The 72089-nt window shown below is 40.7% G+C and overlaps 1 protein-coding gene across 1 annotated transcript; it reads left to right on the top strand.

Moving 5' to 3' along the window:
• The first annotated feature begins 14219 nt into the window (after window positions 1–14219).
• On the top strand, window positions 14220–69608 carry nfasca (neurofascin homolog (chicken) a). Its single transcript, XM_034695149.1, has 28 exons — window positions 14220–14319; window positions 16100–16205; window positions 20872–21068; window positions 21389–21511; window positions 23963–24133; window positions 24624–24671; window positions 29365–29476; window positions 30296–30480; window positions 30773–30904; window positions 31392–31535; window positions 33216–33327; window positions 33495–33661; window positions 34902–35049; window positions 35227–35351; window positions 37165–37209; window positions 37899–38000; window positions 38782–38979; window positions 39278–39348; window positions 40801–41020; window positions 41200–41315; window positions 41431–41641; window positions 42244–42366; window positions 43159–43332; window positions 47216–47422; window positions 51711–51860; window positions 53043–53171; window positions 54936–55005; window positions 63209–69608. Coding segments are annotated over exons 2-28 (3711 nt in total). The 5' UTR covers window positions 14220–14319; window positions 16100–16203; the 3' UTR covers window positions 63438–69608.
• Window positions 69609–72089: the final 2481 nt, after the last annotated feature.

The raw sequence follows: 72089 nt of genomic DNA, 5'->3' as shown, positions 1-72089 counted from the left end.
CGTTGAAATGTATGTGCATTACCAGCCTTTGCTTAAGGAGCAGTGCCTGATCGGTTCTCTACTGCCAGCTTGCTGTTATGTATGATTTTAATTTACAGTTTATGGAAGTGCTCCCAGTAGCCATGCTGAGAGTAATTGTGTGTGATGGGTGGAGTGTTTTTGGGGGGTGTTTGTGGAGCAGAATTGATGTTGGGGGTTTACATAGAGGTCAGAGAAATAGCTGAGGGGGGAATTAATGTGTTATTGCCTCAAGCTCAGCAACTTGGTGAGATAAAAAAAGAGATTTCTCAGAGGAAAAGTACTCGGTGCATAGAAGGAAGAAGTCATTTCAATATGAGGGGAATATAGAATTTGCAAATAATGGTTATAAGAAAATGCAAATAGGGATTAAAAAAGAAAAAATCCTCTCGTTTACTTCCCATCTTCATCACTTTTTATCAGGCTAACTTAGAATAGCAGTGATCTGTATGACCTACATTTACTGAATATAATATATGCAGTGAATATATAATGTATGAGATGTGGGATTAAATGTGATGTAAGTCATATTAGGAAGTAGAGAAAAGGGAAGAGGAAGCATATATTTCCTCTAATTAAGAGACTATTTACCAAGAATGAATGGAGGTTCAACCTTCAGCGTCAGTGTTGTTTTCAGTTTAAATCTCTGAAATGATTTCCTCATAAAACACCATCTCAGTCCTAGTATTTCAACATTTCCCACCAGCACATTAATGATTCATAAAAGCTAAATAAGGAAAGGTAAAAATGGATATTACTGCTTCAGATCACCACCAAAGATGAACTCATACCCGTGAGAGCAGTTCTGCCTCAGTATAAGTATTTTATAGGAGCTCAGCATTTTCTCAGGAATAAATGAGGTCCAAGCACTTTGAGAGAAATCACGTATAGTCTGCATAAAGACTGACTTTATGAATGTCTATAGACCCTCAATGGTTTCAGTTGTTTGGTCTTAGCTTCTGGAGATGTCTCAGTCATGTGGTCATTTATGATCTTTGGCTTCCTGTTTTCAATCACTCAATCTTTATTTATATAGCGTGGCAGTAGCTCAGTCCATAAGGGCTTGGCTTGGCATCTGGAGAGTCACCGGTTTAAGTCCCAGCATGGACAAAGTTTGGCAAGTGGACTGGTGGCTGGAGAGGTGCTGGTTCACTTGCCTGGGCACTGCCGATGTGCCCTTGAGCAAGGCACCGAACCCCCAACTGCTCGGGGTGTGATGGTTGATGGCAGCATCCTCACTCTGACATCTCTCCCTAAGTGCATGTCCACTGCATGTTTGTGCATAAAATTGTATATACCCCAAACTGCCCGTGTAGCATGACCAAAAAATAACACAAGTGTAAAAATTGAATTTCCCCCTGGGGATTAATAAAGTACGTTTCTTTCTTTCTTTCTTTTTTCTTTCTTTCTAAATTCCCATCAAATGTGATCTCAAGATGGTTTACAACAAGTGCAGGTCTAGACCGTACTCTCTGTTATATTATTAACAAAGACATACCATCCTCACCTTGTACTTTTCTATGCTCAGACACTGGACAGATTTATTTTGCTTCACAAACCAACAAAAATTACCCACAAGGCAACCTTTCTGAAAGAAGAAAGGCTTGACCAGGAATAATAAGTAGGTCTAAAAGACACCCTGACAATGAACAACAAACATGTATAGAGTTGTTGTTGCAACAATCCAACTAATGACGACTTAGCTGACAAAGGCTCTTCTCTTACCCTGCTAAAAACCTAATTTCTAAAGGTCAGTGTTTCCATAAAATGTGTCTGTCTCTGCATCATGCATGTGTCTGTGTATGAATGTATGCAGGTAGGTGTTATTTATTTATATATGTGCATATGTAGGTATGCATATAAGCCTGCACTTTGGACTCTTCTGTATTCAAAGCAGAACACGTTAGTGTGTTTAAAAAAAGTGCTGCATACATAAAGTTAATATTAAGTTATTGTATTATGGTTGGTTTGAAATGACTATTTTTGGGCAGATCTTGACAATACTCGTGCTTTTTTATTTCATAAGGTTACAGATACCAGTTGACCCTGTTGAATATTTTAGTCATAACATGACTTAATCAAGGTATTTTGAAGACATTAAAGCTCCATGTAGGACAATGGGGTTGCAGATCTGAGTCTGTATACAGTCACTGTAACACAGAGCTGCTTTGTTTGCAAGCATGGCCATTAAAATGTTCACTGTACAAAATTACACATGAAATAAGTAAACAAGATTAATGTGTGAAATGTGAGGTCATTCCAGTTTTGGGACATGTTTACTCACACAAACACACAAAACCTCAAACGCACACTCCAAATCTACATGACAAACAGTCACTTCACCTCCTCAGCCCTGTTCCTCTGTGTTTGTCCCAGAAGAGCTCCATTAGCACTCAGCAGCATCCAAAATGACTCTAATGGAATCCCCCGTGCTGGAAACAAAGGCGCAGAGACAGTCCGAGTGTTTGTGTGTACTGGGCAGGGGATGGGCTGAGATGAATATGAATGCTCTCCCTTCATGGACAAAGAGGAAACACAACAATGAGCTTGATGTGTAATTGCCATGATGGAATGAAGAGATGGCGATAACAGACAAAAATAGGACCATAAAGGCTCCTCTGTACAGTCGTGTTTGGAGACATGCTACAGTTTAATTTTTGCAATTTGCAGTATGTTATCTGCTGTAAAAGAGCTCCCTAAAAGACCTGTTGTTGAGAATGGTTTATTCTTTGTAAGTCTCTGAAACAAAGAATATACTCCTAAAATGAGCCCAAGTGAAAACATTCAGCAGCTGATTAGGCTTTTTGTCTGCTGCTGTAATTATCAAACCTTAATCACACTAATCATGCATGTCTTCACAGTTCATTTAAAAGTGAGGAAAATTGAACTCCTGAGCGTTAAGTGGCCATTCTTGGAAACATAAAATTATTCAGGCTGTGATATGAAAAAGAAAACGTAGCAGGACTGAAAACAGGCGACCAAACTATCAGAGAGACCACACTACCCTCAAGCATCTCAAGCCTTTCAGCATTGTACTGCAGAGAGACACGGACACATCAACGCACAAGTATGTAGTCCTCACATCTGCATGCCATCGGCCACCGCTGAGTAGAGTCAACGCTGAAGAATAAACCAGGCTTTGGTGTGGAGTGTACTGTGTTGGTCATCTCTTTGTGCTCTGAACAAAAGAGTGGAATCTGTCAATATTTGTCATCTTATGTGCGGTCTCTCGTGTTATGATTGTGGGTTAAGGTTTAAAATATTTTAGTGTGAGCCAGGCTAAACGAAGGGATGCTTGTAGTGTTATTGGAGAAAATAAATCTGTTGCTCTCATCCACCTTGGTACCTTTTGTAGGATTCAGAATAGTTTATTGTTGGAAGTTGATGCCACTTTAATGGTGAGATTGATGCACACATGGTACCTGCTAAATTTGGTTAAACTGCCAATCCACAGAGACAAATGATCAGACAGTCAAACTGGTCATCCTCAAACTAAAGCAAGCGGGAGGCAGTGAAGTAAATCCACGTTAAGTCGCTGTAGGAGTATGTAGAATTAACCAAGCTACTGATCCAGATGATGTTATTAACTGAGACACAACTGTGTTTAGTTTTTCTGATTGTCTGGAAGAGCTGATGTTCATGGATGTGGCAGTGTTATCACAGCAACAATAAACGCTCATGATCCCTTTGTCACTTCGTCTGTGGTCTGAGTTCAGCTAACATTTGAAAACCTCTCTTCCCCCTAACATAGTTTTCAAAGAACAGTTTTCTTTAAAGCTCCACTTAGCAAATTTATGTTAATTCCCTGCAGTTTCTAGAAGTAGGTTAACATGTGTCATGTGTGTCATGATTTTAACTCTGAGCATGCTTTTGCCAGCACTCACAGAAGGTCACTAAGCAATGCTCACTGATGCACAACACACTGTATACACATAAGTCAAACTAAATGTTAATTTTAGAAACAGCCTGCAACAGGCCGGTCTGTTTCTGTTAGAGCCTGTAGCCTGAGAGGCAGCAGGCAGAGGCAGGGCAAACATTCATCTATTCGTCTAATGGCTCTGTGATACACACATGAATGTAACGATAGCATGAAGGGCTCAGTGTGATGCTAATGTTTGCCTCAGGTTGTGGCCCTCAAGCCATACCAAGGTAGCACTGACCTGGTTGTGTTTTGGTTTGTGTATTAGGTCATCATGTGTCTGTGTGTGTGTGTGTGAACCAACTTATTTTTAGCTAGGTCAACCAGAAATGTGAACACAACCTACAGTCTGGTTCTCCACCGCACTACGAGCGCAGCCAACCAAACCAAAGCTGCCAGCTTGATGCAGGCGTTGTGCATGAATGTTTGTGTCCCGCAGACTTCCCTGTGAAACTGTTAACCTGCACACTGACCCATTATTTCTCCGAGCCGCCTCCATGACCAGGACTGCACCAGATCCCCCTGACTGGCACTCAGAGAGGGCAAAACGCAGCCCTGCTGTGTCTGCCCTTTGACCGTGCCTCTGAAACAATGTCAGACAGTGCCACATTCCTTTTTTAAATCTGGCATGAGTTGACAAGTTGACATTGTTTTGGTGCTCTGGTACTGGCTCCTGTGCCTGAGGATTTCAGCCAATTCTGACATCCTCTTACTGGAGAGGTCCAAAGGCTGGATGATAGAGGCCAAATAATGACTCTGTTTGTCAAACATGGGGCAAATTTAAGAACCAATCAGCTATTGTTTGAGGACTGTTTTCGTCTCTGAGTTGATGGCAAATGTTTCTGGGCTCCCAGCTTGGCCAAAGGAATTTTGTGGTACAACTTGTCTGGGCAAAAACTTTCTTTAAAAAGTTCTGTTTTCAAAAACTGCAGTATGTGGCAGTGTATTAAATGTAAAGATGAAGGACTATTTTCTAACCGGGTGCAGGGTGGCAAGTGTGTCCATGTTTAGGCAAACTGAGGGCGTTATATTTAATTTGCCATCTTCTTGTGCTAAACATGTTTCTGCCAACATGTGTGAACACAGTGTGAACATCAGTTTTGTGAAGTGGGTCGCAGGTTTTTGCAGCCTGCAGAGCAGCTGCTCTGCTCCTCTGCCATGTGAAGTAATGTGTATTTTGTCGTATGTGACGTTCACTGACCCTCTTTTTTGTCTGCATGTGCACTCAGCCTCGGTGTATCACGGTGTGTTATCATTTATAATGCACCGCTGTGTGTAAAGAGAGTTCCACACGTGGAAAGAAGCACTGACCTATTTCAATGCTTGCATCATTTCCATCCTCTCTCCTCATATCAGTATCTTTCTCTCCTCTCCATCTTGGTTTCCCTCTTTCCAGGACTGTCCTGAAAGCAGATCTGCAATATCAGTTTTGGGTCTCTCCCTTATCCCTCTGCTGTGTGTGAATGAGTGTGTGTGCGTGTGTGTGTGTGTGTGTGTGTGTGTGTGTGTGTGTGTGTGTGTGCAGGCTGATGATGGGGTGATACTGGTCAGATGTCTCAACAGCTGGGCAGCAGAGATACGCCCGGTTTTATCTTTGTGTGTATGTTCGCAGAGGGAATGAGGGTGTGTAAGGGCGTGTCTTCATCCATGTGTGTCCATGTAGTGTCCCTCCCAGTGCATCTGCATTCATGCATGTTGTGTGCGTGTGTGTGTATGTGTGTGAATGACACCTCATGCCAGCCAATACTGGGGTATTAGCTCCCCGGGGGCAGATTAGCTATGTTGTTGAATAGTGTTGGATTGACATACCACCAGATGGTTTATGCATAATGTGTGTGTGTGTGTGTGTGTGTGTGTGTGTGTGTGTGTGTGTGTGTGTGTGTGTGTGTGTGTGTGTGTGTGTGTGTGTGTGTGTGTGTGTGCTGTAGGTGTTTGTAGGTTTGGGGTGAAATCTGATGACTGCCCTGAGGCCACAAAGCTGTTGTGTCCCCTCTGTTGTGAAATCAGTCTGTTCCTACAGGGTGCACAGTATAAAGAGACAGGGGCTCAAAGGCACATACATTCAATATTTAAAAATAATGTTCTAGTTGTAAACATGTATAATGACTTCCATTGAATACAATACAATATTTTTTATTGTAACAGCTGTCCTAGTGGTCATCATTATTTTGAAATGATGGATCAGGCTCTTGTTTTTACTACAATGAATAATACTTTATTTTACAAAGTAGTTAATGAGATAGTATTTCATAAGAGGGATGTTGGAGAAATGCATTCCTCTTCTCAGATTACACAAAATGTAGTGATATGATATTGGAAGTTATTAACAAGTCTTGATTCCACTATTTCACTTCAGAAAACAGAGTTTCAATGCCTTTTGCAGCCAGCCTCAAGTGGCCGTAAGAGGAACTGCAATTTTTTGTACCTCTGCGTTGACGCTGTAGGTTGCTGCTTGTTCTTTACGCAGCCACAGCCAGCTCCATCATGATTGGTCAATCCCACTCTGACAACAAATGAACAGCAGAAAGAAACCAGCATGCTTCTGATGCTGAAACCTTTCTGTGTTGTGTGATTACATGTGAGGCGTATTCTGTGCACTAACAGACTGGTTTTACTACAGGAGACACAAAGGAAGAGATCTGAGTCCTTTTCTACCACAAAGATCATGACATTGTAGAGTCTTCTTCAGCTCCTCATCAGTGTTATGTCACGCTCTCATCCCTCCATGTTCTCCTTAAGATTTGAAATGGTAACCTTATGGTTGACATTCCACCCACTCACCTCCACCTGATTATTCCTGTATCCTGTTGTCATTGCTCTGAGCTGTGCTGTGATTCGAAGCAGAGTGAACGATTGATCCTGGTGGGGGACAGCAGCCCTGCACAGCACGGGCGGGACAAGGATTAACAGTGGGCAGGTGGTCCTGGTATGGTTGCCAGTACACGGGCCTGGCTGTCATGTGGAGGTGTTAGGGAGTTAATTAGAAATCTCTGGCTTGTGTGCTGGCTGCTGAAAAAAAAGTGCCAGAGAAAAGGTGTAGAAAAAAAAGCAGATGTCATGTCCATGGGTCAACTTTAAGCATTTGAGGAGGTTTAATACTCAATATCACTTTTGTTAGTAACTGAGGCCAAAAGTGCTGATCAAGCCACAAAGATGGAAGGTTTGAGATGGCTCTAAGTCTGCGGCACAAACCAGAAGGTACCTCTACAGGTTTTCCTTTAATTCACTTTAATTTTAATACAAACTGTGGCTTTTCGTTTGACCATAGCAGAAAGATGAGATCAGCCAAAAAGTTAAATAGTTTGTGACATCATTTAAGACTTCATAGCTAAAAGCAGAGACTTGTCAGAACAATAACGTCTTTATCTGACTTTTCCGTTGGAGGCATTCAAACAACTCTTGTTTGAATGTCTTCAGTGGTCAAGTCAAGTCCATTCCCTCAAGCCAGATGTATAGACCCTTTATTGTTGATCTCCATTTCCTTTACTGAAATGACTGTATTACAGAAATATTCCTTCCGACACTAAGACGTCTTTTGGCGTGGAAAATGTAAGAAAGATGTTTCACCAGGGTGGTTTGATGCATGTTGAATCAAAGAAGTTTGATTGGTTAAATGAACAGGATCCTCCATCATGATTTCTGGGCCACTGATTGAAAGCGTTTTTATTTTTCTGTGAAGCAGCTTATGATTGCAGCTTGATCCCACTTTAAGACTCAGTGCCACAGAGCTTCTCCTTGGCTTTGTTTCTAGGCGGCTCTCTCTGGGGAGCCACACAGGGACTCAGCTGTGAATGTAGGCCAGAGTCGACACACACTCTCGTGCCAGAATACAAACACAGCTACACACTCACCCACGCACACAAACAGTTTATTCTTTCTGTATACTCTATGGTCTATCACTCTTTCTCCATCCTAACCATCTGTCTCTGTCTCTGGGTCTGCACTCACAGGTCCCCGAAGCGGCTGTCAGGAGAAACATCTAGCCAATCAGGAGAGGTGCGGGTCAAGGCCGGCCAATCGGAGGGGGAGAAATGTTGGGGCAGGGCGGGCAGACGGCCCTGGCTCTCGTGTCATTACTTCTGCTACTGTGGCGTGAAGCAGCACCAATTGAAGTCCCACAAGATCGTAAGTCACTCAGGAATCATCAGATTCACTTCAACACAGTATGTTATGAAAAATGGCAACACCAACACCGTTCAAAAAAGTGCAGGACTAGATGTGGTTAAAGGGAGATTGGCTGAGAGATGGTGCAGATAGGTTTGTGTATCAAGGTGAAGCCAGGAATGACTGATTAGAAATAGCACTAGAGTATTCATGAGTTATATTTCATGAGCTCAGACTCCCCCAATCATTTTCTTTTTTACAAACGCTTCAAACAAACAAACTAGAAATCTTTTCCAGTTGCTTCGTATTCTTTGTAGAGTGTAGCATTTTAGTAAAGGGCAGATAACTTCAGAGCTTATCTGCCCTTTATCACTCCATTAGACAATCTGGTTTCTGCATTTTGAAGTCACAGGAAAGATTCAGACAGGAGACATGGTGTTTAGAGAGATGCATGGTGTACAGCAAAGATCCCAAACTGTATTCAAACAGGGGATGTTGTAGGTTATGTAGAGTATGCCTGACACATTTTTCATGTGGAGTAATAACAGACAAAGTCAAAGCATGGATTCAAAGTGTCACTTAATATGCATATCTAAGAATGAATGACGCAGACGTAGATAGACGACATCAATGTAGAAATCAGTGTTTTCAGAGTTTGCAGTCAAGATATCTTCAGCTCCGCTTTATTGATTTTCATACCTCTCTCACAACATAACATTTAAATGGAAATTAAACTGGTATTAACTAGGGATGGGCATTTGAAGCCAAAATACTATTCGATAATAATCGGCATTTATTCAGTAATTATTCCAAAAATTCCCTACACACACGCACACACGCACGCACACACCTACAAACACCTACCACACACAAACACACACACACACACACACACACACACACACACACACACACACACACACACACACACACACACACACACACACACACACACACATACAGCTGTCCCGTTTGGTGTGGCAGTCTCGTTAACCAGCAGCAGGACGAGGTGATGCTAGCAGCAAGCACTGACAGTGACCGTCTCAATCTTTATGTCAGTGTTTTTGTGACGCGGCGTGGCGTGTGTGTTTACATTTTACAGCCATGCTCTGTCTATGGAAATATGTGTGTAGTGGTGTGAGATTCAGTAAATGGAGCAAATTGCAGCGACTGTAGCTTATGTTTTCTTCTTTTGCTATTCAATGCAGGTAGCATTCTTCTTCTCTTGTTACTTAATGCGGCTAGCAAGCAGCTTTAAAATGCTCTATAGCCACAGTATAGCGGGAATACAGTATTACAACCAGGCACCTGTGAAAACGATGAAGAATTGTGCATTTAAAATGAGAAAATATTCGCATTAACTCTTCATTTTTTACAAAGTGAATGAATATTCGGACATTTGAAAATCATTGCCCATCTCTATTAATAACTGCAATTCCATTTCAATAGAGTCTTTTAAATCTGCTGCTGTAATCAGAAGTTTTAACCATATACTGTATATAACGTGTAGTGGTACTCTATGGTTTTAAATTGAGGTCAAGGCTAAAGTACTTAAACATGCATCCTTAAAGGCCAGCAAGGGGAGACTTCATTAGTTTTAAAATTAGTAAGATAATATCAAATTGGAAACAACACTGGTACGTCTAACAGTATTGCTGCATAAGATTGATCAGATGCTCTGATGACAACCCGTCAAATAGGATAGAGATAATGAAACATACATCCTCTAGTCATTCAAATAGATTTGAGTTCTATCAGAGACAGAACATTTCTAAAATACTAAGGCTGTCTTTTTCTTCAGACTGTCAATTTTAGTTCTTCTTTTTACTCTCACTTCATTCATAAAGTTAATGCAGATGTTTCAGATCATTTGTGCATTCCTCTTAGAGATATGAAACCCTATGTGTGCTGCTGGAGCTGAGGCAGTGATCCCATTAACATCAGATTATCATGAGAATAGACGGCTTCATATCCCGAGGTGATGGTGTGTCACTTCGGGTGGCTCAGTCCCTGCAAATTCAAAGATGATAGGGGTTCATTGATTTTAACATGCACACATTAATATATTATCCTAATATACTCTGAACACACACACATGTACACACACACACACTCTAACACACAGTCACACACATGTTTATACCTGTCTATAATGACATGTATAAAAGCCCGACTGGGTTCGGCTGTTAAATGGATTCCTGAGGGAACATCGAACAAAAGCACAGAGGAGAAAAGGAGAAGTCATGCCTTTTTTATTTCTTAAACCTCACAACACACACACTACACACGGTCACGCACATAACACACAAACACACACTACTAGAACACACATACATGCACACACATACACCCATTGACTCCTTTCTTACGGCTGAGATGAATGTTTCACAATTGTACAATGAAAAATGATTTCATACTGAGAAAGGCCCAAAGACACCTGGCACACACACACACACACACACACACACACACACACACACACACACTCGCAGAAGGCTGTCAGCTGCTTAGTCTATTATTTCTCAGCCCTCCTATGGTGCCATCTCTCGCTCTGTTTTTTTATAAGCCTGACCTTTGAACCCTGGACTTATGATGCCCTATTGATCTGATACACACTCACACACAGAGACACACTTAAACGCACACCATGCCTAACAGGAACCAATTGTATAATTCCCCTTATAACACACTGACCTCTCTTTAATGAATTCAGCACTCAGTGATGAAGTGACGGGCAAGGTTTGATTTATTTCTGACGGATAGTATTAGCCCGTCACTTCTATATGAATTCACTAAAAACATTTTTCTGATGGAAATGAGAGAAATGATTAAAGAAAACATAGAATAGAAAATATACAAACTGTATCCTAAGTAAGATTAAGATCAAACCTTTGAATGTGGAGGGAGACATTAAGAAGAATGGGGTAACAAATAAAGCTTCTGCTATAAGAAGCAATGAAGCTGATCTGCAGACATCCTCCAAACTTAAAGTTAGCGTTTTTCTTGGACCTACATGATTTCCATACAGAGAACCCCTGAATCACTGACAGATTATTTAGTGGTTTAGCGAATCAGGGGCGAGTACAAAACAGAAACTGACCCCGATGTTGTGTTTTGTTTTGCTCCTTCGCAACAATAAAGTGTGGGAAACGATGAGGGCTTTGGGATTTCTATCTACAGAGAGCAGTCTAGATACATCTAGACATCTAGAATCTAGACTAGATACAGTCTAGATTCAGGAGAAAACCTTTTTTATACATCTGTGTCAAATTGACAGCGTAGCCAACATTATAGGTCCTTGTAGCTCTGTTTCAACACAAAAGCCCTGGCATAAAGCTTGACGTGCATCTACTCCAAAATGTTAGATGCAGACCTCAAATCCTGTGATTGCTCCGCTGGGTAGCATAAAATTTCCTGCTTTTACAACATTTCCAGGATCACCATACATCAGTCGTACCTTCCATCCCCTTCGATGTCTCCTCTTTTTTCTTCTTTGTAATAACTGCTGTATGATCAACGGCAACATTTATCAGCTCCAATTTAACACAATACACTTAGTCACTATAGTTAACTCAGAGACACATATACCTATGGACAAGCAAGCAGAAGTTCTAGCGGGACTGGAAACAGGCGATCTGAGTAGCATAGAAATGAACTGCTTCCAAGTGTTTAGGCATCAGCCACTACGACATAGAGTCAACGCAGAGCTATAAACCAGGCTTCATGGAGGTGTGAACACACAAGTGTGATCTACTATTTAGCACTGAGACTGGTGAGCTCACACTCTTGATTTGTGTCAGTTTTTATAACAGAGACACTATCATTTTAAGATCAGTGTGTGAAATTATAATTGTTGCAGTAGGTCATTATGTTATTGATCTTATTTTGGTAATGGTTAGGGGCTATAGATAGTGTTCATTAAATATCACTGTTTGATGGTTTTGTTTATCAAGAAGGACAGCAAAGCCGAACAATAAACAATATTAAAATAAGCAAAGCAGAAACACTGGGTAGGTCAGACTGAATGTACATAAAGTACGTCTTTAAACATTTATGCTTAAAAGTAAAGACAGAAATAGATTAAGTTCCCAGATTTTCTGGTGCAAGATAATCCCTACATGTCAAAAAACAACTTCTGCTGAACATTTTCTGACAAAAGAACCAGAATCAAATCAAGTATGTATATTAAGAGTGTATCATGAACGCCTCCAGGGTCCTTCTGGCAGACGTACTGATCAGATCTAATCGATAGTGAACCATTTTCAGCTTCTTGGGGTGCTTCATCACATTTTCATATGGAAAACTGATGCTACATGACACGTGAACTCCCTGGTGACTCTTCTCTTGTAGTGTTTTATCAGAGCCAACTAAGGCACCGCAGAGTGTTGAAGGTTTAATGAGAATCCCCCCTCCCCCAACTCTTCCTTATGTCTCTTTATCTGCTTCATAGCAAACTGCCCTCTTGACCTCTATTGATGAATGCTTTCCACACAATCCTACAGGACACACTATCTCTGCATGCTAATATCTAAAGGTCATATGATGAAGACTGTGTGATAAATCTGTGAAGTTGTATCGAGGCTGAAAACGCAGAATCATTATAAGCTGGATGAAAACATACAGACAAAACAGCCTCAGCAGTACAGAGCAGCATACATGCACACACTGAACACCTCATGTCAAGGCTCATCAGTAACTGTCACAGAGACACAAGGTCAAACTCCTGACACGCAGTAGCTTCATTATTGAGTTCCTTTGTGTAAGCGGAGAGGGGGATAGATAGAAGTGAGGAAGTCCATATTTCTTCTTAGTATCTGTACATGCACAGATTTAATGATTTCACTGAGGCGTATCAGGGGGGTAGGATAAGAAATATGGAATAAACTGTAAAAACATCGGATTTATTTTGCTCACATGTTCTTCTAAAATCATGAAAATAGCTTCACATTACTTTTTGTTCTTAATCAAAATATGCTGCGCCGCAATACAAGATGCCATCCGTCATCTATATTGTTTACAACTGAGATATATAGTAGGACTCTGGTGGCTGTGTTATAGCTCAGGCACAACATGTGCCCACATTTCAGGCCTACATCAGAAAAATATTAATAACTTGTTTAACCGATTAATAATTCTTTTGTTGACAAGCGAGCATGACAACATTTAATCTTGTAGTCAACTAAACCTGCACATTCCTCATCTGTATCTGAAGAAAAAGTGTTCCTACTTATTGGTATGAATGAAATGAAGTCCTGGTGAAACTGAATAACGCTTCGCAACACTTCACACTGTATCATCTAAAGTATACCTAACTCCTAAGTGTTTGGTGATAGATTTCATGGGTTGTCCAGTAACATTTCCCAGGTTTCATCCAATGCATAATCCTACAAGCAGAAATGAGCAAATATTAATTTCATACGGTGGCCTCCCTGTAATCATTCTGTTCTGTTATTTAAATTGCAGCTCTGTGTCCCAGTCTTTGTCGTTCAACCTGAAACCTGACATGTGTTTGTTTCTCTTCCTTTCTGCTCCTCCTCTGCTGAAATGGAAACTTCTTACAGGTGAGTCCTCAGTTTTTGTTTCTCTGTTTTCTTTTGTTGTTCACAGCTCCCGTCCTCATTTTTTATATATTCATCACATATAGAACATAGCTGTAAGCTTTAACAGTGGTTCTCAACTAACTGGATTTAAATGTTCTCAAACATGCTATGGACCAACTTAATACTGCTTCAGTTTTTCTGCTTCCATCTTTGGAAGCACCCTGTCTTGCTGTGAGGAGGAGGCACCTATCATTGTTCTGCCTTTAATACTTAAAAATAAATTATTTAAATATAACTGGGGATAAAACTGAATGAAATAGCAAGCTCTGCAGCAAGAGACAACAATAAAGCTCCTATGATAAGTCTTCCAGCATGATTTTAATCCATGCTGATAATTCAGAGTTATAGTGGTTTTCACCTCTTCTGAAAAGGTGCAGGATGTTATTCTGCCTTTCTCCAGGAAGACAGAAAAACACACAAAAAAACACCATAAAAGAGCAGTCTTGAAATGTACTTAATCACACAATAAAGTTCGTGTTGACTTTTGAAACACAGTAGCTGGGAACCACTGGACTAAATCACAGAATAACAAACAACATAACAGGGTGTGTTCATGTTGTACTGTAGTGTTGTAGATACTAATATATTGCTAATATGATTAACAATCACATGACAAATTCTCTGTGTCCCCTCTGTCTCACTCTCACGTTGGACTAACAGCAAAGATCCTGAAAGACCGTAAGTGTTTCTTTTCAACATGTCACTGCTTTTTTTTTTATTCCTCCAGCGTCTCTTACAGCTTTGAGCCTGCGATGTTTCAAAAGCATTTAATAAATTGACCGTGAAATAGGCTGGATGTTACACACTGAAGGACTGATACTCACAGTTTGGTCATCCTTCCTTTCATTGAAGCAAAACACGCCCTTACACTACACAGACTTAGGGAGTATTCTGCTGGATGAATATATGCCTATAGATCCTTAGTTGTTAGAAACAAATTATCAATGTGAATTTTAAATACAGCATTATACTGAGTAACACCAGCATCCTGACATGTATGTACTTTAAAGTCTCTTTGTGTTTTAGGACGGGTTGTAAGCAGATTTGTTGAAGAGTCATTTCCATACCAATTATCTCTCATGGCCTGGCTTTTTTCACAACCAAGCCTGCTATAGGAAGACTCTTATGGTTTCCACAGCAACATGAGGAACATGTATTATACAGTGCTGTGGATTAGATTAGCTGAAAAGCTTCAATTAGAGAGAGAAACTGTTCTTTCATCTGTGTCAGGGATTCATCTCGTAGTCCAGTCACAGAGCTTTCTTTTAGAGCATCCAGCTCCTCCTTTAATCTAGCAGGCAGACAGTCCTCTGAGGTGCTTGTTATCTTCCGTTTTTGTGTACAGTGAGTGTGTGTGTGTGTGTGTGTGTGTGTGTGTGTGTGTGTGTGTGTGTGTGTGTGTATGTGTGTGTCTGTGTGTGTGTGTGTGTGTGTGTGTCTCTGTGTGTGTGTGTGTGTGTGTGTATGTCCGTGTACAGTGTGTTTTGCAGGGCTCAGTGAGCTAGAAAAGTATAAAGGGCACAGACATGTTGGCTGTTGTTGGTCTGTGTTGCTGAGGAGTTTGGCTTAAATGAGCCATTAAATATGTATAATAGACTGAACACAGCTGGAGGTGGACACCATGAGCTGTTTACGCTTGAGAATGTGAGAAAGGCTTAGACAAATTCATGAGGCTTAAAAAATAGATGTAAACAAAAAGAAAGTGAGAATGTTTATTTGTGATTTTTGCACATCAACAAGCTCTTCAGTGGCAGGCGTGGTTCAACCATCCAAACTACAAACGTTGATAAGATGGCAAAAGAATGAATCATTCAAAAGAAGATAATAACGTTAATGATTAATGGGAAAAAACATAATGACAAAATAGTGTTACAAAATCTTTGAATTATTAATTATCTGTAGATTTAGACCATAGACTGGACAAAATAATTGACAACACAACTGCTCCTCAAAGTGAAGCCAAAACATAAAGAGCTCCCCCTGGTGACTGCCTGCAGTACAGGTCACAAACTCCGTCTCCTCCATGATAACAGATGGGACATAGGTCATGCTTTCTGCCATTAGAGTAAGTTCTAATGTGCTGATTTATGTTCAAGTGCTCATTTTCAGAGTAGTTTAAATAAAGCTCGACCATTTTTCTTTATTGGATTATCAGCGTAGAGGAGGAACGGCGGGAGATAACGTAAAAAACACTAACACAAGTGTAATTAAACTTTCCATAACCATGAGCGTCTCCTCACCAAGTTTTATGACAGTTACACAATGAATCAATACATTGAGCTTTAGTAAAGCTTCGTGTAAATCAGCTTATCGAGCTACTGAAGATGTTTTCTAGAGAAGTCAGAGAGGGCATGCAAAGAGTATGTATGTGTGAGTCTGTGTATGTTTGTTTATTTGTATTTTCTGTTGGCAGCCTCATCCCTGTAACCTTCTCTCTGTCCCTCCCCTCCCCCCACAGTGAAGCAGCCCCCCACTATAATCAAACAGTCAGTGAAGGACTACATTGTTGACCCCAGAGACAACATCATCATCGAGTGTGAGGCCAAGGGCAACCCAGTGCCAATGTAAGCATTATGCACACACACACAAACTCACACACATACACACACACACAAACACACACACACACACAGACACAGACACACAGACACAGACACACAGACACACACACACACACACACACACACACACACACACACACACACACACACACACACACACACACACACACACACAGAAACACTCAACGATTAGGGCCCTTACAGCACACTCGTTAATCTCTTTAATTTAAAGGAACAGATCATACCGCAGAGACAAATGTAGATCTCATGTTTAAGGAGGATACAAAGCAAACTGAAAATGTGTACTTGTACTTTTTATAATGTGATTCTGCAACACTACTGTATCTCATCTTCTCCATCATTATGCCTTTGGGTTTTTACATTGATTCTGTACCTGTGTGGTATTGGTATCCCAGTGTGTGATTTTTCATTGCTTTCCAGTGTCACAGAACCAAATGATAGCAGCGAATTTAAAAAAAACAATGGTTGGGGTGGCTGTCAAGATTCTGCAGACCTAAGCAAAATCGCCCTAGATCATAAATAATGTGATATGAATAACGGCAGACTTGAGCAATCTTCCACCCAAATTGTTGGTCATCATCAGACAGACGGCTGATGCTGGCTCAGCAATGGGATGACTTTGTCCCACTGCTCACTGATATAAACACTGAAGAAGAGAGTGGACCTTAGTGTTTCGTCTCAAACCAATGATTACAAACAAATACAACATCATCTTTGTTTGAAGTGTCAGACGAGGTTTAGGTCTATCAAAGAATGCGCAAAGTTACAGTTTTGTTAGGTTGTTAAAAAATGACGAAGGGATTGTAATGCGATCTGACAAGAACATCAGATCTGCTTGAAATGCCACGTTTTTCGGATGTCCATTCACAGGCCAAACATTAGACCTTGATGGCATCCTTAAAGTAAACAGAGCTCATGTTTAGTCAAATAGAAAACAAGTACTGTAGGACATGCAGCAGGCAGCCTGGACAAAAGCCTGTGAACACCTCATGGTTAGTGTCTTTTCTCTACTTTTGTCCTCACCCTGCCCTGTCTGTCTGTCTTTGGTGTCTTCTTGCCCCGTGTCTCTCACCCTATCTGGCAGTGAGACTTATGCGGGATGACAGTGCTGCTCAGATGTGCTCTTCTGCCACTCTGCCCCCCTCTGTCTGTCTGTCAATAACACATTTCCTCCCTAGACAGCCCTCACTTCCTCAGTGACCCCTCCCTCTCCTCTGGTAGAATAATGTCGTACCCCAAAGCTCCTTTCCTGCCTCATAAACTCAGCATGACACCTGTCTGTCTGCCCTCTGCAGCTTTAGCCTGACATGTGGTGCTTTCTGCTGCTCTCACCATGTTTCTCTGCTCCCCCAACCCCCCATCACCCCCTCACCCTCTCCACCTCATCACCTCTGTCGCTCTGTCTGGCTGTCTGCTCCAGCTGCTGTGAACCCATTAAACTCTCTCTGCCTTCCTGTAATTTCTCTGACGTCTATTTGTGGTTCTGTTTCGTTTCCTGGCGATGAAAATGATTCCTTCTCTTCATCTGAATCCAAACAATAAACATGGACCAAATTCACAGGCTTCTCTGCCATCCTTGTTGCAGTCTTAATAGCTGATTCCTCAGCTGAGTGTAGGCTCTGTGGAGGGAGCAGCCTGCAAAGCTTCTGCAGCCCACTTCACTGGATGGCAGTGTGCTTACCACCCCTGTTTTCCATCCATCCTCCTCAGTGCAGTCCTCCCAGGTCAATATCCATGTATCAGGACAAGCTGTTTGAGGCCTCTGACAGGATGATGATGACTTGTCTCAACAGTGTTGCTGCGATGAGTCACACACTTGAGTTGTTAGTCCAAGTTGACCATTAGCCCGTCGCCCTTCCTGTGCTTTGGAGATTATGCCAACCGCAGGATTTGGGCTGCTCCCCTGCCTTAAAGATTATCATATGCTTCCTGGAGATGCAGTGAAGCCTGATGTTTGTTATGACTGAGGAGACTCTCTCTCCAATTGTCTTAAGTACCTTGCCATGATGCCAGCGGTAGTGACCGTCCCCAAGGACCCTCGGGCAGCTGCTCAGGATGTGCTGGAGTGTCCCTCGCCCGGAGCAGAGAGGGCAAACTATAGATACAATATTTGATGACTCAGTGGATCTGGATCAATTCAGTCATCCATGTTTTAACTATTTGTGAAACTGCCACACCACATAGACTAATCTAGATTACAACCAACACCATGATGTCACTCCTATGTTTTTTGGACTGCCATTTGCAGTTCAGGTGGTCACCATCTTTGTTGCTCATTTTGAGCCATATTTGGATGTAAGGGTGGCACTATCCAGTCCATGCATGAAGTAAATCCATAAACTAGATTATTCACAGATTAACAATCATGTTTACCACAGTTTTATTTTCTATTTGTGGCGTTTGCTGAGTTGGGTGGTCTATGTTTTTTAACTTAACTACAAACTACAAAAGAAATGCACAGCAGGCCGTAGTATCTGACTAATATCAGCTTGCAGTGTTCTCAGAAAGACAGGTTAGGTTCAGTGACACCGAGCAAAGTTAAAGGCTGCTACAGACTTAATCATGCAAACACATACAGCTCATACACATCAAAGTATTCACAGTCTCAAAGTCTCTCTCAGAAGCAGGCCTAAACACACACACACACACACACACACACACACACACACACACACACACACACACACACACACACACACCGAACACACACAGGGTCTCCAGTGGTTACATCACTGGGGGTATGACTAGCCCAGGACAGTGGTGCATTGTTTATTTGGAGACAGATTGGCTTTACATAAGACACACACTCATACAAACACACGCAAACACGCTTGTGCACGCTCACCCAGATTCTTGTGTACATGTACACACTAACACAACTTCACAATAAGGCACTTACAACCACTCTTGCATGCACACATACAGGCTTCCCCCTTCCCAGGACAGGCATTGTGCTCCCATAATGCACTCTGTTGACTATTCATGCTCATGAAACATTCAGCGAAAAGGATCGCTCACTTATTCACTTGCAATCAGTCTCTCACTGCACACACACACAATCAAACACACACTTCCACACACAGTCGTCGTGTCCAGTTCTTTAATAGTGGTGCATTGTTCAGGCTGAGCACCGCGCAGCTCCACACAGCGGCCTGGTTCAACTGTAACTCTCTAAAAAATACAGGAAACATCTTTTTGATAAATCCTGGATCATCACTAAAAATAGAGGCGGGTTATGTAAGCATATTCAGAGTTCTTCACTAATCAGAAAGCCTTCTGGAAACACCACATGGAGCAGGATTAAGCTGCAGAAGTATTACACGCACATGGAGAGCGTGCGCTGTGGCAGATTTTTGTGCTGCTGTCGTGTGCCGGGTGAGAAATGTAAGATGGCAACCGAATGACAGGCGGGAGACTTTCACGTTTTCTGGTTGTTGAAACAATTAAGAGTCGGAGTTCTTATGGTGACTGAACTTTTAACATGCTGCTCCTGCCTTCATTGTCTCCTCCTGAACGAGTACATTTGAGTTATTTCTTCTGTTTAACTCCATCAACATACAACTCCAGAAATATGCAGACTCAAACAATTAAAGTGTCTGTTGTCTGTTTTCATGCACAAAATATTTGAATGACCCTTCTCCTGCATATTTTTCAAGATTAAACTCAAACAGGGAACCAGAGTCAGAATCAGTATTACTGGCCAAGTTTGTGAGGGTTTACAGGGAAATTGACTCTTTACAGTGATCTTAATGTACAGACAAACAAATGAACACTTAAAACAAGGACAAGTAAAACAAGCACAACACAAACTCCTAAGATGATTTTGTTGTGAATTATTTGTGCAGGAGGTGTTTCGTCTCCAGATGATTTATAGACAACATAAAGTGAATGAGAACTAAAATCACAATATGCTTGTAAGGGTGAAGAGGTTTAAGTTGAATGAAGTGCAAATGATTTTATCGAGAAACTGGGAGACCTCTCAGATAAATGTTATTTTAAATATAAACGATCCTATGAAAAGAAAGGATCTTTAGTTTTTTTTTATCACTTTTATCTTTTCTCAAGTTAAACCCCAACCTGGTCAGGTGGATTGCTGAGTAGATTTCCACATTCAAGGAATTATTCTTGGTGTTTTTGGTCCAAGAGCAATGACCCAACAAGTATAAAGCTTGAAAACAGCGTTACTCCTACTAAGAGGTGAGGTAAACAAGACAAAATAAACAGTAGAGAATCAAATATAGAGAAATATAGAAGATGCAACAGAATGAGATAAGAACTATGCAGTCATTCAGGAGCTTGCAGGATTATAGTCAGTGCAAATACTCTGCTTTCTGTCTGTTAATGTCAAGAAGGTGTGAAATGATTCCCATTTAGTCAGAGTCCTTACTTTGATACAACGTAGGTGTATAGTTTATGGCTGCCCTGTGAGCATGGTCAATATACAGTACCTCTGTAGATTGTTCCTGTCTGAACATAGTAGTCAGATGAATGGTTCTTGTAGAGCTAAGTACTGGTGTGCTTCTTTTGAATGTTTGAATTTGGTGGCTACATTGGATTTCAGGTTATTAACAAGAATGATGAAAAGACAGTAACAGTTGTTTTTCCAGCTACCTGTTTTTTTTGCTAAGTCTCTCATTGTTTGTCTCAGGTTCTCATGGCGAAGGAACGGGAAGTTTTTCAACATCGGGAAAGATCCCAGAGTGACGATGCGAAAACGTTCGGGGACTCTGGAGATCGGTTTCCGCAGCGGAGGACGACCAGAGGACTACGAGGGAGAGTATCAGTGTTTCGCTGCCAACGACTTTGGAGTGGCTCTGTCCAATAAGATCCTGCTCCGGGTCTCAAGTAAGAGCACAGAGGAACACAATATTTGAAAAATATCATTTGGTTGTAGAAATGCAATCCAGTTAATGTGTTGGATGTCTTTAACAGAAATCCTGATCAGAATCTGCAAATTTATGAAGTGTTTTTGATTTCTTATAGTATTGCGATTTCACATATTTATTGATCATGATGGCAGTCACTAGAAATTTCCTACACTTTGTTTCAGATTACAAACCCAATCAGTCTTCTTTATCAAACAATAACAGTTGGATCATTTGCCTTTCATTCATGAATTCACCCCTTTATCCCTTCCTCTCCTCCCCTCTGCTCCCCCACTTCAGAGGCTCCTCTGTGGCCTAAAGAGGTGCTGGAACCAGTGGTGGTAACTGAGGGCTCAACACTGATTCTCCCCTGCAACCCCCCACCAGGCCTGCCTCCTCCCTTCACCTTCTGGATGAACAGTGGTAAGCACACCGGATATTTTCGGATCTCCTGACTAAAAACCAGAGATGACTGAGCTTTTAAGGTGGCTTCTGCTATTAAGAATTAATCATTGAATTTATGGGTTTTTGGCTAATGGGAATGAAGGATCTAACACAGCCTGGTGAAGCTGGGTAATAATTCTGTATTTTTATTTTTAATGGCAGCCCGTAATCTCTACAACAGGGTCAGTGTCATATGGGATGATAATCAGTTTTGCATTTTCTATGAAAAAGATTTATGCTGAGTGTTTTTTTTTTCAAATCAAAAACACTACCAACAAAGAAAAAAGATAATAATTCAAAGACCGACACAAACCAAAAGTTCCTCATATTAGCTTTTAGTTTAGCTAAGAGAACTTTAACTCTCATTGAGGGCCTTTTACTTTGACAGCTGACTGCATGATCAGTGCAACACAAAAGGCAAAGTCAGTCAGCATTCAGAGAGAAAAATAATCTTGGTGCTGGAAGTGCTTTCTATTTGTTTGAATCTGTTTACATTGTGATCAGCTCGAGGTCTTCAAGGTCATCTAGAGATTACGTTATTTCCTTATTTTTAGAGCAGCTTCTCTCCAGTGACCTCAGTGTCATCTTTAGTTTTGGATTTGTATCCCTCTTTCTTTTGTCTCGCTCAGTGTCAGCAGCTTTTAGAAGACATATACTCTTGCATTTGTTACTCTCCTTCTCCCTTCTGTGGTTTTTTCCCTAATTTAAGTGGGTTATGCTGCAGCAGGGTGTATGTTCATGCAATTTAATGTCCAACAGGATGCTATTTTAATGCTTTTAAAAGATGATTTTAAAGATTTTCACATTAAGCTTTATATGTACACAGTTTGGAAACAGATGTTATAGATGTTCTCTGTCTCTGGAGTTCAGTTTATTTTGCTGCAAAATGTGTTGTTACAGTCATTGGAGTTCTTGGTGTCCTTGAGGAACCAGAGGCTATTTCAGCTTGGGTTGCTAATCTAGGCCTTTGCTTGTTCTGCAAACTAGCCTCATTACAAACTGCAAAAATGGCATCCCAGATTATGATTGCTATGACTGTAATGGACGAGGAGGCATTGTGCTATGTTTTGGCTGACTCAGATATTTAGCTGTATTTATTTTAGCACGTATACTGGGGGGAAGAAATGCAGCAGAGCGGATCAAGCTGAAACTTCTTGGGTGCAATGACGGCACCGCCAGTTTATAACCACAACACAGATTAAAACAAGTAGTAAAATGGGTTTCTTCTATTAAAGACAACTTCCTTTTCCTAACAGAAAATGATTTGTTTGGAGAAAACATTTCAACATCTTCACCAAAACAAAGATTTTCCTCCCAGTTAAACACACAGACAAGTGCTGCTGTAAGCCTCTCACCCGATGTGAACTCTAGTGTCTCAGTGAAGAGCCCGTATGACACACACACACACACACGCTGACATACACACTCAGATCATCTACTGTACATCGTTTCAGTGTGGCATGTAGCCCAGACACTGTATCCCGCCGACGTGTGATTAGGACTGCTGGCTGGGCTGCTGATTGGTCCTGAGGCGTTGTCTTGACGGCCATACGGTTCTCGTCAGTCGGTGCAGTGAAGGAGAGAGGATGACTCTTTCTTGGCGTCTGTGTTTGCGTGCTGTAAGTTAACATCTGCCTGTAGCGTCTGTAGAATGACACATCTACAGGGCTACCAGGGCTAACGTGAACAGACGTGGAACAGAGTTGTATGTGCAAATATATGTATCCAGCTATCCACATGCTAGTGGTCGGCCTCAAAGGGGTCTCTGCTTCAACATTTGTATCATTTTTATGCTTTGTAATAAATGTAAGATGTCAGGTTAGCTTGCCATTCTTTGACAAACAGATGTTTATGTCACAATTGGTGCAAACATGAAAACAGGAATATGGGAGAGGGGACACAAATGTAGACGACGACAGCAGAGCAAGAACAAGTATTTGTGACAAAGAAGTGTGGTCAACAAAGCTTATTGGAAATGAGTCCAAGAGGAGGCAGGCAACAATCAATAATGCAACAGCAGACAGCGTCCAGGAAACTCAGTTAAAACACAAAACAAGAGGAAGACACGAGGGAAGGCCGGGGCGTTTCCAACGAGGTACAAAGACGACCTCACAATGAGAAAAGACAAAACCAGAGTAGAAATCTTTTATTGTTTCTCTTTACTGGGACATATTGCTCCTGATCGTACACAGGAAGCACTTTGCATGCAGTATGCATGATATATGAACTTATTAAGTGTCATAAAATAGGTCCTTCAACTTTGTTTCTCTTTCTCATACCTCTCTGCTGCAGTCCAATCTGTCTCTTCTCTCAAACTTAGATTTTTTGAGAACTCAAGATATCTTAATGCTCATGTATGTATTAGCTTCTGTTAAAATGTATTGTGTTCCTGTGGTTGATTCCCTCTCTGTTTCTCTCATTGTCCTCCAGCTATGATTCCCATCCCTCAGGATAAGAGAGTGTCCATGGGTCTGAACGGTGACCTCTACTTCTCCAACGTTTTGGCCAAAGATGCTCACACCGACTACAGCTGCAACGCTCGCTTCCTCTTCACACACACCATCCAGCAGAAGAACCCCTTCACACTCAGAGTTCAGACCAGTGAGTTCACAACACAAAGATGTATAGTCATATCCTCAAACACTGCAGATAAATCATTTATGAACTTTATCAATATTTTATATCTTATTTATTTAACACTGCTGTGACCATCCTGTGACCTTTGTGGTCCTGGAGCCTGAACTACAAAGCAGGATTTGCAGCTACTGAGGTCACTTCAGGGTTAACTCTGGGTTTACAGAACCACAAAGGTGGTTCTCGTCTTACTCTTCACTTCTTAGAACTGACCTCTGTTCTCTCTCCATATCCACTGTGTGTGCAGTGATCTCTGATACAACCTAGATGAAATATGACATATCACCATCTAGAGGTGATGACAGGACATGACATGAGATGTGTGAAGTCATAACCTTTATTAATGTCTCCTCAGGGCGCTGCGGAACAAAGAGGATGAAGTGTTTTATTTTCACATAATACTCTTTGTGTGTTTGTGTGCAGACTGATGATGCAATGTGTGTGATTATGTTTTCAGACGAGCCGTATAATGACACATCTTACAATGCCACTGACCCGTACGGTGGTGAGTCACTTCATCTCTGGACGGCTCTGTTTTCTGTCCGCCTTAGTCGTGTCGCACTTTAGCCTGCCGAGCACACTAACCTGCTAGCTCAGTGATGCTAAGGTCATGCACTGACCTCAGACTGTCTCCAGACGCACGTTTTTAACCTCCTAACCGCTCTCTCAAGATGTAGAACTCACTGTTTGCTTCCTTTTGAAAATATGAACAAGGGTTTTTGTTATGAAGATCAGGGAGATGTCCTTATCAGCTTTTTTGGCCCTCATTTTTGGTCAAATTCTTTTAATATTGACCATCTGTTATGCTGAGTCTTGATCAAATAATTGTTAACAAAGCAACTAAAAGATGTCTTAAACTTGTTCCATTTAACTAAGTCCAGCTTGAATTGTTGCGAAAGTCAGATGCAAATTCAGAATTTGTTGTAGACTGAGCTGGTTGTCCAAAGCGATGAATTCAAACACCTTCTCTGTTATCTTTTCGGCCCTTTAACTCTCTTGAGGATATTTATCCTACCTGTTAAAGTCCAGAGTCTGTTACTTTGGCGCAGAAGGCTTCTCCTGTTGCTATAGTGATTGTGCAGTATTCTGTTGGATGTTTAGTTTTAAATGTCATATCAAATTGGTAGTATTGAACTCGCCTAGACTGATACCACTTGTGAAGGATGATATTGCATATCTTGCAAGTGACTGTTTTCACTCTCTAGTTTAAATAATCCAACACTGCTGACATTTTATCCACAGGGTAGCTAATGCTAAGTTACTTGCGTGTTCGCGTTCTCCTGCAAATTTTTTCTCAGTTGAGACGACCGGCTCTAATCGCCAATCCTGTTTAAGTTAAAAAATGTCTCTGATCTGATAGTTTGGATCGAGATCAGGAAATCCTTAGTTGTTGTGTTTCATATTTTTCTCATATTTGGACACTTTTCAGGATCTCCATGTCATGAAAGCTTCATTCTAAGAACAGGCATTCATGAGTATTGATATACTTGATCTTTTGCACATCAGCACCACGTTGTTAGAAGTATCAGGACTGTGCAAAAAACTGTGTTATGTATAATTATTTGTGTAACCTATACTGAAGTATAAATTTGCAAAGATTACCCACATTCCTCATTTTAGTGCAGGCAGCTGGATGATCTCCTGATCTTCCCCTTCAAAATAAAACCCAAAGGCTAATCAAAGACAAAATTAAGACTTTATACTGCTAAGTTTATGACTTTATTCATGTTATTACTCTTCCCTTGTCATTTTTTTTCTCCATATCTCATATTGTCTCTTCTTTGATGTGGTCCAAATACTCCATTGTATCAGACAGCTGACAACAGCAAAATAATTTCAAACAACAAGAAGCTACACAATCATTTTTTCTCAATCCGTCAGTTTAATGTCAGCTTTTCATTAAAAATATATTAAAATCAAACAACATCATCTCCAATGACCAAGTGAACCAGATGTTACTTCCAATAACAGACAAAGCACCATCTTTACAACCCTAACACATGCTTACACTCTCATACAGCTGAAATATTCATCTAATTTAATCCATAATCTGTTTATTCCACCTTTCAATCAGTGTTAAATGATCACACAAAATGAATAAACATACAGTAATTAACACAAATTACCCTCAATTCAAATATATTGCACATAGAACTCAGTATGGCATACACCTATTAAAAGAGCCCATAGCTGGAGGGGAGAGATCAGCCCAAAGTGGCAGCATATGGGCCATTTGCTGAGATGGGGGGCAGTGAAGCCCAGGGCTAGATGGGACATGTCCCCCAGAGAGAAGATCCTCCCCGTGATCCCTGTGACAAAGCAGAATGAAGCTTCTGAGGCGGGGAGGGAGGATTAGGTCACATGATGAATATTCAGTCTGTATTCATGCTGAGGTCATTAATAATCATGTTTGTATGGAAATAAGCTTTCTGCTCCCAAACATATTTCTTAGAAGGAGTGGATATCATGCTCCAACACGACTGCTTCAAAGCACTCTCATGCACACATGTGAGTAATGTAAAGCATAACTCTTGGATAGGAAAGGGTCAAAAGCTACAAAGCGTCCTGGCTGCCTTTCCAGTATCATTAGCAGGTTGTGTGTGTTGTTTCCATGGTGCTCATGGCATCACCGTAGGTGCTGCTGCTGTAGTGACTCGTGAAAGGAAGAACTTTAATCTCAGCTAACACTCGATGTCTTCTTCTTCTTTTCAGCATTTTGTCCTGTTGTCGTTCGCCTTCTCCTCCCTGTTTCACTAACTGTAACACATCCTCCACACCCTCTTCTGTCTGTTTAAAGGCCACTGGAGAAGCTAACCGCTAACAGATGCTTTAATCCCATTCAGATCTGCATCCCAAAGGAAGCTAATGCTAATTCAATGCTTTACAATTCTAAGCAGGCTGCAGCTGTCTGCTCACACAGTGTTGTACTCAGCATGTATGTTGATTCATATGTTGTGCTGTGATACATTTATTTAAGAGGTTGTTTCAAACTGGTGGTGTTGCAAACTTTATTTAGTTTGTTGATTGTTTATATGTTGTTGTTAAAAAATGGTCCAAGCCCTTTTTGGAGCAAAAAGCAAAATGTCAACCCCCACTTCTGATGAAATCCTCAAATGAAGGCCTCAAACCAGGATATTATTTACATTGGTTTGATCATCACTTGGTTGATTGAATAACATTGTATTCATTAAAGTAAATATTAAGATCTCAGTGTAGTGACACAGAAATGCCTTGAAGAAATCAGACTGGGAAGAAACGTTTGTCAGACAGAGATAATCAGAGTTAATGCTGAGTGAAGAACCAAATTGGCCACTTTATATCAACCAGAGGACTCCCCTTAAATCTCAGAAATTCAGCATGTTGGTTCTTTGGTTTTTGGATGAGCAATCAAGACCGATCAAGACAGATACCTTAAGAAGATTTTAAGCGACCTGGTTTTTACCTGAAGGACAACAGGCCTACGGGAGACCCCCGTGGGCACATGTATCATCATACAGATATACAGATAGAGATATGATTTATCTGTGTAAAGTGATACAGGTACAGGTTTGTTTGTTATAATGTTTGTCCTCACTCAGATGAGGATCAATCACTCCAGGACAATATTAGCAAAAATTAAAAAGCTATAAAAAATGTGCCACTGAGCGCCCAAACCTTAACCACACAGAAGTAATACCTTTCTGTTTTGTGGTGCAACAGTCTCAGCTTTGTTAAGGAATGATAACACTGTAAGCAAAAATAATAGGTCAGCTTTGCAGCTTGCACTTTCTGGGTTATGTCTTGCAAAAATCAAGTAAAGCCTAGTACTTATAGAAAGTCTTAACAGATCAGTGTATGAGAGAAGACTTTCTGGGTCAGCTCTGATTTATTGTTCTAGCTCAGTTATGTGCATCAGCAGCAGCTGTCAGATGCTCTCACTCACGGTTTGACCCTCAAATACAGGCTCTAAACTCACAACAACAATTATGTGTTTGTGAAATTAACATTTAATTATCAAAATAAGGAGAAGAATAAAAAGTTGTAATTCCTCCTTAGACTGAATGTCTTAAACGCTCACTGTTTTGTGTTTTTAAAAAGTAGTCAAACTAACAGGTTGAAATAAGAGCAGCTGAAATGAAAGCTGACTAAGAAACATTGAAAGCAGCTGAACTGTGATGCCATTTCAAACAAATTAGTTCCAAAAAACAGCACCTTTTAAACAAAACTGTATCTTTTATTTCCATAAAAGAGGAACTAATACGGCTAGAGCAAAAGTAGTTTTACTATTTTTAGTGTGTATAAGTCAGAGAAAGTGTTTCCTCTTCTTTGTACATAAACAGGGAGAGTCAAACCCACTGAATGCCTGATTGAAATGGCTCTTACATTGTTGTAGTATGCAAACACAGTCAGCACTTGGCAGTTTGCTCACGTCCCAGATTGCTCAGCTAAACAAACAGTTTGATGAATTTTCGCTCAGATTTTTATTCACAATTTGTGCTAAATTCTTCCGAGCCATCAACCAAGTGATATGGATGCTTAATTGTCCCTCAGTGATCGTCTAAAGTCACCAGAAGATTGGACTTTGTTTATAAAAGTCTTCCAACCTTAAAGTCAGCTCAAGGAAACACAAAGGCTCTGCTCAAAAGGTTCCAGTTTTGGCAAGGCAACAATCAGAAGTCTACTGCAGCTTATTGCTTTAGCCAAAGCCTTTGGGAATGTTTCACATGGGGTAGAAAGCTAATACAATCAGATCTGTGACTCTAATAACACTTCATATGGATGTCAAACTTATCTAAATACATCAGAACAAAGGGATAACTTTTATAATCTTCTTTATTCTACTTTTAATGCCAATCTTTGCAATCTCTGATCTTTTGGCAAACATAAATCAAGATCAATGACCCTGTTGTTCTTCCTGCATCTCTTACTGCCCGTCTTTGAGAGAAGCCAGAGGGTATTAAACCCGTTCACAGGCTGCGTGCTGGCCTCACAGCAGACTGCAGAGAGAGCCAAAGCCAGCTGGAGCTGAGCCACAGGGAAATGATCAGAGCAATAGTAGTGTTGGAATAATGTGGCTGAGCCAGTAGATAGGATGTTTAGCTCCTTATAGAAAATGAGTCATGGTACTGAGGTAAGCAGTCGTGCTCCTGGGTTTGATTCTCTGTGTTTTAGTGTGTGTTTATGTGTGTATTAACCCCGTCTTTGTTGCTTGTCTTCAGGCCGTAAAGTAGTCGAATCCATGCCTACCTTCCTCTCACCTTTGGGAACAGAGAGCTCAAAAATGGTGCTACGAGACGAACAACTGCTGCTGGAGTGCATCGCTGCTGGACTGTGAGTTCACGAACACACACATGATACCAGCCTTAGATTCGTTGGTAGGATGAGGCTCACCGGGTTGCTGCAGTGTGTCTGCTATTTCTTGCTAAATTTCTCTTTGTCAGTCATGGTCGTCCATCGATGACACATCATCTGTCTCATTGTTCCATCTGGTAGCACTGACTTCAGTATTCTTCTGTTGCTTTCACCATTTTGTTTGTTAACACTGGTGATGTTTACAGGTGCAGAGCACTCTGTGCTCTCATTGGTCAACATCAATGACATGATGGAACAAATTTTAGGAACTATAGATGTTCGATTTTGGTCTGTCATGAGGTTGACGGGTCGGGCTATGATTGTGCTTAGACTGTGTCTGACCTCGGCATAAGATAAGATGGAACATACAAGTGTTTCTTAAACTTTTTTTATCCTCTTTTGAAGTAATTTTCAGCTAATTACCCTGACATCGGTTTAAATTAGTTCTCCTTTGCAAAGAGGCAGAATGAAGCGTGGCACTGATCACTAAACATGGCACACATTGCGTATTTTTCTAAACAACACTCTTGTAACTGAAAATTGCTTCATGAAGCATCTGCCATCATGCAACTGTTGACTAGTTTCTAATTTAGTTTTTACAAATTCAGATTTTTTAATATTAACAGTATTTCATGAGCTCTGTTTTCACCTGTTGGTCACTTCTATCTCTACATTTTCAGCCATACTTTTACTTTCTTTCAAAAAAAAAAGAAAATGTATTGACATTCAACTGTTATTGAAGAGGGAAACCACATTTGAGCAAATGTAAACAGTCTCCTTTCTATCCTCCCACTTCAGTCCAACGCCCACTGTCAAATGGTTTAAGAAGGGCGGGGACCTTCCAGCGCAGAAAGTGAAGTTTGAGAAGTTCAACAAAACCCTGAAGATAATCAACGTGTCCGAGGAGGATGCCGGGGAGTATGTCTGCATGGCCATCAATCAACTAGGCAGCATGCGACACTCCATCTTTGTTCAGGTCAAAGGTGAGAAACATGTGGAGAAGAAGATGTAGCCACCTTGATGTCACTCACTTTTGGTGGTTCTGTTATCGTGCTGTATATAAAAAGACATGGAATGAGTAATTTAGAGCATAAACTCATGTCACTAACCCCTACTCAGTAGAAATGTGTTCACTAAGGTAAAAAAGAAGTAGACTGATTTTCTGATCGATGGATTTATAACCTGCCTCATGTTTGTAACCAGTGGTTGTATACTGAGTACGCTCTTGTTAAGTGTATGTGTCTATCACTGAACCCGACTGCCTGTGCTCCACAGCGGCTCCTTATTGGCTAGACAAGCCCTCGAACGTGGTGCTGGCACCAGATGAGAACGGACGCCTGGTGTGTCGCGCAAATGGCAACCCCAAACCCAACATCCAGTGGCTGATCAACGGCCAGCCTATAGATAGTGAGTAGAGCTGATACTTATACTTTGAACTGTCTTCGTGTTATCTCTTTCTTTTCTTTATTGTTCACTTCAAAAAGTTTTGCAGGAGCCAGAGAGGAAAGGCAAGTACACACATGGAGAACATCTGCCCACATTTATTTAGTTTTAAAAATGTTCAGCATGATCTGAAACACTGCAGACATGAGTGTAAAGAGTACAAAGATTAAATATTGTTCAGTGTGACTTGGCCCACTTACTTTCAAAGCAGCTATGAGTAGTTCAGATCAGAGGGTGCTGCCTGATCAGGTTGAGCTAATTGTCCAGATTTTAGACAACAAAGGCAACGACCAGTAACAGGAAGAAGAGTCTGACACGGCACCAAAACATACTGACAGAAGTAGACATTGTAATGCACTTTCCATCCAATCAAGTTTGAACCTTTACTTGACACCTGAAATAAATGAATAGATATTTTTCTTCATCCTTCTTCTTTCCTCCCTCACTCCAGGTGCTCCTGCTAACCCGAGCAGACAGGTGCTTGGTGACACCATCATATTTCGCTCGGTGCAGATGGGCAGCAGCGCCGTCTACCAGTGCAACGCATCCAACCAGCACGGCTACCTGCTGGCCAATGCCTTGGTCAGCGTCCTCGGTGAGTCAGGAATTAGATGTGCTATTGGCACAGGTACAGGAGAGTATGTTTTTATTGCTGTGCGTAACTCCTCGAGCCAGCTTTAGAAAAATATTAAGCATGAAAGAGAGAAGAGCAGCATAACACATCAAGCATTAGTTACAAATGATACAAAAAATATACTCTGTAACAAATATAAACTTTTTAACATAAAAATGACAAACTATAGAAGGAGACACTGTAAGAAACACTGAGAGAGAAAGACTCTTTGCTCAGGGTTCCCACGCATCCTGGAAAACCTGGAAATAAGTTAACCAGTTTTCCAGTACTGGAAAACACCTGGAAAATGGGAGAAAAAGTAAAATGTCCTGTAAAAATCACATTGTCCTGGAAAATTATTCCAAAATGGCTGCGTGCGACCTGACCTGGTTATAAAAACACATCCCCATTCATTGAAAGCTGAGTGCACGCTGTGCTGGAAAAGACAGCAACACAGACCGGTCCAGCTGTGCGACTTTTTTCATATCTTTTCTCCTTCACTTGGTCATAATCATGCATTCACAGAAAATGGGGGTATATATTTATGTTTTATGGTAAATTAACTTTGTGGAGTGCTCTTTTGATTTAAAGACTCCCATATTTAAGTTAAAGAGTGACCAGCAGGCTCAGGCAGAGAGCTCGGGGGGTCTGTGCCTCTCAACTTTCCCTGCAGGCTGAGAGCTCAATTACCGTACTGTAGCTAGTAGGAATGCAAACAAACGGAACAAAAAGAGCCACACAGCTGAACAGAAACTCCACGTTGTTGAGATCGCTGATCACAATAGACATCGCCACACATGAAGACAGTTTTTACACTTTTTTAAATCTCTGAGACCTTCAAATACATACCAATACAATACATTCAAAATAGAGTGCGTCTTGTATACCGGTAACTCCAATAAACTTTTTTATTTGAATGTGACATTTGCTTTGTTTTTATATGGACCACTTTGAATATCCATGACAAAGCAGGTATATTTTTAGTTTGAGTTGAGAAACATTTGTGGTCAATTTTTGGTCATTCAGTTCTATTTAGGTCAATTAATGCACTGATCCTCTGATTATTATTATTATTATTATTATTATTATTATTATTATTATTATTATTATTATTATTATTATTATTATTTATTTAATTATTTCAGCAAGGCAGCTTCCAGATTCCTTTGCTGGCTCCTTTGTCTTTTACTGAGCTCATTTTATATTTTTTGAGAAAAGAGAAAGCTGAGATGAGAGTTGCCCGTGATTGTTACTTGGTTGCACTAATAAAGTGAAGTGCTGTATATCTGTTGTTGAATTATTCTGTTATCAATTTGCCATAATTTTTAACCATGTAAGATATGATTTCATTGATAGCCATTGACTACATGTCTTTCAGTGTAGACTTCTACTGAGAGGAACATATTAGACTATTTAGGAACTAAATTAGGAACTAAATTTAGACTGTCATACCAGCTTGATCATCACTGAAAATGTCCTGGAAAATGATCTCTGGAAAAGTCTGGGAACCCTGTTTGCTCCTTAGCAGCTGGTATAGCCTCCAGGATTACTTTTAAACTCCTTCAACATTACTTTACAGATGTGATAGAATGACATGACATGCAGATGCCTGATAAGTACAGAAGTGTTGAAGGTGTCATTTTATCTCCCCCCTCTGTGTAGACATGCCTCCGAGGATGCTAGGCCCTAAAAACCAACTCATCAGGGTCATTGAGAACAACCGCACCTTCCTGGACTGTCCCTTCTTTGGTTCTCCTCTGCCCGTCCTGCGATGGTGAGCCTCTGATACCTTTTTGTTTGTTTACAAAAATACCAGATCAGTTAGCAAACTCTGGAAACCCAGATAAAGGCACTACATTTATTCATCTCTTCTTTCCTGATAGATTTCAAGGTCGTATTTTTAGTTTCTTAGTCATGTCTCAATGCTCGGTTTGTGTGCAGGTTTAAGAACGGACAGGGCAGCGGCCTGGATGGGGGTCAGTACAGAGTTTACTTGAACGGCACTCTGGAGATCAAACGGGCCAGGGCGGAGGACGAGGGGACGTACACCTGTGTGGCCAACAGCATCCTGGGCAAGGCCGAAAACCAAGTCCGCGTGGAGGTCAAAGGTCAGACATGATATTACAGCTGTACTCAGCTTCATGAGGCATCCTGCCAAGGATCACATTAAACCTGTAAACTAAAGTATCCATCTTATCCTCCTTAATCACACAGCGGACATGTTCTTCCTGTCGCACTCAGGATGGGAAGCTAAATTACTGTTGTAATCTTTTACTGCTATATGTGTGGTCTGCAAATAAACAGGAGACCTGGCAAAGCATTGTAAGTCCACCTCTCCTGGATCAATCAGCATCTGAAAAAGAACAAAAACAAGAGGGACTTTGGAGAATACTTTACAGTAAAACTGAAAAAGCTGAAAAAAACAGATAACTGCTTTCCTTTCAAGACTTCAGGTGGAGACACTTTGAAATCTATTCTCTGAGTAACAGGTAGCAGCTGTACGGGTTTTTAAACTGGAGTTATAAGGTCATGTTTCTCAGTTTTCTGTCATGACGTCTGCAGCAGCGTTTTAAGAACTGAAACACAGCAGAACAGCCTTTAAAGCTTCCCACCCTGAGTGTGATGTCAAAGGAAAACGGCTTCTGTGTGATGTTGACGTGATGCCATGCAGTAACGTTGTGGCACTTCGTGACGTATCATGACTTTATTACAGCCTGAACAGTGAACATGTTTAACAGTCAGTCTTAACAGGGTTTATTAATACCCTCTGAAATATGAAGTGTGTGATGATTTTCTCTCCTTGTGCCAAACAGTCTGCTCCTGTGGATTACGCTAACATCTGCTGTGCCTTAATTAAATTGCCTTTTATTCTGTTTACTACAGTTACACTCATTATCCAGCTGTTTACTGTGATATTATCTGTCGTACCTTTCAGAACTATTATATTAACTTTTACTCAATTTTACTCCAACATATAACTCTCAGTCCTACAGATTTGCTGATTTATGAATATTTCAGAAGAATTTCATCATCAATTTTACTCACTTCTTCCAGTCTAGGTTGTTTGCAAAGAGTTTTGGAAAGCGCTGGATTTTAAGAGCGATGCCCTTCAGTATTCTATCAAACTCTGAATAGAGGACTTTTTAGGACATTTCACTGGAAGGAAAGTTATCTCACTTCAGATTCTGTGACCTGTTTCAACATTAAAAGAGGGAATTAGAAGCTGGGCTGGTAAATGTCTGCTGAAGAGGCCTTAAAGTCCTAATGCATGAGAGAGTGTTACGTCTTGCTCATCACACCGTTTCACCTGTCACTGATTTTCCTGGATACATTTTCGCACCCACTCAGAAGCGACTCGTATCGTTCGAGCGCCGGAGCATCAGTCGGTCATCAGAGGCACCACGGCTCGCTTTGACTGTAAGGTGAACTCTGACCCCAGCCTCTCTGTCACCGTGACCTGGATGAAGGACGACAAGCCTCTCCACATGGGATGGAGGTAACAATACCGATATTCACATTCAACCATCAGGAAGATTGATTTATTTTGGAAAGCTGTTCTCGCAGATAGCCTTCCCAAACACAGCTTATTTGACAACAGAATTCAACGTGTGATTACTTGATCTTAAACTGGATAAGTCTAACACCTCATCATTTCTCACCTTTTGTCTCCCAGGTTAAAGAAAGTCGAGGAGTCCCTGACCATCCCCAATGTGAACGAGGGCGATGAGGGGATGTACACCTGCACTGCTAAATCTGATATAGACGAGGACTCATCCTCAGCCCGTCTCACTGTGTTAGGTACACTTACATGCAGAACAGAGACAGACCACAACATTCTCTGGACCCTAACATGTCCTCACTCTACCATTATATCACATAGCTTCAGCTTGTTACTTACACAAGAAAGATAATACAGCTGTCAGTTAAATTAAGTAAAGTTAAAGCTTCTGAAACTTGTTTGCATATTTTGTGAACTGAAACATTTAAGTTAAGAAAAAGCACTTATCAGTTCACACACACACACACACACACACACACACACACACACACACACACACACACACACACACACACACACACACACACACACACACACACCTTCAGTTTTTGTTGACCCTGTACTGTTTTTCAGCTCCCTGCCTTCACGTGGAAATCATTCATGTTTTATTTTTGTTGCTAGTTTTACTAAAATACTGACCTAGCTTAACTTTAACATTCTCCCATTGATTTTGCATGCAGTGTAATAGAGTGATGTAGTTCTGTGTACACAGTGCTGTAGTGAAGCTGTGCTGTAGACTCAGTTTGAGCATCATATTTGACCGTGACTCTGACAACGGAGACTTTTGCATTAAAGCCAGTGGCTCACAGGGAAAGCCGCTCTCTCACCTCCCCCTCACAGCGGTTACAGCTGTTCAAAACTACAAAATATACATTTCATTTTGTCAATGGTCTAGGTATCACCGTTGACTCATTCTGTTTCATCGCCCATTAGAAACTCCTCACAGGAGCTTTAATTTGTTGTGGTGTGTATTGGCCCCCTTTGGAAAAAGTAATGCAGTTTTACTCTTTGGAACCTGCCCTGTACACAAGTTGGCAGCCCCCTCCAAGAAAAACATCCCATCTTGGTTTTGTTAACTTAGAGAGGCTTGCCAGTAGACTTTCCTTCCTTTACTTTCTTTTGAACTGAGTAACACCTGCATGGAAATATCCTCAAATGTGGCATACATGTCCACTTGGAGCCAAAGATGGAGGTCCAGGTCAAAAATTTAAGTCATCTCCAAATGATAGATTGGCACCAAAGTATAAGAGGATAACCTTTTACCTGTGGATGTAAAGGTAAAATATCCACTTGGACACAATCATGTTTTGGGTCAAGCTTTATATGACCTAAATTCTGTCATGATCATTCAGCAACAACAGCAGAGAACTCAGTCTCTACCTGCATGTCTGTTAATTTGACCGAAATATAGAGGGCGTAATGACTGTGACATGACTGGTTGGGCAGAGTAATGCCGGTCTTTTGTCTGTTCTGATGGTCACTGTATCAGAGTAGACAAAGGGGCAGGAGTAGACGAGCCAGAAAGAAGAATCGCTGCTTCTCATTTCTCTCTTTTCAGTCTGTTGTAGTCATCCCTCGATGACACATCTTAAAGGCAGGGATGTTGTTGACAGAGCTTGATAAACTTTTCCTCTATCTCACCGCTCCAGCTCGCAGCACCCACTTCAACATTCTGCTCTCACTGCGCCATTTTCTCTGTTTACGCTCGTGACTTTTACATGTGCAGAGTGCTCTGTGCTCTCATTGGTCAACGTCACTGACTCACTAGATATACATTCATCCTGAGATCTACAAATCCTCCTTTCTTTATGTTTGAAAGAAAGTCGTCAATGCAAAAGTCTCATATGTAACTATGATGAACACATGATGGTCTCAAACTGGAGCTTCTTGAAGCTGTCACATTAATAATAATCACTTTGATACTTTTAGTAGTGTAACCTTTTTTGTACTAAATGACTTGATTTTGTGCTTCCTTGCTGTTGATTGGTTTGTAGACTAACCTATAAACTCTAACCTTTTACCCACTTCCTGGTCCTTGACCCCACCCCACAGAGGAAGCCTCCCTCAACCCCTCAGTCTCTAGTGCCTTGCCTCCAGGTAACACACGGCTCAGGTGGAAATCTGTCCCTTTCTTTTCTTTTCTTTCTAGTCTTTTCTTTTCGTTTCTTTTTTTCTGTCCTTTTCTGTTCTGTTTCTTATTTTGTCTCCTAAAGTTTCTCTTTTTTCTCGTCTATGATTTTATATTTGTGTCTTCAAACTTCTGATATGATTTTTTTTTCCCACTTTATTTTGTGCCGAAGATGATTTTTGTCTCTGTGTGTGTGAGAAAGGAAACAGTTTTTCATACAGAATGGATTTTGTGTATGCATTAACTGAAATCCATTCTGTTGGGTTTTTTAATCTCATATTCAGTCTGAAATTTTTCGTTTAGATTCCTCACAATCGTAATCCAGTTCAGTGCAGTAATCCCAATCTTCCTAAATTATTTGTGGATCGCTTTTCCGATTTCTGCAGATTTTCTTCTTTTTTATATTAATCCAAAATTTCCTAAAACAATTAATGTTGTTTTTAAGCTCAGCAGTTTTTGAGAGCATTAAAATCCCTCTTATATTTGGAGCTGTTTGAGTTGCTCTGATCAAATAATCTTCCTCATCCGTCACATAAGACTGAAGCTCTGATAAGGGGAATAAATAACCCTGTGCAGTGAGGGTGTCGGGTGTGTTGCAGCATGCCTGTCCCTTCCTATCGTTGGTAGTATGTTGAGGTTTGTTCCTGTTCCTCTGCAGACCGTCCAGACCCTCCCATGGATCTGGATCTATCAGACCCAGCAGCACGCAGCGTTCGACTCACCTGGATCCCTGGAAATGACCACAGGAGCCCGGTCACACGTCAGTACACACGCACTCTACATAAGTCTCTCTTGAGATTTGAAAAAATGAACAGTCTTACAGATGATGATCTTATTTGCTTTTTGTGGGTGAAATAAAGGCAGCTTCATAACATGCGGGAAACTCTGGAGCTTTAATCTGAACATCTAAACATGTTCAATGTGCAGCTTATGTTTACATGTCATTGATCTCATCACTTTTAACTTAATCTCCACAAACCATGCAGCCCATTAATTTTGCTTCACAGTGTTTGAGATTCAATCCTCTTTATGTAACATTTCTTAAATACATGTCCGATGTTTCAGCATTCACAGATCTATATTTGTGTGCGACAGGTTCCGCTTTAATCCTATGATCTCTTTACAAAACAGTGTAGTGATCCTGTAGGGGAAATGTGAGAGAATAAAACGAGCAGTAAAAAGCTTCCAGTTTGTCTCAGGTCCTCAAGCTCAGGAAAGAAACTGTAGCGTAGAAATGCTGGAGTTTCTTAAGTGATAGCACAGCTCTTATAATCCATCAGAGGAATAGGATTGGGGGGTCTATAACTCAAGAAGAAATAATTATAATGTGTATTTTTAGAAAGGCTTGTAAAATTAATTCTGCAGAGTCATTAAGAGGAGGAGACGAGGGGATTAAACAGCTTTATAACAGAATACATGAGGCTGCAGCAGCATGCGGAGCTGACCTGGAGAGGACTAAAACCTGCTTAACACTTCAAAATCATAATGTTTCAATGGAACATGATCCGTCTTTTCTAAAGCCAGTGTGTGTGCTCCTGCAGAGTTCCTGGTCCAGTTTGAGGAGGGTCACTGGGACCCGGGCCGGTGGCAGAACTTGTCATCTTACCCCGGAGACCTCAACTCGGTCATCCTGCAGCTCTCCCCATTTGTCAACTATCAGTTCAGAGTCATCGCCATCAACTCTGTGGGCCAGAGCGAGCCCAGCCGGCCCTCGCCTCGATACCAGACCAGTGGAGCGGGTGAGGAGCGCAACCCACACACACATCCACCCACACACACACACACACACACACACACACACACACACACACACACACACACACACACACACACACACACTCTCTAAAATCATACGGTGTGTGACTGAAGATAAAACAAAGATTGACATCTAATTGATGTAGTAAAAATAGCTCAGGCGCTTGTGAAGTGGTTGATGTTTAATTTTGGAATGAAACCTCTGCAGTGTTTCTGAATCTGGAGTCTGTTGTTGTCGATGTTGTTTGATTGAGTGTGTGTTTGGTGTTTGTTTACATAAAGCCCCAGATGCCATTCCCAGAGGCCTGCGAGGGTGGGGCTCCAAAAAGGACAACATGGAGATCACTTGGGAGGTAAGACATGCAAACATATATATCTTTTCAGTAAAATGCAGTGACTGCTGTTCATCTTAATGGAAAAGCAAAACTGTTTGGAGATCATGAAAATGTGAAAACTAAACCAAGCTCTCTTAAAGTAAGAGAAGTACTCCACAGATAATATATTTATTCAAACAGAATAAATGTCGTATTTCCCAGAATATGCACTTATTTAAATTTGATGACAGCAAACCTTGTCCCTGTTTTTTTCTCATAATCCAAACATTGCTGAAATCAAGGATGCTCCTAAGTGACTTATTCCCAATTGTTAAAGTGTAAATTTCAAATTCTGAATAATCGATTAGTCTAAGAGTAAGAAAGAGAAACAGATAAAATTTACATCACAATTTTATGAGAAAAACACGGGATCATAGTGTCTGCGGGTAAACAATGCCAAATTGGTTTGCAGATTGTGGCTGAGGTTAGCAGAGCTAGCACTACCAGCTTTCAGTTCTCCTCGCAGGTTAACGTCCACATACCTGTGCTGGTCACTCATTGCTCTGGTGGAGTGGTTATGTGTCAGTTTAACCAGACACAGCCTACATACAACTTTATCTCCATTTACTAGATCAACATACTGACAAACCACACTGTGCTACATGATGACATCTGTCATCCGTGTTTGTTTACATCGTGGTTGTAGACTATTATAGCATTATGGTAGTCATCATTAACTGGAGATACAGCCCCAACTAGTGGTTGGTGGCTGCGGTACATCTTAGACACAACATATGAGCCTACAATAATGAAACTATTAATATCAATAGTTTAACTGACCAATCATGTTGGACATAAGGAAAAAGTGTCAGCTCTCACAACTCTAACTTAGAGGTGATTATTAAAAAGGCCTTGACTTTGCAGTAGTCTTTGGTATTACGCACACACTGAGAATAAGCTAAGAAGCTGCTGTGATGCCCATTGCTTTGTTCAAAAATCACAATTAAGCGCTGTGTTTTTTTAATTGTGGTGATTGCAACCTTGTTTTTTGTTTTATGAGCCAGAGTTGACCTATGGCTCCGGATGGGACCATAATTAACAAACGCCCTACATGCTTTAGTGTGGAAAGGGCGACTGAAGCCATAAAGTCATAAGGAAACTGTTTACTGAGATAATAAACCTCAGAGTAGGTTTGTTTTCGAGAAACAAATTCAATGAAACTGAAGGACATTAAACATTTATAAGACAGCCAAACAGCCAGCGAGGATGCTGTTGGATTTCTGTTTGTTAGGATAAAAGGATGAATGAGGAGATCTTTTATATGTCACACATACATGTCCAGAACAGCACACGTCCACAGGAGGAGCAAAAGAAAAACACAAAAAAAAGTTCTTAAAAGCCACGCTGAGTCAGATTTGATCCTGCAGGGTTATTTTTGAACTCCTAAATGTCTTCAACTTTACATGTGGGGTTGTCTTTTATTATCTTCAGCCTCTGCTTGATCTGGAGAGGAACGGCCCAAACCTGCACTACAACGTGTGGTGGAAAAGGAAAGATGCAGGGGAGTGGAGTAATGTGACCACGGTGGAGGCCAAACATGTCATTGAAAACACAGAGACCTACGTGCCTTATGAGATCAAAATCCAGAGCAGGAATGACTTTGGACCTGGACCTCAGTCCAATGTGGTCACCGGATACTCTGGGGAGGACAGTGAGTAGATACCAACAAAGGAATCTGGTCTAGGGAGAACCATTTCCTTTAGATTTGAAGTCATTCGTAGAATTTGTACAGCACAAACACACCCACTGAGGAGTTTGTTGTTTTTTAATCACTGACCTAAACAAACCTTTTTAACCATCCACACTTTCTGCGTCCGTGTTCGTGTTCAGAGCCCACAGACGCTCCCACTGAGCTGCGAGTTACCAGGGTGGACAGCACCAAGGCCAACGTCCACTGGAAGTCTGTGGACATGAACTCCGTCCTGGGAGAGTTCAAAGAGTACAGAGTGAGACTGATGTGTTTCTCTAATGAAAACAGAAGCAGACTGTAATTTGTATCTCCAACACTTTCTCTCCTTTCCCTTGCTCTGCACTTCACTAACTTTCCTCTCTATGTCCCAGCTGTATTACTGGCGTGAGTCCAGTCTGGTTCCTGGTCTGGTGGTCAGCAAGGAGAAGAAGACCAAAGGTTTTTACAGCACTGTAGAAGAGCCGTCCGGGATCCTCAGCGACCTGGTGCCCTTCTCTCAGTACAAAATGTTCATGGTTGTGGCTAACAGCCGGTTTGAGAGTCCACCCAGCAACACGGTGGAGTTCACCACCAAGGAGGGAGGTGAGGATGCTAACACAGCAACAAACAGCTCCTACATACTGCTATTTCAAGGCGGACATGTATGCCCCTTTTATCCCTGGTCTGCTGTGTGTAACACTGGCATAATGGTGAGGCCTCTGATCATCTCAGAGGAAGTAACAGATGATGAGTGAAGACAGTGATAGCGTGTAGTGTTGAAATCAATCACAGGGACACTGATATTTTCCTGCTTTGGGATGCAATGTGTAAGTACAAATGCATAGTGATAGCAGAATTTTAGTGCTGTTGCAGATTTGAAATGTGTAAGAAGCTGAAAATGTGACAGTCAGTGTAACAAGCTGAGTCACCTTCAAACGTTTTTGAAAGTAGGTCTTTCCTTGAGACCACAAAATCCTCTAGCACAAAAAAAAGCTTTGACTGCTCTATTGGAGGAGACGCCTACATGGAACTTGAGAGCATCTAGTGGACATTTGTGGTACTGCATTAGTACAAGCATGGTGGAAGCAGCCAGTGCAAAATGATTTTCTTTCCTCCTCTGTCCTCTGCCCAAATCACAGACTTCTCTCTTGCTTCTTCTCTGTTACGCTTCTTTTTGTCATTTATTTTGTATTTTGTGTTTGTAGTGCCGGATGCTCCAAAGTTCTTCAGGATTAACCGCAGGAGTTTTGACACCATCCACCTGGAGTGGGACAAACCTCTGGAGCCCAACGGCATTCTGATTGGATACCAGCTCAAATACCAAACAGGTGAGCTGCTCAGATCTGTCAAACCCTTAGTGATTAGACATGTTCAGTATATGAATACATAGTATCAAAACTGAAGACAAAAGAGGGATTTGCTGTAAGTATCTGGCGATTTGCATGTTTTATGGTTTTTTACCTCTGTGCCACCAGCAGCCGTTTTCAGAGGCAGTGCACGTTTTGTTTGTGCTTCTGTCTTTCCATCCATTCGTTGTAGACAGATCTATGAGGAACAACTAAAGAGAATATCTTGAAATGTATCCTAAACCACTACCTAAACTCAAGAAGAGCCTGATAGATAAAGGTCAAAGGTCACTGAGGTCTCTATATAAACTTCTGGGCATAAACTGAAGAGTTAAGATGATCATTCTGACATAGTTTTAAGTCTAATTAGATGAAATAATGAAGCTAAGATATGTATTACTATTAAGGCAAAAGGCCAGCCTCAAGTAATTAGGTAAGCAAACTGACAATTTTCACAGACAGTCATAAAGCATGCGAAACATAAAAACATACACTTAGACAAAAAAATATAAAATGAGATGGTCCCAGGAGCCACAGATATCAGCATGTGATCATTTCCAACACAGCGCCCAGGAGCAATAAACAATAAACTTCACTGTGACAGCATCCTAGAAAAACAAACATCTGGACATGAGCTGCTGAAAGGGATTGGAAGTCAAATGGCGTCATCACAGTCTGTTTTGTAAAGACACTAAACTTTGGTGGATGTTTGTCATTATGAAGACCTCTCACCTGTCCTTTCTGTGTGTTTTTCTCCTGTGAATGTGTGTGTAGTGAACGGCTCCAGGTTAGGTCGTCACCACCTGGAGACGTTTTTTCCTAACAAGACAACATTCAGCCTCCGCCTGCCGGACAGATCTACTCGCTACAGGTTCTACCTGTCGGCGCTCACACAGGTGGGATCAGGCGAGGTCTTTGCAGAGGAGTCTCCTCACTTCGCCAATGAAGGTGAGTCTTTCGACATATGAACGTCTGTGTGCACAAAAGTGTCACACCCCTGCTTTCAAATAGTTTAGAGTGTAAAACATCTTAATGACACTGAACCGATGGAAATCAATACAGCTGACTCGGCTTAACTTTCAATCAACATAGAAACAGACAAAGAGGTGGAGCTGAGGCGGCTTCTGGCCTTCTGGTCAACAGCTTAATGTGCCCACCTGTCAGTCAGCTCAGCCATGACTATTATAAAGCAAAGTCCGATGTGTGGGACTTGATCAGTACCCTGTACTGTCTTTTACTATGGAATTACATGAGCTCCCTCCTCTAACTGCCAGGATGGTTTAATAATGAGAGAGGATGAAGTCCTTAATGAAACACTGGCCTCTTTGTTTGGGTGTTAGCTGGGGAAAGATCTGCTCTAACAGATTGTTATTATAAAATGTAAACTTCCCATGTTGTCTAGTCTGGCAGATAGGGTGTGTGTTTATATCTGTGTTTTTGAGATATCTGTGTCTGAGGTTTTTATCACATTATTACAGAGGTAAGCAACATTTAATTTATGTTGCATATAACCTAACTTTGATCTAAAATAAATCAGTGTCCTTGAATGTCACTCAGATTGTTCACAGATTTATTTTTTTTGGAAAATGATCTTATGATCTTAGTATCTCATGAACTGGACAGACTACAGATTACGCTGTTCGATACCTCAGATAACACACAAGAATGTCTCTTATCCAACCTGTCAGCTGCTTGTTGTCCTCCTTAAACCTCTCCCCTCTCTTCTGTCTCCCCTTCTCTCTGTTTTGTCAGCAGAAAACTTTACTGACACTACAGGGCTAGGTAATGGGGAATGAGAAGCACAGATTGTCTGCCTGTCGCCTTTACCCACCTCTATCCTCCATATCTGTCTCTTTAACTGTTGGTCTTGGCAGCAGTGCAGTCCATTCTTATTGTATTTTGTTTTACACAGACAGCGCCTTGGTTCTGAATTAGCCATTGAAAATACCAAATCATAGAATAACACAATCAAAGGTTAGATCATCAGCTCTTGAGTTCTGCGTCGGTAAAAAGCAGTGGCATCAAATGTGCCCGTAAGGGATCAGCTGGTATCCACTGATTCAGAAAGGTCCTGAAGTACTGTTGTCATAAAGTCCCACTCCTGGCAGCAGTGTTTCTCTCGGGTTATAACCATGGGTTCACAGTTTACACATCTGCACAACCAGGTAACTTGGGATCTCTCCTGCTCTCCAGATAGCCCAGAAGTTTCTCCGCTCTCCTTCGGTCCGTTGAGTCTCGTTCTTCCTCTGTAAATATGGGTTCATTACGGTGTCCAAACCTAAACGGCATGTCATTGTTGCTGTTAGAATCACTCATTATATAGTTCAGTCAGTAACAGAGGGATACACACGTCGTGTTCGTAAATAGTCCAAAAACTACTGGGCTTTCTGACAGCAAGATAAAGCGTAACGTAAAGATTTCAGTGGAAATAAAGAAGCCTGTGTTTTTACCGTTGGACTGAACTGCTGTCTGCTCTGACTTCTTCTTCATTTTTCTCATCCTCCCATCTGCCTGTCTGCCTTTTTTCACCCCTCCATCTTTCCTTCGTGTATGAAGCTGTCCTCTGTTTGCAGCTTCGTACTGTCAGGGATTGAAGATGCTCATTCGACATGTTCAGGCTCTAACTCCCTTCATGAGTTCAAATAAAAGTCAATCAGAAATACAGCCTAGTTATATTAAATCTTTGGTATCACATTCTGCTATAGAAATCTTCTTTGCAGTTTGCATTCAGGTTGACCTTTAACCTCTGATTTCTGAGCCAATCCCTGATGGCACATTTATTTCATCAAACGATCTCACAGCATCACTGCTTCGTCCTGTCTGCTACAAACAACTGAGCAACTTCTCATGCATTCACACTGGATACAATGTCATAATGCTGCTGCTGGTTTTGGAGTGTGTGTGTGTGTGTGTTGGATGAGAGGGAAAATACGTCCATGCATCAGAATGTTGAGACATTTTGATGAATGATGCAGCTCGATGAGCGTGATCCGGATGATACGTTTGGCTTGCACACTCACACACTGGCTTGATCGTCTTGCTTCTGACTTTTAATGTCATCTTCGTCCGTCGCCTCTGTTCACCCAGTCAGTTGTGTATACAGTGCTGGGTAGCGCAGGTAAGGTGACTCGAAGCTTTGTGCCTCACTGGGCTGAAATGCCACGTTAACATGCTGATGTTTCTATCGTCTGTCTTTATGTTTCCCTCACATCGTGGGGTTTTTGAGGGCATGCTTGGCATCAAGCCCGCTGATACAAGCATGTGCAGGGGGTCTGGTTGTTGGGAGGGTTTGGGTTGTACAAGAGGCGCTGTTTGGTTTGCCTCAGCCTTGGGACCCTTCACTGGCTGGATATGACCTCAACTTCAAGGTATAGTAAGAGTGAAACTCAAAGGAGAGAAGGATGTCCTGCTGCCAGCCAGAGGGCAAAACTCCCACAAGAGGGTGCCAGTATGTTACAGGACAAGTTTTCTTACAGTGTTATCCTGACATCTGCTATCAATAACATGCCCACACATGTATATTAAGAACCTGCTTTTAGGTACATTAAAATAATTGTCTCCCAAACTTAAAGGCGCATGGCTCTGTACTGTTTTCAAAATAATAGCATATATCGAGGAAATCATATTTATGTTATAAATGTTTAAAAAAACAGGTTAAAGCTCCACTGCAGAGTTTTTAGCTGCTTATGAAACACACTGAAAACAATATTTATGCCTCTTTATGATTTACAAACCAAACCAGACCGGCAGCGTTTAGATTGACCTTTTCTACGTTACTGTTTTGAATACCCGTTGCTGCAGGGTAGGTGTAAAATGAAGTAGATAACAGCATGCTCCAGAAACAGCCTTCCCTTTTTACGCTTTGCACAGCAAAGATTTTCATAGAGTGATACCTTTTATTGCTTCAAGAAACCAGGATGATGATTCTAGTCTAAAAACACCAGACACGTACAGAATAAAATAATCTAGAGAGGAGCACCTTTGTCCACAGGGGGCGCCAGAATCAAGACAAACCAAAAGTCCCTTACAGGAGCTTTAACAGAGCAGCAACATCTGATCTTTTCATTAAATACAGCTGGAGCTCAACAAACAAAACTTGGGAAAGATCTAAATGTTTTGACATTGGCTTTATTTAGCTTTTTAGTGTAGAAATGTTAAATATTGAACATAAAAGACATGGAAATATAATGAATTAAACCATAAGGACAATATGAAAGGCAGCAATGAAAGTACGTAAAGACGATTGATAATATGTGCATGTAAGTCAGCAAAAAAAACGCCATTAGCTAGAAAATAACTAAAAAAACTTTGACTTATCTAACATAGCTAACACTAAATAACCTAAAAATGACCTAAAGCTGAACATGAATCACCTAAATATAACTAATTTTAACAGAAACTAACCCTAACAAGCATTTCCACACTCAGTGAAATAGTTTTAGCACGACGAGCCCCTTGTAATTATTACATACAGTAATTAAGAAAATCAGTGTTACCTGCCTGCTCTTGAAGTACAGAACCTTCTCATTTGTTATAAACAGTACATGTTGTGAAGAACTTGACCTCTTGGTGTCCGTGGCATGTGAAAAGAGTTGATGGATCAGTGAAGATAAAGGGAGAAACCCTGAATCGATCTTTGTGATTTATTTGCTGATGATGTTAACAAAGTCGATGATGATGATGATAATGGGGATGAGTGCTGCTGCAGCTTCATTAGGAATTCATCATGTGTCACACAGCTTCGTAATCATCGACCTGGTCTTGTGTGTCAGTGATGTTCCTGCCTCCGTGTTGTTAACCCTTTGCTCTCTCCCGCCTCCTCCCCCTGTAGTCGAGCTTACCGACGCCTCCTTGGGTTCGGAGTTCACCCCTACTCCTCCTCCCGCTCCACATCCTCCTACTACCATCGCTCCTACAACCATTAGCACCTCAGCTTCTACGACTACGACTACTCCTCCTCCTACCACCACCACCATCACTACTACTACGACTGTGGCGCCCACGACCACCACACCTCCCGTGCCGGTCACCACCAAACGTACAGATCAGAATGTGTTGGGTACATGCTGTTGTCCCGCTTTGGTCTTTACTGTCTCACTTGAGTTGTAGTCGACCCTTGCTGGTACTTCTTTGATATTTAAGTACTTCTCCCACCTGACGAAACAGGAAGCCACATAAGGGCTGCATTCCAATAAGCTGTGCCTTACCTGCTACACAAAGAGTGGGGAATAATTTCAGAATATTGGGATGTAGCCGAAAAATCCTCCTCCTGGTCAGGAAGTGAGAACCCAAACTTTGATTCATGATAAGAAGTTAGCAGCCTTAAAAACTCAAGAGTGATCGTGTTAGTATTTTTGTGATATTGGCGGAGATTATTGTCTGCCGTTTTAGTTTCAAACAGTGTTGAAGTCTGAAACAGAAGTAAACATATGAACAAAGTGTCTCATGAACCATTCTCTCTTCTGATTGAATTCCTTGTCAGAGGACATTTTAGATGTACTTTTGATTTTGAGCAGTCCTTGATCAAGATCACTCCCTTAGACATCCGTAGTGCTAACACAAAGTAAAAGTCTAAATGGAGCCCCCTGTGAGGTTGTTATAACTGTACCCTCTCTGCCCCTTGCCCCCTGACCTTTAACCCTTTACCCCTGATCCCCCCCACCTCCTGTGTAGTGGTCCCAGGGCTGGACATCTGGAATCTGACGGTGGAGCCTAACAGTAACTACGCTAACGTCAGCTGGAGACACAACTTCCCGGCCGGCAGCAGCGAGTTTGTGCTAGAGTTCACACTGGACAGTAAGAAACCAGACCAAGCCCAGCTTGAGATATTCAAACCTAAAGCTGCATCTGAACCCAGAAAAAAAGCGCAAAGAGATGAAGAGAAAACTCCATCAGTCTAGAGAGTAACAAACATGCCTGTAGAAAAAACAAAAACCAAAACATTAGACGTTTGTCAATATTAGGAATAGGTAAGATAAGAAATTCTACAACTTTGCCATTGCGTTTTAAAACGCCCCCCCCGTCTTACCCCGCTCTATGAACCATGTTTGACGTAGATTTTTGTTTGCTGGAGCTCTGCAGATCAGTCACAGAGCATGTTGGTGTCTTTCAGCTCAATGTTTCGGTTTTCAGGTCTTTAGATTCACTGTTTTATCCAGTCAAGCAGCTTTTAAGAAGCTATGTCTAAAAACATATATGATGCTTTATACTTAATCCAAACTTTGACAATATTAATTTTTAGGAACCTTAGCTTACCTATAGTGTCTACTGTCAAAGGCCATTAGAGAAATGGGAATGTCACTCTAGTCCACTAACTATTTAAATGAAATTAAGGAACACTGTATTTTGTCTCCCATAGATGGCATAAAATGTTTATGTAGCTACCATGATGGCATACAGTGCCTTGAGGAGTACCGATTACCTACAGGTAGCCCCTCTGTAAAGCATGCCCTGATTGTCGTTTTACTCCAAACATGCAGGTGTTTTGGATTTAAATAGTGGAATCACTTAAATAAAAACCTTGAGGATGCATCTGCCTCTTTAAACAGTCTTTGATTCAAATTCAGCAGAAGTTTGGGGACAAAACGAACTCCCCATAATTGAAAAACACCAATTTCACTAAGCGTATTCCTAATTAAGTAGTTATAACCTTTCACTCTGTTTTAAATTCAGTTAAAATAGCCCTTACCCAATAGTTTTACTAAAGTGTTTCCTTGCTAAATGAATCTAAAAACTACCAGAATAAAGCGCTTCTTCAGGGAACAATTTGCTTAAAAAACAAGCAACAATTAAAAACCTCCAAGCAATGCCATAATGACTATATGGCAGAAATAAAAGGAAAGAACTTGAAGTTAAATAAAAAAAAAAACATAGTATTTTTGTAGCCTTATAAATAAAGCCTGAAAATAAACCACGTCTTTTACCAGAGCGGACTTTCAGCTGCAGCAGAAGCTTCTTCTGGCTGATAGTTGTTTTTTTTTTTTCAATTTAATGGTGTGACATTTGTTGGCTGACAACATACCACAGTTTGCGTGTCTGTCTCTCTCTCTCACAGTCTTACTATCTCTTGTTTGTCTCTACATGTTGGAAATGTTAAATGTAATCATGTCACTTATTGTTCAGCGCACCATCACAAGGGTTTCTTTTCCACATGCTGCCTGGCTTTGAATGGCTCTGGTTGGATAAACACTGTGAACGGGCTGTTGAGCTTGCTTTCTCTGAAATGCTGTTTAAATGTTTCACTCTCTCGATCATCCACGCTTCCATAACCACTTGCTTTTTGCTTTGGGTTGAGCACTCTTGCAGCCTGTTTTTACAAAACACATCAGCCCTCCTTTTCTGGGTTTCAGAGCTGGTTGAGATTGGTTAGTTTGGCTCTTGTAGCCTTTGTTGTTGCTTTCTACCAATTCAACAGTCTGTGATCTTTAATGAAGGATGGAAAGAAGGGAGGATGTATTTCCATTTATTTGGAAAGTGGCATTAATTCTAAATGATGGTGAATGTTAAGAAAAAGAAAAAGCAAGAGAGGAGGGGGGACAGGGGGATGATGAAACTGATCTAAAGAACTACACTGCTTCAACTCATCCCCCATTTCTCTGAGGTAAAGCTCGACTCTTAAGACAGAGTGGCATTGAGCCTCTGACTATAATCCACCTCAGTTCATTATCCCTTCATCCTCCCCTGTCTCTGCCTGTGACTCAGGAGTTTCTGCATGTCTGTCAGAGGAGGGTTTAGGTGCAGGATGATACTTTGGTGGTGTAAGAGAAGAAACCCCTGTTATTGCAAAGGAAATGAGAAATGTTGCAGAGAGACAGGAGAACTTAGTAGACTTTGATTGTGTACATTTTATGCAGTAATAGACCCCATCTTGCTCTTGCAGGACATCAGATGACATCATTAAATATTTTGTTTAAAGCATTAAACATTTCCAAAATACAATAGCAGTCACAGGCCATGGCGTTAAAGCCACAAATGAAACATGAAATACTTAAAATAAAAACCTCAATACTGTGAAAGTGGCAGAGAACACTTCATTATTAGAAGAATGATAGCAACATATATGTTCAGATAATTATTTGACTTTCAGGAGTCTTAATGATGTGCATAAAACACATCTGAATCTCTCGCATCCGACTGAAAATACTAATATCCTCAAACTGTTTGTGCGGTAACATCGTGTATCTAAACAGGAGAGCATGTCTTCTCTTTGCCGGCGTTAGATGTGATGTTTGGCTGGTTTAAGGACTCGTATTAACAGCATGGCTTTGGAATGAGTTCTCCTGGATAACATCAACCTGCTGAAACGGTTGATAGCATGGTGCATGACGTCACCACCTCCTCTCACTGCACTCAGAGTCATGCTCATAGCTTGGCCATGTCATGACCGACACGTCTTTCAGCCAGAAAGACGCAGAGTGTTGCCGCTGGTTTATGTTTTCACCTCGTGGAGAAAAGTGTGGAGCTGTGATTTACTGAGACCAACAATGCTTTGCTGCCCAAGATCCCGAAATTACCCAATAAAACAAGAAGTGTTGGGATAACTGCTTCAAATTCTATATGAACAAAATATGCTATGGGGGTAGTTTAGATCTACGAGACTTCAAGGTCACCACTGTTGTGTTTTTAATGAAGGGAAACCCGCTACTCATGCCCTCTTTTAATCACAACAACTCCAAGTGAGGCCAACATGGGTGATCCTGTGTAAAGTGGGCTTGGACAGGGCTCAGATTTAGATTGGTTGGTGTTGGGGTCAACTTGGGGCAAAAAAAAGATCTTCTGTTTCTCCCATGATCTGCAAAATTCAAGGTTCTTCTCAGATCCACTCATGTATTACCGAAAATGGTAAACTGACCTGCGACTTGCAATTAAGCGAAGCAAACCAAAGGCCAATCATCAACCCATCTTGGCATCAACCTGTCTGCAAAGTTTGATTAAAGTTGGCAAGCCCACACTTTGGTGTACCAATCGGAACCAACAAATCAGCCCCTGGATGTGCTGGCTTACTTTTATGAGATTAATAGTCTTGACAGAAATGTAATCTGATGGAAATTGACCATTGTGTGTCGACTACACTGAACTCATTTATTAGGACTGTAAGAAATAATCTACCCCATGCATAGACTTGAAGGATTGAATGACTAGCATTGATTGGGATGGGCACTGCATTGTTATCAGTCTCACTTCACTTCAGCGTCCCTGCTATGACTCTGAAACAAGAGTCTCCCTTCAAAGCATTGAAATGCCGAGGCCTCTGCCAGTAAGTTGTTACGGTGGAATGAAGGCCACACCTCCTGGAGTGTGATTGGCCCCTCTCTTGTGTCTCCAAGGTGACAAGACGGTGAAAGTTATACTGGTGAAAGAACAGCCTCCGGTAAGAGTGCCGGATCTGATCGCAGGCTCCAAGTACCATCTGAGGGTTTACTCCCATGAGCTCAGCAGCATCACCAGCAAATCTGTCACCTTTAAGACCAAACCAGGTGAGACCCCACCTGGCCAGGAGAAACCGGGGTTCCGTCCAGGTGACTAATCTGGGTACAGGTCTGTCTGTTGTTATATCTGCAGTTACTCACTGAGGCTGGGTGAGTTATTATGGTTCGCTTTCTGATGCCATGCATGTATTTACAAAGGTGTGAATATTTGGACTCACAGCAACTTTCTACACGAGTCACGCTCAACGTCAAAAGTGGATTTTCTGCACATTAAGCCATAAACTTTTCATATGACAAGACAAGATGATGAATATCTAGTCTTTCTTTTTATCTGCATGAACAGGTATACCAACTAGGGTCCAGTAAGACATCTGCAGTAAGACATCTGCAGCAAAGCAGGAAGAGAGTGAGGGGATCAGGTGTGTGTTAGTAAAGCAGAGGGACAGAGGAGTATGGAGACAGTGAGTAAATATTCGTGATTAATAATCGGGATTTTAGCATTGATCCAAAAAATCTGGATTATCATTATAGCCGTAGACGTGCAGCCTTACATCCAATTAGATTGGTGCTGATGGACAGCTACCCTCTATTCTGCAACCTGATTTAAACTTTGTGCATTAATACCAGGGATTTAAATATCTGCTTCTGGTTAGGTAAGCTGTTATTGATAGTCAGGGACCCTCAATATGTCCCTGCTACACCTGCTGAGCAACCCTGTTTAACTCTCTGGCTAGTGAACAACTGGACTTCTCTAATTGATCCTGTCACACAGTAACAGCACTGATACGCTTGGCGTTTTACTGATTGGACCTGAAGCTTTTATTTGAATATTAACATATTTAATTGAATACTACAAAATGCTGTCACCATCTTTAAATTCAGTGCTAACGTCCGCAAAGCTCTGAGGTTTAATGCACGGCAGCTGTTGAAGGTTTTGCTCTTCAGGGTTGTCCTGAAAACTTTGACTGTATTGGATGTTACCATTGATTTCACACCACAAACCTTTGTCTCTGAAGCTTTTCTGAGAGAAATTTGCATCATTACTGTTATGTTCTTTGTGTAGCATCATCCTGGATGTGAGCTTGGGTACAAAGAATAAGACTTTGGATCGAAGATGTTGTTGACCTCGGCTGAAGGCTCTGGACGAAAGTAGGCTGACTTAACATAATGCGGAAAAACACTCACTGTGTTTCCACTCTTCTTTTGTGCGTGTTTCTCGTGTGTCTCCAGCGTACATAGACCAGGTCGACATCGCCACTCAAGGCTGGTTCATTGGCTTAATGTGTGCCATCGCCCTCATCATTCTGATCCTCCTCATCGTCTGCTTCATCAAGAGGAGTCGTGGAGGAAAATATCCAGGTAAGTTCTGAAACTGCATCACAGAAACAAAAAATAAATACATTTCAATCTTCAATTCTTCATGAACTCTTTCATGCTGACCTGCAGTTTGTGATTAAACAGCTATTAGAGTCTTGTTAATGTTGTCAGTTTCTTTGATGTCCAGGTTGCAGTTGCGTAACTGGTTTCACAAAATATCTAGGTGGGTGCCTGTGTGTGATACTTTAAAGAACTAACAGCTGGTGGTGTACTAAATTATAAGGATTATAACAAAAAGGCTTAAAACACTGATATCTTACAAACCTGTTAATATGATATTCAACTGCTTCTAAAACAAACCTGTGTGTGAGTCCACTTCAGATTGCATTGTGTTCAAAGTCCATACCACATTAAACACAGATGACATAAACAAAAACCGATACAGATAGATGACAAAATAAATGTATCACAGTATGTATTTAACAAAATGTACTGATGTTAAACTATTTTATACCCAACAAATAAAGCAGGAAACAGTGATGGGCTTAGAATTGTAAATGAATGAATTTGGAAACTCATAAGATAAAATTTTAAATATACTCCAATAAAGAAGTTTCATCAGAAAATTGTCGTCTCAGTAGCTTTGCATAGCCATAAAGTCCAAAGTTGCAACATGATCCTCATAGGAAGGTTGTATTTTTTTATCAATATACTGGATTGACCTGAATATAAGACTTTTCTTTCTTGAAGTACATCTGAAGAAATATGGGATGGTTTTGTATTCAGGGTTTAGTCATTAGATTGCCCAGACAGTGGACAGCGCCACTTATCTGTAAAATGAGTGTGCCCCTCATGACTGATGCCAGACGTCACTCACCACTTCTGTGTCAGGAGGATTAGAGATGGAGGACACAGTGATCAGAGCAAAGTTGCACAAAAGTAGCACAAGCTGATTGACAACTGAGGCAGTTATGATGCCTCTTTTAAGAAAAAAACAATACAGCAAGGACATTACACAACAGCCAAGAACACTGTGCAACATAGAGGAATGTCAAAATATGACAAGCGAGTAAAGACTGTCTTACCCATTACCAGAGCAGTCATCTATCTGATAGCATGTTATTTTAATTATCACAGAGTTTAGATATCAATACTTGGGTGCTTCAGTTGGACGTGATCATTTTTTGTTTCATCGAAAATATGTTAAAAACAACTTATCTTGTTTTATAAAATGTGTCCATTTATTATTATTTTCAAATAAAATTATGTTAATAAAAACAAGATTTGGTCTTCAAAAAGCCTTGAAGGGGGGTTGTCTTATAATCAAGGTTGCTTTATATTTGGGTCAAGCTGCTGTAATGGTAATCACTGGATCTATTCCTCCTCTAATCTGCATCAATTTAAATAATCTCATATCTGTGTCTCTGTATTGGACACACACTTTGTTTTTAGTGTTTTGAAGTTATTGAATTAAACATGGCAGCTGTTCAGTTGATGTATTTCAGCGTCCATATTTTCTCGTGTCCTGTTATTGCGGCATGTCAGGTTAATAAAGGAACAGTGTCAGTCAATGTACAGTATGTGACATTAGATGATAATAATGGAGTTGGGACACAGTGTGAGGTAACAGTTTAACAAATGAAGGCTGCAGACAGATATGTTTATCAATATGAGACACACCTCGTGAGGACTAACAGAGACCTTTTTCCCTTTAACATGTGGACTGCTGTGTTTTTAAAATCTAACCATGACATCACTGAAGCTCTGTAAAATACTAAAAATTTACTTTTGCTCTCCTCTCCTCAGTCCGTGACAAAAAAGATCTCCCCTTGGATCCAGTGGATCAGAAAGACCAGGATGGATCATTTGATTACCAGTAAGTATATATAAACAGACAGCACACTACACCTGAGAACAGCTGTGTGCAGATGAAGTGTTTGTAGTTAGTTTGAAAGTTATTGGTGATCCACAGGATTTCATCTCAATGAATAAGGTTGTTTAAAGCTTAGCAGGATTGCTGTGTTTTATAAAATGGATGGTTTTAGTTGTAGCAGAGAGACAAGTGCAATAAAGGAGATTGTGGATTGTTGAAAGATTCTTCCAGGTTGCAAAAAAACCCACATTTGACTAATTTTGCTGTCAGTTCACGTTCTTGTCATGTCTTGAGTTTGTTGGAAATCTGGGTTAAAACGTAGACTGTTTAGCTTCCTTTTAAAACTCCAGTAAAGATTCACTATGAGACCAAACACAACGTCAATCACAAAGACCTGATATTAATGCCCAGCAGAAAACACTACAACGCTACAAGACTGAGAGGGGACTTTCTGCACGTATGCAGCTGTCTACAGCAGCTCTGTGCAGACTCATGTCTCATCTGAGTTGCAAAGGCAGAATGCAATCTTTTTCCTTTCAGTTTTCAACAATACGTGCCTGAAATCAAGATAATACCCTCTGAATAAAAAAAAAAAATACCTTTCATTTTATTACATACAGAAGTGCCAAAAATTTTGTCTTCTCAGACTTGTTAGCACAGACAGGTTTCCATTTCACACGAGTTGAAAAGTCTGACAACATGACTGAGATACATGTCAATACAAGCTGTTTATCTGGTTAGAGAAAACTTAGATTTTATGTTCAGAGTCATTTTATCTTTAGTGCTATTTAAGTGCAGTTAAAAGTCTAGCCTCAGTCAGTGACCCCATGCTTAAAAAAAGTTAGGATTTGGATAGTGTCAGTGCAGCACGTGCAGTGCTCCTCAGTCAAGTTAGACATATTGAATATTCACTGTTTGGTTACTCTTAAAATAAAACTGTGAAATGAACGATAACAAATATGCACTACTTCTACTTCTAAATTCAAGCTTACTGGAAACAAATGTCTCATTATGACTTTTGACCTTGCAGCAGTAATTGAGATGTGCTTAATGCTGAAAACAGCTGTGGTTTAGTCACATTTCGGTGAGGTGATAAACTGATGTCTGTCTGTAAGATAATTTAAGAAGTCAACCTCTTAAAAGAGATCACTGGCTGTTGGTAACATTAGGAATTGAACACTTGTCCCCTGGATGAAAGTCTTATTATCATCTGACCCATTGTTCAGACCACCAACCAAAGCACATTTTATGCCGCTCACGCTACTCCTGGGATTTTAACAGTAGATCAAAACAATTCTTCATAGCACCATATCCATAAAATAACACCTACAGGGTCATATTTTGAAGTTGTGGTCACCTGACTGAGCTCATCTGTTTGAAAAGTAGTGAGTGAGGATGACTTAATACTGTTTATTCTGTAGAATGTGACCGTGCAGCATGTGATGGTAAGTGATTTGTCTTTTGCTCCTTGCAGGTCCAAGTGATCTCTGTAGCTTCATACTTCTGAGAGAAGCACCAGTCTGTCCTCCTCTACATCTGTCCACTTTCACTAAAAACATATTTAACTTCTCCCGTTATGTACATGTTCTAACTGTGCTGTGTGAGAGTGGCACTAAGTCTTTTGCCTCTAATTGAAGACCGTAGCAGTGAATGTAGCCACCTCAGCAACACCCATTGGTTCTTTAGTTTTGTTGGTTTTGAAGTCTGGCGGTTTGCAGTCGCCATCTTTGATTTTTAAACCAGAGGTGATCATATTTGAAAGACAGGTTGTAGCAACTTTTCCACAACTCTTAATTTTACTCCACACAGGACCGTAATTAAAATCATGGGGACATAATAAACATCACAGAAGACTGGTGTCTTAAATTGATTGGGAATAAGTTGATAAGATTATTAATCAGCTGAGAAGGAAGCTAATTCCACTTTTTATTCTTATTCACTTAAATCTTTTCTGCATCCAGTTGAGTCGCCCCCTGCTGGTCATTTAGAATAAAGAAGGTTTTCATTTTTTGCCTTCAGTTTGAAACTAAAGGGCTCAGTCCACTTCCTGTATACAGTTCATATTTTTGACTCTTTCCTTATTGTTTTTATTATTATAATCTAATAATCAAAATGGATCCCATTGATGTAAAGTCAATATTATATATCTACATAAACATGGATCCTGTCTTTTGTATTCGGTACATTTATGTTACACATATCCAAAGCTATAGGGAATGTACATACAGCCTGTATTATACGCAGCTCTGCTTTGCTGTTGCTAAAGTGTAAAGTTATGTAAACAGGGTAATTTCAGAGCAGCTGTGATCAGCTGCTGTGCTTAACATTGTGTGATCAATCCTCTCCAGTGTGTGTTCTTTCTTTAATCTCCTCATCAATAATGACTCTAACGTTTACACCCGACCCCAGCTCTCAGGCCGGTTCTCCTCTCTGATTCTTACCCAGGCTCTGTCCCTCAAGTCCACTCAGTGTGTGTGTTTGTGTCTGTGTGCATGCCAGGATTTACATGCATGTAACATGTAGAGCTTGTGTCCTCCTTCCTCTCCTTTCTTCTACACTCCCTCTCTCTCTCTTGCTGTCTCCCTGTTTCCTCACATCTCGTTCCTCTCTTTCCCCCACGCTGAAATGGGTCATCTGTACCTGACAGGAACGAAAAACGAAAATGAAAACGAAAACGAGAACAGGTACTTTGGTCTCGGCACGGCATCTCTTCCGGCCTGTGCATGCCTGGGGGAGCAGATGTTTCTCCTGAGCTGGGGAAACAGGGGGAGGTGGATAAGGTGGAGCTTCAGTCAACTTTTAAGCTAATGAATCAGTCAGCAGTGCACAGCTTTTACTTACTGAGTCAGGATATCAGTACAGGTCTCCTGCAGCTGTTATCGAGCACTGTGTGAACAACAACATAAACAGAAGACAGGACGAGCAGCAGAAAGATGAACAGGACACAGATGAGGCTGAGGTTCCTTTATGGGTGTCAAACTATCCATCCAATGATCTATTCTTCTACAGCGCCAACAAATCATATTTCAGGACACTGTACAGAAATACTGAGTCAAGACTGCACGCATTATTATAATATTTACATTACTCCACCAGTCAGTAAGCACTCTGCAACACCGACAAGGAAAGACCTCGAGCAGAACTAGACTCACATTGAGAAGCAAGAAAGAGAGAGATGAACAGAAACTTCTTAACTGAGCCCCAATATTAATACAAACTTATGACCAACAATAATGCTAAACGGAAAGATTAACTTATAACAGTTATAGTAAAGATATAATGGTAAGACTGATAATAACAATTGTATCAGTTGGGGTCAACCAGGTTCACTGCAGCAGACGATCCACAGAAACCTACGAGACAAGAGGGCTCAGAAAGCCCAATTAAAAAAACCTATGCACAGTAACATCAGGGTTTTTTACATTATATTATTGCTACATTTTATATTCTAAGTTATATTTTTGGGCATTTTTGCCTTTATTTGATAGAACAGCTGAAGAGAGACAGGAAGTAAAGTGAACAGAGAGTGGGGAAAGACATGCAGTTAAGGGTCAAGGACCATAGCCTTCAAATATAGGACACGTGCTTAAACCGTGAGGCCAACAGTGCCCCAAACTTTTCATTTTTAACTGCAATTACAGCCTAATGCTGATGTGGTGGAGGCATTGTATCAAGATCAGTCCAGTGCAGTGTGACAGACACTGCCAAAGAAGAAAAAAAGGAACAAGTTTACTGCAGAGAGATGATGCTCACAGCAGAAGACTTCCAGGAAATTCTTTCTTAGTTCTTATTGGGCTGTTTGGCTTTGAAATATAAATGGACAGTACCTTGTGCATGGCTGAGAGGAGAGATGTCCCAGACCTAGGCACAGGTCAGGTTTATAAAACTCGATTGCGTATTAGATTAGCAGTAAAACTGCCCTAAAATAGAAAAAAAAATTGCTATAGTTATGCCAACAAATGTTTATCGTGTCTGATACAACATACTGTCCATATCCTTGTTATTCTAGATAATACATACTTCCCTGAAACCACTTTAGACTGCTCATGGATCAGTTTATCCAGGTGTACCCGAAAACAGTGATCCCAATAAGCCAGGATTGACGTTGGAAGAGTATCTGCCACCAGGTGTGTGTGTGCAGTAGATAGAAGAGGAAATAACTTAGGGCTGTAGTAAATGGCAGGATGATCTATGACCTGCACAGTTTGACACCCTAAAGGAGTGGGTTAAGACATCACAAATGGAGAAGTGTTTAAGGACGAAGGTATAGCAAACATAATAACCAAAGTAATGTAGCTTCTGAAGCTCTTGAAAGTCAAACATTCTTAACATGATATTTCCCCTCCCTCCAACTTGTTAGGATTGTGTCTTCTTTCAGAGAATCTTTCATAGATTAAATGTACAGAAAAGGATATTTACCATCATCAACTCTTGAAATAAAAAGAGTTTACTGGCCACGCTGCATGGGAGTTTATAGTCTTTACAGAAAAGGATAAAACAATCTTTTACAGCTAGAGTCTTTATTTCCATTGTCTGCTATCAGCGCTGTAAAAGCTGATTGCTCGCTTAAAGGAAGTCAGAAAGGGCAAAACACACAAGCACTCAGATAATCAAAAGAACAAATCCAGTTTACAGACCCACTCTGCTTTGGCTTGGTCCTGCCGTATTTACTGTAGATGTGTGCACACAGAAAATGAGCTTACTTTTAGTTTGACACATCACTCTGGATAAACTGTCACTGTATTCTTTTGCACGATAAGATTTTGCACATAAATGAAGACATGTAAACGTAACATGTGTAGCTTTGAGGACATACGAGCTGTCACAGTTTGTCTGATTGTCTGGCTGCTTGTGTTTTCCTGCCTTTTGAAACTTCATGGTAGCCCTAACAAGCCGCAGTTAAGCTCCAACACATGCTATGCTGCCAGTTTATCATAAGAACATTAACAACAAAGAAACAGGCCAGAGCTTTAATCTCTTTATGTTTTATATCATTCAGATTACGATGATATAATGAACCGCTACCTTTAGAGATGTTCCTGATATCCCTGCATCTACAATGTTAGATCTTTCTTTCTGTATCTGTTGATTCAGCATGTGATGTTATCCATCTGTCTCATGACTGTGTTTCTCTCTCTACCCACCCCACTTTCTGTCTGTGTCCTTTGTCTTTTTTGTGATTTTTTTTCTCTCTCATTGATCCAAAGGTCTCTGGAAAGGTATGAAAGGAGATGAGTCTCCTATTTCAACACCTGAGTCCTTTCTGCTGCTCTGAGAAACTCTCTTTCTTTTGCTCTTTCTTTAGCATCTTAATCAACATCTGTCAGCCATTGCAATAAGAAACCACTATATATTAACGTTATACTCCAAAGCTTGGTTAACCCTATTATTAATACCACATTATGTAAATTAACTACTTAATATACTATTACAACATCAGATAAACACTCAGTTTTAGTCAGTGTCATACCCATGGTCCTGAATGAGTGACAATTTATGTTAGTTTTGCAAAGACTCGAACTAGAACTCTGCAGCAACCAACAGAGGGAGATGGAAGTGAACACATATACAAACAAATGCCATATTCTGTTATATAAGTGAGCCATTCTGCAGAAATATTGTTATTAAGACAGATCTCTCATCCTTTAAACTAATATATCTTGACATGCTTTTTGTTTTCACATCAGGGCCAGTGAAAATATGTAAGTCTGTGAAAGCTTTGCCTCTTGACCAGATTTATTCAGTGAGCCAGAGTGTCTCTGTGTTAATACGTGCAGAGGTTTCCTGGTACACTCCTGAAACACCCAAAAGATGCCTCTATCTTGCAGCTGCTCATCACACTGCACACTGTATCCGAGTTATGAGAACAGTCACACCTGAAGGCCCTTCAAAAACAACACTTTCTTTATTAAACTAAAACACGCTGAAAGTATCTGCACGTTTTTTTTTTCTTCTGCACACCAGCAGACTGTATTTGAACAGAAACAGCCACTGAGAGATGCTGACGTTTGGTCATCACTGAAGAGTATTACAACAAGAAGCCCAGTAATCCACATATATGTTAGGATGGAGTCAGGACAGGTAAATTAACTTTGGCTCCCTCTATGGTTGATTTTGAGATCAGGTTTATGCAGCACAGCCTCCCTCACATACGCTTCACTCCCACTCTCTTCATGTGTAACATCCTTCCATCTCTTCAGCTCATAACATGGCAGCCTCTGCATCCATCTTTTCATCGTGTCTGCTTCTCTCACTATCTCTGGCTCTACTCTTTAAGGTTTTTATGTTTTGACTAAATGAAACTGGACCTCTGGTTCTTTAGAGATGAAATTGCTGCATTTGAATTGTGTCTGACTTTGATTGAACTCTGTCATGGTATATTTTCACTCTTGATCGTGAACACGTAATTTTTCTGAAATCAATCGAGGAACTTGTTTGTTTCCCAAAGTGTATCAGCATGGAGCATGATGATTCAGAGAGGCTACAGTGTTTATGTGTTCTTTCTTACAGAGGGGAATCTGCACAAACTCTGTTTGATAACGTTGTAATGCGACATGAAGACATGTGCAGGAGGAGAACCCCCCTGAGATCACTTTGCACCCTAAATGCATTTCCTGCTGTTATGCTACTGGCTTGATCCCAGACAAGAAAGCTAATGCTAATCTGTAGCTCTTATCTCCCTGTGCATGAAATTCTCTTCCCCCTAAAATCAGAGTTAGGAGACATGCAGCCATGCTCTGAGCTGAGATCAAGCACAGCTCTACATGTGAGGTGTGATGGTGTGCTCTGATCTCATGTCAGAATACGGCTAACATTGAGCATGTGGATGCATTAAACTTTTGGGGACAGTATTTATGTCTTTTAATCACCCCTGTCTCCTACAAAATACTGTACTGTTACTTCTTTACTTTTTCAGATACATGCTGTAGGAAATGTAACTGCTGCCTGAAACATTGTTTCATGAAATTATGTTCTAATATCAGGAGTGTGGTGTTCTGATACCGTACTGGAGCTGTAGGGATGAGATTATCAAAGACGACATGTTGACATTTAGGGTTTGGTTAGGAAAGGGAGACAAATAACTGCAGGCAGAGTTACATTTCCTTATGAACATATGTTTAATTAGAATAGTATTTTTAAGAGACAGGGTTGCTTTGAAAACATAGAGGTCAATACTGCATAATGTTCTGCAAAAGCACCTTTACCTTTTGATCGAAAAGCATCTTTGATAAAAATGCAAATGCAGCTATGTCTTTAAAGGAAAGGTTTGGATTCTCCTCATTCTACCCCACAGAAAGGCCTTCTTAAGATCTGAAAAAGCTACGACGACACTAAGAGACTTGCTTACTACATCACCTTTGACCTTTCATTGGACATTTGGTAATAGGGAGATTGGCAACTGAACTTCTACTCAGAACTTAATGTTACCAATCACAAAGTACGTTCACTCTTAACAGTTATAGTTATATATTTTGTGCAGGAATCGGCCTGCACAATATGAGACAAATATGCAATATGTGATTGTTCAATATTGGGATAACGCTATAAAGAGTGACGGATAAATGTTAGAGTGCATATCAGCTTTGACTCACAGTGTCTATTTGCTGTTCTTCATTTTTTAATCAGTATCATGTTATCAACATCCAAATAAATCCCAAAGCATCTTTTTTTTCACCACTAAATTGGCACCAATCAATCTGAAGGTAGCGTAAGCTTCTTCTGACTGTGTCAAAATAGATCTACAGCATAGACATTACACCGGGCCTCCATCCAACACGTGAAACATACACATGCTGAGCGAGACAGAGTTCCTTGTTTACATCAAATATTTATGCAATATATTCAGACTTTCAGGATGAGTTTACTGTGAATACTCACATCGCGTTAATGAGGAAATGTAGAACTGAAACTATTCAAACCTCTCCTTTAAAGAACACATGGAAAAGAAATGAACCTTATCTTTAAATTTAAGTCTAAAAAGGTGTTTGTGGCCTTAACAGTCACTTTACTGAGAGTTTAACAGAAAAGCTGAAAATATGGAATTAACATCATTTCTTTACCTGCAATGCTCTTAACCTTTCACTTTCTTGTGCCTGACTAACTCGTGCCGATGGGGAGAAAATGGTCCTTACTTTCAGCTCCCATATCTTATCAACATCCTGCTCCCGTTTTAACATCCAACTCTCTGACTGTTCTACCTTTGCAGCAGCGACGAGGACAACAAGCCTCTGCAGGGCAGCCAGACATCGCTGGATGGCAACGTGAAGGAAAGCGACGACAGTCTGGTGGACTACGGCGAAGGTGGAGATGGCCAGTTCAACGAGGACGGGTCTTTCATCGGCCAGTACACGGTGAAGAAAGACAAAGACGAGACGGAGGGCAACGAGAGCTCCGAGGCCACCTCGCCCGTCAACGCCATCTATTCATTGGCGTAGCGCTGTAGCAGCACACGGGGGACTCGATGACACCTGCTACGACAAACCTTGACACCACACACCTGACACAAACACACACACACACGAATATATTAATATATGAAACACATGTAACACAGAATAGACGCAGCAGGACCTGTCTGGAGACTGTCGGCTTCCTCTGCTTATAAAGATACAGGGGAATAGAAGAGTGGAGTTAGACCACAAGCCTTTATTTTAAGTTTCCAGCTCGAAGAAATTGGCTCCTTGGAGGTGACGTTTGGACAAAGTGGACAGTGCTGGTTGTCCTCTGTGCTCTGTCTGCCCTTTACCCACACAGACTTGCAGTGTGCCTTCTGGGCAGCTTTCAGCACTTGGAGGCCTCGACAAGCGTCCTTTAGAGATTTTCGTTTCTGCTCCAAACATCTTCAGCTTCTGTGCTCTCCTTCCTGATGCACCCCTCAAACCTCTGTGTAGCATCCCGGTTACGTAGGCACATGAGGTCCCCTACACACTCACACTGTCCCCGTCCTGTAACATATCAGCTTCTAATCATCAAACTCCACAGGATGCCGGCAGATATGTTTATCATATTGATATTTACGCAGTGAAAGATTTTAGTTTTTCCATAGCTGGTAGACGAGTCATTGAATCTTAATGAGTGCTGTATTCAGTCCTGGCACACATTTTTAGTGCCAAGCAAAACTATGCACTATCACCTCCTCAACATCCGTCTTTGGTTTGAATCTGGTTAGTAAAAGTACACATGGGTTTGTTTTTTAACACCTGCAGGCTAAATCACATGCTTTTATTCACTTTGCCTTGTACAATGTTTTTCTTACCTCTAATCAAATGTTGTAGTGCAGATGTTCAAAGCGGCCGCAACCAGAAGAGCTATTTCTACCACGAGCAGCAACCGCTTCTCCGGTGGGCTGCTGATGAATCCCATGAATTAAAAGATATGTAATATTTTGGAGCATGATAGCAGCTTAGAGCAAGAAAAGAGGGGAGGCAAAAGAGAGGGAGGGTAGTTTTGTTTGAGGAACAACAGTAGACTACAACCTACTGACTTCCCTAGTTAGCATGCAGGCTAATGCTGCATTCATGTCCAGAGGGAACACGTTGGCTGATGGAGCTGTGAAGCTTCTACAATGTTTTTATTTTGCAGCTGAATTTGGTTTTTGGATTGTTAGACATGTGAATAAGTCAGCAACACTTTTGAGAGTATGATCCACACAAAACCAAACACTGCAAACCAATCAGACAGTGTGATCACAAAAAATGCTATGATCAGAGGAGAGAAACGGGAGAATACTCCTCTGCTGCTCAAACATGTTTTCTTTTAATTTGGCACCAGAGAAGTTTACACAAACTATCCCGTGAGTTTTTGCTGCATGTGTGTGTTGAGAGTTTGGTTTGAAGCTGTTAGCTAACACCTGCTCTCTCCTGAAGGACATGAATGTAGCATAAGAGGCTGATCCTCAGTGTGTGTTCAGACTAAAACTTTGCCTTGCATATAACTTTTGTTAAATTTCTGTTTATTTGCAGCATAAATATAGAGACTATATTTAAAATCCTCCCAAACAGAAACCATTAAGCCTTCATATATGTATTTATGTTCAAACTATACATGCTCTCATTGGAGTCCTGGTAAATTATGCAGCTTTAAAAAGGGAGAAATAATGCTTTGAGAGCTCCCTTTGGCAAGGAGAGAACACTTTGAATAACTGACAGTTCAGTTTTTAAATGTGATATCCTGCAGATTTTGAATTTAAAAAATGAGTTAGTAAATAATATAAGAGCTAAAATCAAGTATAAAGTAAACATCAGTGTAGGGAATTTAGGGATACAGTTTCTAAAATTTGGACATTTTGATATTTTATGGATTTTGTTGTTACTCTGGACATCCAGCTTTAAAGTAGGACAATCCTGAACATCCTGGGAAGCTTCTTTAAAGTGTCGAAAGTGTGTCCACAGATTGTAAACCTGTAGGGAGAGAGTTCCCACATGTAGGAGCTATGACCTCATATGCACCGTCTCCTGTGGTCTGAAGCCTGGAGTCCAGCAAGGATTCTAAGGCTGTAGTACTTTTGTGATGCAGGATGGTGTCCGCCCATGCAGAGCTTTAAAACTGGATTTATTGGAAGCCATGGTAGAGAAACAGCTTAATGTAGTCTTTAGGAGGGCTAACAACTTTTCATCTTTCTCCTTAGTTTTTTGTTTTAATGTAAAAATGAAGGCGCAAACATTTTACCAAGGCTGAAAAGTCTTTTTAAAATCATTGCAATTATTTTTTACTTTATATGCAACGGCACCTCTCTAGAATGTTCTATTCAGCCTGAACACACACCCAGGGATCTCCTCTTTCCCTCCCTTTAGTTTTCTTAACTCAGTCAAATTTGAAAAAAGACAGCATTGAATTCACGTAGAAAACTTGAATCAAATGTTTTGAAAGATTCACAGCATGAGAATATAAACATTATAATCACAGCCACCTTGAAATGCAAGCTTATCAGCTTACCTTTTAGTTTTTGCAGAAGAATGAAAGAATAGTTCGAGTAAAGACGTTTTTAGAAGTTCATACGTTCAGTATTTCACTCGTCCAACATTCACACTATCATATGTTCATTCTGTTAGCAGACTGACGGACTGACAGTCGTGGTTTGATTGATTTGTTTTATTTATACGTAAAGTTTCCCGAGTGCTCATTGGTTTGATCTCATTGTTTTGGCACTCAAACTGTTACAGCACTATCAAACCCTGAATCAAAATAGATTTTTACTGCAGTTAGCGACTGGAGTTCACATTGTATTTTAAATATTTATTTTATATTTCTATTTATGACATAATGTGGATAGTATTAATATATTAGTCCTTAATTTAATAATTGTTATATACACCTTTTTGACCAACTTCTTCTGTTGATTCTCACAGAAATAGCCAAATCAAAGATGTCTCCAGAGTCTGTTGTTGCTCGTCCTGAAGCATCAAACTCTTTGTTTGTTTAAGATATTTTTGTAGCAGCTGGCTTTTCTGCTGTAAACAAAACAACAGAAGAATGAAACCTTCACCGTCCATTTACAAGATGATGTTTATCTGTTCATTGTGCTGCTCTTCTCGTACTCATGATGTATTACCGTTAATCTGTGTTGTTTTTCAGATTTATGTAACAGAACTTTTCCACCACTCAAAAAATTAATATTGTTGATTATGATTTATTTGACTCATGTTCTGTACGTGTGCGTCCACAAGAAAATCTCTTATCTTTGTAAATATTTAAAAGTTGATTCCCCCAAAAATGCTTTATTTGAAAAGGGAAGACAAAGTCCCACTCGTGTCCACACAGCAGTGCGACAGGTGCATCTTTAACTCTGTCTGCACCTTTGTAATGTAGCTTTGACTAACATTTGCACTCTGAAAAAGTTACAAGAATCATCCCTCACTCTGTGTCGCCCTTAGCTTTGACTTTGTTGAATATGGTACTGACTATGGCACGTCTATTGGTCACTTGTTTGATGATGGTTTGGATTCTATATTGTGAAAAAGGAATACGTGAGATTCTTTATGATGTAAATAAGATGTAAGTGCTCCTGCAGGTGTAGCATTGTCGCACTCAAGCTGCTAGTTGGCCTAAAAAACATGCATTTTCTGAGATATCTGAACAAATGTCCCTCCTTCAAAGAGTCATCTCTTTAAGACTGCATACACTCCTTCCCATAATGCCTTTCACCTGACATGCCTGCTGTGCTGTGGCATTTCAGGGGTCATCTTGGAAAAATCTTGGAGGAACGAAGGCCAAAGGGTCAACTTGACTTGAAGTGCATCATCTGCACATGGTCCTTAGTGTCTGTCTGCAGCCCTGAGACTGTATGTTAGAAGTTGACGTGGCCACTATGACAGCCTTTTGAAATCATCAAGTTTACCTGCTGCAGTCTCGGTTGTTCTGGAGCTAGTAGATAACCATACCTCAAAGCACATTCTGCTTTACTCAAAATGAATCAATGAAGAAGACTGGAAACTGAGACCATAAGGTCATTAGAAAATGTTTAGAGGAAGCAAATAAAACTTAGACTGTTTCAAACATAAACACAGCCTCAGTGACGTCACCTATTGATTACTGAAGTGGCGTTATGAAGCCCAAAGGTGGAGGTCCCAAAGTTAGAAATACTGACTTTTGATCAATCTAGAAACTGGCAAGAGGTTGAGATGAGGTGGCGATTTAGCCCCCTAACCACATCCCAAATTATACAGAATTCTTAACCTTTTAGCCCCATGCAATTTTTACAAATAATAAATAAGCTATCAGACCAAACCTGTTTTGTAACCAGGCTGTAAAAATGTTTAAATCTGCTTCAAAAACGAACAATTTAACATTAGACCTAATGGGGTTCTCTTGGCTTTGGAGCCAGCTTCTAGTGGACACTGCAGGAACTGCAGGTTTTTGCACATTGGCATTGGTACAATTTTACAACACTTGAGGTTGCTTCTTGGAACCAAAACAAATGAAAAGTTTAGTGATGTTCTGATTTGGTTCAATGTGACTTTTGTTTGCAGTTTCCCCCTGCTGGCCATTAGAAAGAATGCGCTCATTCTTCCTTCACTTTTGAAAGTCTAGGTCAACTTTTAATACACAGTTCATGGTGCAGTACAAAGTGTATTCACACGCTGACTTCATGTGATGTTATATCTACACTCACCATATCTGTTTTGTGTTATTTAGACCCTTGATACTGAATTCAGGCACTTCAGTACATCCAAAAACCAACCAGAGAGTTACCCTAAACTACTGAAGCTTTATTTGAAAGACCTAATCTTTAACTGAGAGCTCCCATTACCTGACTTTCATAAACCCAGGGAAGCTTGGTTCTCTGTTTTCCTTCTTCACTTTTGTGTCATTTCAAAGCCCATCATGTAAGTAAGACGTTTACATGAGCCACTGTTTGCAGTGGGTAGTCCTTAAATTGGAGTGGGTTCCAATGTGTTTAATAAAAGTACCAAACTTGGGTAACATCACCTTTAAGCATGGTAGATGACAGACAAACTGCAGTGGGTATGAAGCAGATATATTTATCCTTGTTTGTATCCCACATTGGCTTTACATTAGGCTCTTAAATAATGGTTTAATTTTAAGGGGACATTGGTCACCTGAATGCACAATTAGGCAAAGAGTGGCTGCAGATCTTGTCTCATTTGGAAGAATGACTAATGCAGGTTTTAGTGAGACCCCTGGAATGGACTTCTAACACAGCATGTATGGGTAAAATGCAGCTCCATGACTCAAAGATTATTCTCCAAATCCAAACCTCTCTGCCTCCGATCCCTCCTCCAGATACTCATGTTCCCTCATGTCCTTCTGCAAAAAACTCAAAGCAATAGCCTCTGAGTTTTAACCAGCTGGGTGTTTCCTCTGACGCTGTTGTTTTACCGTGTGTTCACTCTAACTTTGCACCGAGCACAGTCACCTCAACAAACCGAAGAACAGTGCTGAAACAGAAGAAAGCAGGAGAAGACATCCACTGATAGATCACACACTGGATTGGGATGTAGGCCTGGACTTTCTCATAGGACTCACTGGAGGTTTTTCTTCATGATCCCGTCTGGAAACCTGCACCCTGCTCTTCCCACATGGCCTTTCTCTTTTCCCTCTGAGTGGATCACAGCGGGGGAATATTGTAAACTGGCTATATAACAAAGAAAAGAGAATTATGCATACTTGCTGATACTCAGTGCTTTTTTTCTCTCATCCTTTTGTTTGTGCACGAAAATTTGAGGTGCACACGGATCTGACTGTCTCTTTTTACTGTCTGCATCACCTCAGCTCACCTTTCATGGAGGAAAAGAAAATGTCAATGTGCAGATTTACAGCTTTGTGCGTCTCTCAGTTCAAAATGCTGCAATGTCTAGAATCTTACCGGTGCACACACGAGGTTTGCGACTGGATTTTTTAAATGATTGGTCACATGCTGTTTGGCTTTTTGTATGACTTCTCATATTAGCATCTTCTTGTTTTTACCATGTGTATCAGAGCAGCTCGTCAAAGTCTCGCTTCGACACGCAAAATAACAGCTTTTGTAAGGTACATACTCAACAGAAAATGGCATAAATATATTCACCATGTATGCGTGTATGATGAGATGTTGCAACTTCTGCTAGCGACGCCTTCTTTATAGTAAAGCTATCTCCTTTTCTCTACCTCCTCACGGCTGGTGTCTCTGTTTGTCTCTGAGTTTCTGTCCTGATTCAAAGCAGACTCAACATTTCATTTCCATCACAAAGATCAATATATTATATATTTAATATATTTATATATTTAAAACAAAACAAACAATGTGTTGTAGCCACCATTGTGCTTGAGATCACAGAGGTGAGTCAGGTACACATAGTTTGGTTGCAGTGAATTTTTAAACACATTTACAGAAACTGTGGCTTCATTTCTCCAAACTCTGATAACAAACTGGAAAGAGTTAACGCTACAAACATCTCCACAAAAGAAACACGGCACTAAAGACCCTTTTCTCTTTTCAAAACTGGTTCCTTCTACTTAAACAACACACAGCTATTATATTTTTTATTTTACCTTTATTTTACCAGGAATAGTCCCATTGAGATACAAAGTCTATTTTACAAAGGAGTCCTGGCCAAGACAGCAGCATAAAAAGTTTCACAAATAAGACAAGACAAAACATATAGTGACAAGTAACTATTACATTGATTTCTAAATTAGCAGCTGTAAGCTCTAAAACATGTGCACATGCTGATCAGATGATCCTTTATCCTACGTTTAAAATCCTCCAATCGAATTAAACAATCCAGTTTCAGGTGACCCTGAAGCTCAAGCCAAGAAGAGGGAGCAAAGACATTAAAAGCCCTTGTACCAAAGACAGAGCGAGTCCGAGGAAAGACAAAAAAGAAATTGTCCATGGGACCGAAGATGACAGCCACTCACAACTTTAGGAGTCAATAAAGAGCATAAATAAGACGGCACCTCCTGTAGTATGGCCTTACATGCTCATATCTTGCATCAAACACTGATGAGATAAATTCAAAACACTACCAACAAAAGGGTTCAGGTACATTTTGGCTTCATGAGGTCATGTTGCATATTCAAATGTATACGAATGTGAGAATAAGTTTCCTTTTTTCTCATTTTGGAGAAGTGCAGGGTTCCTTAGTCCTGATACAGTATTTACAGCAGCCCACCCAATGTATGCAACATAAATGTTTCCCATTTTACAAAGCATGGAGCAGAACTGTAAATTTCCCCTGTGCAGGTACACTGAGGACCCGTGCAAAGAAAATCAGTGCACAGAGAAAAACTGCAAAATGCAATGATACAGATCTCTGTGTCAGGCCAGAGGACATCATCTTCATCGACCACAATGCAGCTCCATCTACATCTCACCAGCATCTGTATCAGTCCCTTCAGGCCTCTTTCATTCTCATGACTGAAGGGTTGTTTGAGTTTCCAAAGGTGCAACATGAGTGAAACTATTATAGTTTGACAGCTCTTGTAACTAGACCAGTGTTTTGTCTTTTTTACCTCAACATATTTCAACCACAAACTTCCTGCAGTCTTCCTCAGAAGAGTTGCTGTGACTTGTCTGTCAGCTGATTCATAGAGGTTTGAAATGGGAAAAGGAACAGGTCATCCACTAACGGAGCAAAGATCCCGGGATTGATTATAGTGGGATTTTGAGAGAGCTTCAGATTGCAGTTCTCAGTGCACATTCAGCACCAATGCAACTCAGAATAAATACTCAGAATACTCAGTAATATTCACAAATATTTCACACTTTGCAACCAGCTGTAGGGCTCACCGCAGTTAGCTTTACTGTGATGCTCTTCTACATGCGCTGCAGAGTATTTATGAGGTACAATCTGCGGAACATGCTACAAAACACCACCAATCACATCATTCAGCTCTGAACCTGTGTTAAAAAGATGTAAAATGTAATGACTGCTTATGGTTTTTGGAACAATTGGAAAAAATATTTATTTTGACAAAAATGATGACTGCAAGGTTTAGACTTGGATGATGGCTCTAAGCAGGTTGGTTGGCCACATACTAGTTCCTTCCAGTGATGGCTATTAGCGGGCTTCGGTGACTGATCAAAAACCTGGAGATGGCTTTGTTGATGGTTGGGACACCAGTGAGGTGCTGAGTGAGTTTCCAACTGTGGGCTTTGGTGTATGAAAAAGTTTTCAACACAACGATGCAGTTTTACAGCACTGTGGCCACAGTCCTCAAACTCCCTCCTGTCGCAAAAATGTTTTGCTCAAAGTTGAAATTTTGTTTCCAAAGCGAAAAAACTTAAGTGAAAATGTTTTTTCTAATGTGAAAAACATAAAAAGTAATGACTGTGTATGGTTTTTGGAAAGATTAAAAAAAAATGTTTTCACAAAAACGAAGACCACGGACCAAGTGTTTTGCTCAAAGTTAAAATTTTGCTTCCAAAGCAAAAAGAACATGAAAAGTAAAAAGAAAATTCTTCTGAGGTTAAAAACATGTAAAAAGCTGATTGTGATTTTTTGTTATCCTAGAAGTGTAAAAAAAAAAAAAATCAGCCTTTGCTTTGTTTTGAACACATTGATAAACCAGTTTCAAAGTAAGACTGCTCAGGAGGTGTTCAGAGCTGGTTCGAAGATTGGAGCTGAAGCATCTCGTAAACAGAG

The sequence above is a fragment of the Notolabrus celidotus genome, chromosome 1 (assembly GCF_009762535.1).
Source record: "Notolabrus celidotus isolate fNotCel1 chromosome 1, fNotCel1.pri, whole genome shotgun sequence".
Classification (NCBI taxonomy): domain Eukaryota; kingdom Metazoa; phylum Chordata; class Actinopteri; order Labriformes; family Labridae; genus Notolabrus; species Notolabrus celidotus.
Note: the sequence above shows the minus strand (reverse complement) of the source record. Positions and strands in the feature narration are given on the sequence as shown.

Bases quoted from the DNA above. Each gene is read 5' to 3' on its own strand.
- nfasca (XM_034695149.1), top strand. The intron at 35,050-35,226 runs GTAACAATACCG...TTTGTCTCCCAG, and splicing joins CCTCTCCACATGGGATGGAG to GTTAAAGAAAGTCGAGGAGT. The intron at 42,367-43,158 runs GTGAGCTGCTCA...ATGTGTGTGTAG, and splicing joins CCAGCTCAAATACCAAACAG to TGAACGGCTCCAGGTTAGGT.